The sequence below is a fragment of the Bidens hawaiensis genome, unplaced genomic scaffold (assembly GCF_021521415.1).
Source record: "Bidens hawaiensis isolate Kalapana, Puna unplaced genomic scaffold, B.hawaiensis_p1.1 tig00022506_1, whole genome shotgun sequence".
NCBI classification, from domain to species: Eukaryota; Viridiplantae; Streptophyta; class Magnoliopsida; order Asterales; family Asteraceae; genus Bidens; species Bidens hawaiensis.
Window position 1 is genome coordinate 31,381 of NW_027493502.1, and position 72,089 is coordinate 103,469.

Below are 72,089 nucleotides of genomic sequence, written 5' to 3' on the forward strand. Positions count from 1 at the left end.
TAATCATGAATACATATAATAGTAAGTTAACCATAATAATACTAATAATATTCTTATGTAGTAATATTAGTACTAATAGTAACCATTATTTTTTAAGTATAAAAATAATACCAAAACCGGTCTAGGATGAGACCCGAACCCGAGACCTCTAGTTTAATAGCTAACGTACAAACCAACCGAACCAAGATAAAATTTGTTAATTTAAACCCATAAGGAATTTATATCCATTATCCGGATGTTCGCCTTTTACCCAAATCAAATCAACTCCATACTCATCCAACCCATTTCAAAGAATAAAACCGATAAACAAAAACGATTATTAACAAATTTAAAATCTGAAATTCGATATATGAAATTTAATAACACAAACACCCGAATTAATTTACCTATTAGGTGAACATGAGGCCGTGGCTCTACACCGGGAAGAACCCGAGCCGAACCTGCCGGAGACGGAAAACAGAAACCGGAGAGAGAGAGAGAGACGAAGAGAGAGACAAGCGGAGAGAGAGAGGGATAGAGAGAGGGAGAGACGGCTGTGAGAGAGAGAGCCGAAGAGAGAGACCAGCGGGGAGAGTGGGGGATATAAAGAGAGAGAACGGCTGAGAGAGATATAGCCGAAGAGAGGAAGCACGGCGGTGCACGGCGGCCGGCTTTCTGGTCGCCGGAAAAACGAGCGGAGAAGGAGGAGGATAGCCGGCACGTTCGGAGGAAGGGTAGGAGGGGTGTTGGCGTCGGGGTTACGGACCAGGGAGGTGGGTGGTGTCGGAGGTGGCGGCGGCGGCCGGAAAAAGAGAGAAGAAGATAAGGGTTGGAAAGTTAATGTAAGGCCCCGTTACCGGGGGCTCACTTTAACGTTGGATTTACTCATAAACGCAGTTCATACTATCAGAGTTAATAAAAACATTCGCGGAATATTAAAACATTCAAACCATTATATTACATAACCATCCTTTCTTGTCTTAATGGGCATTCAAATTATTTAAACATAAAACATTGTCTTTTAAAACTGTTGGGTTTTATACAAGGTTATCAAAGTTTCAAGTTAACCATTTTAACATGAAAACGCAACGGAAGCTTAGATTTTAAAACTTGTTATGAACATACCATTATGTTAAAACTAAAACCCAAAGAACAAGGATCAATATTACAAGAACAAGATGCTCACAAAAGTAAATTGTACCTTCTTATACCTTATGAGAAGATGTAGGTGGATGAAGAAGATAATGTCTTCAAATGGCAAGGTTGCAAAGGAGAAACCCTCAAGCTTTTGATACCCCAAGCTTTTAAACAACAACACCAACTTGTTGCTAGGATTAGAACACTTGAATCAAGCTCACAAAACACCCCCTTTCTTTGGCCAAAGTGGCCGTGGATTTGAGAGAGAAAAAGAGAGAGTTCTAGCTTGTTTTCACACTTGAGATTTCTTGAAAGAAAAAAGTAGTTTGCATGTGTTGTGTATGGAGGATCAAAAGGGGAACCCAAGACAAAAAATAAGGAGCATCTTGGTTTTGATTGGGTAAAACCACCACCCCACATGGGTGGCCGGTTTTGAATTTATTTATTTATTTATTTATTTTTTTTTTTTGTTTTGTTTTAACAATTAAAACATCTCCATCTCATACTTTATAAAACTAATTTTATAAAACATACATGCTATCTTAATTATTTAACCAATTAAATAATTAATTCATATAAATAAATTATCCAGATAATTTATTTAAATCATCAAGTGTAATTATTTAGGAAACCAATTTTCTAATTGCGCAGTGTTCGGTATTCGTCTAAGTGATCAAATCACTAAAAGAATACATTTGGTGTTGTCTAGCTTGTTATTGGGTATGACCCGACTTGGATCAAACACAGTTAGCCACATTAATATAAATATGTGTCTCGGGCATATGAAATTCCAACAATCTCCCACTTGCACGAGATACATAGAAAATTAATGCAAGTGGTGAATACCGCCTAACAACAGTTCATCACCCCTAATGTGTTTGACGAAGTGCCATTCAATAACATCATCCCTTCAAGTCCCTTACTTGATATGATTTAGGTGAATCTATCATTTTATCCCTTTGTTACTAGATGTCATGTTGGATCTAAGAGACATAGGCGATCATTCTCTTTACAATTCAACTTTATCAGGCCTTAGACATCTAAACTCTCAACACATAAGAGGAACAAATTCCATCTTGACTGTATACGCCTCTCACTATCACTTTATACTCCACCTGAGCTCATCCATATGTACCATCTTTTACGAATAGCGAAGGGCAGAGTCAAAGTGTAATACTTGGTGAAAATCAAGACCCAGTATACATCTCAGGTCTAAGGATAATATGAAATTCTCCTTTACTCAAAATTACTAATGATCAGGTCCATTGACTCCATGTAGTAATATTGAGAGCGGGTCAGTCCAATATTCGTATCCCACAAATATCTATGAACCTTGGCAGCAAACCTATGCTCCATATTCATTCCTTATGAATATCCACCAATCCTAGTTCATAATAGTCTTGCTTCATATTTGTTCCCACAAATGTGATCGACTACGGACTTTTAGAATAAGATAACTTATTCATGGATTAAACATGCAAAATTAGAATTTAACTCAAGATTCCATAATCATATAAAAGAGTTAAATTACAAAAGTCTTTTAAACGTAAATACAAAATAGATCAAATCCAATTACTAGAATATCGGAGTCCTAAGCCACTCGCATGACGCTCATGTTTCGGTCTTTCTAGGAGCTTCGTGAATGGATCCGCAAGATTTTGATCAGTTCCAACTTTGCGAATACATATCTTTCCTTTTTCAACTTCATCCCTTATGTAGTTGAATCTCCGCTCTATGTGCCTTGTCTTTTGGTGCGAACGAGGTTCCTTGATTTGTGCAATCGCACCCTCGTTGTCACAAAAGATTTCTAGGGGGTCTTGAATGGAAGAGACCACCCCTAGATCAGTAATGAATTTCTTCAACCATGCAGCTTCCTGAGCTGCCAATGAAGCGGCGATGTATTCTGATTCTGTAGTGGACAATGCTACCACTTCCTGTTTTGAGCTCTTCCAAGAGACAGCTCCTCCATTAAGAGTGAACACATACCCAGACTGTGATCGAGAATCATCTCGATCAGTTTGGAAGCTCGCATCCGTGTAACCTTTTATAGCGAGTTCCTCCTCACCAGATCCATATATCAGAAACATATCCTTAGTTCTCCTAAGGTATTTCAATATGTTCTTAACAGCCATCCAATGACTGTTTCCTGGATTCTGTTGGTATCTGCTTGTCATGCTCAAAGCGCATGACACATCCGGTCTAGTACATATCATCGCATACATAATGGATCCTATAGCAGAAGCATATGGGATTTGTTTCATCATCTCTTGCTCATCCTTTGAGCTTGGACATTGAGCTAAACTCAATATGGTCCCTCTTTGAATAGGTACAAAACCTTTCTTGGAGTTTTCCATCTTGAACCTTTTCAAGATCTTATCAATGTATGTACTTTGGTTCAAACCTATCAAGCGCCTTGACCTATCCCTATAGATCTTTATTCCCAAAATATAGGCAGCTTCACCAAGATCCTTGATGGAAAATCTACTTCCAAGCCAAGCCTTAACGCTTTCCATGGTTGGAATGTCATTTCCAAATAGTAGAATGTCATCGACATACAATACTAAGAAGGTTATTATACTCCCACTAGCTTTCTTATACACACAAGCCTCATCAGCGTTCTTGATGAATCCAAAATTTTTGATTTCTTCATCAAAACGATGATTCCAAGTTCTAGATGCTTGTTTCAATCCATAGATTGATTTCTTTAACTTGCATACTTTATTAGGATGTTTCGGATCGACAAAACCTTCAGGCTGAACCATATAGACATCTTCCTCAAGATATCCATTTAGGAAAGCGGTCTTGACATCCATTTGCCAAATTTCATAATCATAATGTGCAGCTATGGCAAATAGTATCCTAATAGACTTTAGCATTGCTACAGGCGAAAAAGTTTCATCATAATCAACCCCTTGAGTTTGAGTGAAACCCTTAGCTACAAGTCTTGCTTTATAAGTATCCAAGTTTCCATGCATATCAGTTTTTCTTTTGAAAACCCACTTACTTCCAACAGCTTTGGAGTTGAGTGGTGGTTCAACCAATTCCCAAACTTGGTTGTCATACATGGATTGCATCTCAACGTTCATGGCTTCAAGCCATTTGTCACAATCATTCTTGGACATTGCATCACGGTATGTGGTTGGTTCATCCGAATCTACCACGTAGCAACCTTCTACAAAAAATCCATATCTTTCAGGTGGATTGCTAACTCTACCAGATCTGCGAACGTTTCGTGTGTTTTGATCAACCACTTGATCACTTTCAACAACCTCTTGTTGAGTGCTAGTATCAACCAATTCTGTATCATCTTGTGGTTCTTGATCCTCATCAAATTTCATTGTTCTATTATTAGTTCCTTCCTTAAGGAACTTAGTTTCCAAGAACTTACCCTTTCGAGCAATAATAACATTTTGCTCACTAGGATCGTAAAAGTAATATCCTAAATCATCTTTAGGATAACCTATAAAGATACACTTAGTGGATCGGACTTCTAATTTGTTTGGGGTGTATTGCTTTACATAAGCTTCACAACCCCAAACTCTTAAGAATGATAGCGATGGAGCCTTTCCATGCCATATTTCAAAAGGTGTCTTCTCCACTTTCTTGGTTGGAGCCATATTCAATATGCGAACAGCGGAAAGTAAAGCATAGCCCCAAAATGATAGAGGTAAAGTGCTTCTAGCCATCATCGATCGAACCATATCTAATAGGGTACGATTTCTCCTTTCAGACACACCATTATGTTGTGGTGTTCCAGGTGGAGTAAGTTGTGAAATAATTCCACAATTCTTAAGATGATCTTGAAAAACACCACTTAGGTATTCACCTCCTCTATCACTACGAAGTACTTTGATTGTGGTCTTGAGTTGTCTTTCTACTTCAGTTTTGAAGTCTTTGAACATTTCAAAAGCTTCATCTTTGTGTTTCAATAAGTACACATAACCATATCGACTATAATCGTCAATAAAGGTAATGAAGTATCTTTCACCATTCCTAGTCATTGGTCTAAAAGGACCACATACATCCGAATGTATGATATCCAATAATTCTTTTGACCTTTCAAAAGTTTTATTAAAGGGTTGCTTTGTCATTTTGCCTTGTAAACAAGATTCACATACATCAAATGAATCATACTCATTTGTTTCTAGAATACCATTCTTGCGAAGAGTTTGCATGCGATTCTTGCTTATATGTCCAAGGCGACAATGCCAAAGATAGGAATCACCCAAGTCCTTCTTGAGTTTCTTGGTGCTGACATTGTACATTGAACTACTATGTGACATACCACTTTGATCTATTTCATATATACCATTCATGGGTATAGCTTTAAAATAAAACATGCCATTCATCAAAACATGAATATCATAATCTATAAATTTAAGATCAAAGCCACATTGTTTTAAAAGAGACACGGAAATAATGTTTCTCCTTAACTTAGGAGCATACAAAACATTCTTCAAAATTACTTCCAAACCACTTGGAAGCTTTAACAAGTAGTCTCCTTGGGCTTGGACTTCAACTCTTGCTCCATTGCCCATAAAGAGACTAATGTCCCCTTTGTTGAGTTGTTTACTTCTTTTGAACCCCTGCAACAAATTGCAAATGTGAGTTCCACATCCGGTATCAAGTACCCATGTATTTGAAGAAATAACATTTAGTTCAATATGTATAGTAAAGATAATACCTGAGGTATGCCCCGCATCCCTCTTATCTTTTAACGCATTGAGATAGGTCGGACAATTCCTTTTCCAATGACCTATCTCTCCACACTCAAAGCATGGATCTTGCGCCGCAACCTTTTGCTTCTTTTCCTTCGGTTTGATGGGCGTGATGGCTTTCCTCTTTCCCTTTCCTTGGACGTGGCCCTTGCCCTTAGCAACACTTGCTTTGGGGTTGGAGTTATGTCCCCTTTTTCCTTCATTGATTGTTAGAACGGGTAAAACCCTTTTACCCATTCCCGCTTCGGCCGTTCTTAGCATTGCGTGAAGCTCACCAATGCTTTTGTCCCACCCATTCATGTTATAATTCATGACAAAGGTTTCAAACCTTTTGGTCAAAGAGTTGAGGATCAAATCCGTAGCCAACTCATTAGATACGGGACAATTCAACCTACGAAGCTTTTCGATGTAGCTTTTCATCTTTAGGACATAAGATGAGACGCTTTGGGTTTCCTCCATACGACATGCATGAAACGCTCGAACCGTTTCGAAACGTTCCGCTCTAGCTTGTTGAAGGAACATTTCCTTCAATTGAGTTATCATGTCGTATGCCCCATGATGCTCGAAATCCTTTTGGATTTCGGGAATCATAGTCCCTAACATGAGGCAAGAGGCTTGCACCGAATCTTTGGTGTACTTGACCCAATCGTTATAAGCCTCCTCATTTTCCACGTCAGGCTCGTCGGGAATGGGATCGTCTAAGACATATGATATCTCTTCTTGCTTGAGAACTATTCTCAAGTTGCGATACCAATCCATAAAGTTATTATGGTTTAGACGATCCTTTTCAAGGATGGTTCTTAAGGATAGGTTACGGGTGTTATGGGTAGAGGTGTTTGCATTGTTAGCGGCCATCTACAAAATTTAACAAAGTTCTATTTAGTATTATAATTAATTTAATTATTAATACCCTTTTATTCCAGATTTTAAAATAATAATTAAATTCTAGAATCCAACGATAAATCAAATTTCGGTTAGGTGACCTTTATCCCGTTATTTGATTTAACAAGGTAGTCAACCTTGACAATTGCAACCCTTTGCAACTTCTAGAGGTATGGGACCATTCGAAATCCTTATTTCGTGTTGGCATGTTTATCCCATCAACACCATTGGATCCCATGCTTAGGTGACCTTTATCACATGGTTTCCAATTCAAGTCGTCCTACTTGTATAAACATGTAAGATTAACATACAAGTGGTTAGGTGACCTTTATCCCACAAATATGTTAATATTACCCTAAGTATATTAGTTTGCTCAAAATGGTTAGGTGACCTTTATCCCATTTAAAGTTCCCTAATACGTTAAGTGTCATACAAAAGGATGGTGTTAGACTTGTTTCTTTGGTAATTATGAAAAAGGGATTTTAAATTTTCAAATATTCTAGTTGAAAAACATTATGCCATATCCTAACATGCATTTAGAAATATGGCGATTTTGAAAACCAATTTTCAAGGTTCTAGTTATAATAAAACCAATTTTATTATAGGTGAGTGATCGCTTAGTTTTAATAAACCCATTTAATTAAACTAATTGACGCGATATTACCAAATATATATTAGAACCCGTTTTATGCTTGTTGTCGTTCCTATGTGACGGTTTGGATATCCTAATATCTATCAACCACACATTACATTAAGTAAAACAAACAACCAAGCATACACATGCAAAATATAGTCATAACCGAAAACCGCTAAATTTGACCATACTTGTTAGCCGAAACAAGTATAGGTCATAAGTCACACCTAAGGGACAAAACATGACACAAGGATGGAATGTTGACTCCCACTTGACCTTGCATCCAAATGCTTCAAGTATCCTCTCCAAGTTGTTGTGTTCTTGTTGGGCTTGTTAATGGGCTCCAAACTTCCAAAAGTCTTCTTGGGCCCAAGAGTGAAATTTATGGGCCTAATGGGCTTGAATCCCTTGATGGGCCGGTGAGGCCCAACAAGCCCAAAATTTCGGCCCAACCAATTTCACCAAATCTTGCATCTTCTAATTTTTACAAAATGTATCCTAATACATATTTTTTCTAAAAAAAAGAAAATGCAACTAATCTACTTATTACATACCAACTTATGAATAAATAAATTACACAAGCCTAAGATTATGAATTATTACAACCATATTGAATAATAAACATAATCAAAATACACATAACAACAATCAACACATCCAAGGTCTAGGTTTCGGTTATGACACAATCAAACATACCAAATGTTCTAAGCATGCAACCTAAGCAACCAATGCCCAAATACCCCCAAAAAAGAATCGGCCCCCCCCCCAAAAGGCTACGGCCAATTTTTTTTTTTATATATATTCAACATCCAAATGTTAATAATGGTTTCCTAAGATCTTTCCATGCATGTCAAGATCTTACAAAACCATGAGGGGTAAAATCCACCAAATTTTCGGACTTCCCTTTTCACCCATGAAAAAAAAATCCGAAATTTATGAATACAAAAGAAGCATAAGTCCTTGTAACCGGCTCTGATACCATTGTTGGGTTTTATACAAGGTTATCAAAGTTTCAAGTTAACCATTTTAACATGAAAACGCAACGGAAGCTTAGATTTTAAAACTTGTTATGAACATACCATTATGTTAAAACTAAAACCCAAAGAACAAGGATCAATATTACAAGAACAAGATGCTCACAAAAGTAAATTGTACCTTCTTATACCTTATGAGAAGATGTAGGTGGATGAAGAAGATAATGTCTTCAAATGGCAAGGTTGCAAAGGAGAAACCCTCAAGCTTTTGATACCCCAAGCTTTTAAACAACAACACCAACTTGTTGCTAGGATTAGAACACTTGAATCAAGCTCACAAAACACCCCCTTTCTTTGGCCAAAGTGGCCGTGGATTTGAGAGAGAAAAAGAGAGAGTTCTAGCTTGTTTTCACACTTGAGATTTCTTGAAAGAAAAAAGTAGTTTGCATGTGTTGTGTATGGAGGATCAAAAGGGGAACCCAAGACAAAAAATAAGGAGCATCTTGGTTTTGATTGGGTAAAACCACCACCCCACATGGGTGGCCGGTTTTGAATTTATTTATTTATTTATTTATTTTTTTTTTTGTTTTGTTTTAACAATTAAAACATCTCCATCTCATACTTTATAAAACTAATTTTATAAAACATACATGCTATCTTAATTATTTAACCAATTAAATAATTAATTCATATAAATAAATTATCCAGATAATTTATTTAAATCATCAAGTGTAATTATTTAGGAAACCAATTTTCTAATTGCGCAGTGTTCGGTATTCGTCTAAGTGATCAAATCACTAAAAGAATACATTTGGTGTTGTCTAGCTTGTTATTGGGTATGACCCGACTTGGATCAAACACAGTTAGCCACATTAATATAAATATGTGTCTCGGGCATATGAAATTCCAACAAAAACATCATAACATAACACTTCATTGAGATGCCAGTGTCTTCAAATCCATGCCATGTGCTTCCCCTTAAGCAAGTTACCTCATTCTACTCACCTGCATGCATACTAAAAGTCAGCTACGCTGAGTGAGTTCTAGTTAATCAAACGACATACCATACATTCACATACTGACATATGCACCCAAAGGTACATACTTCATATTTACTTATATACTTACATACATACGTACTTTCATTCTTTCCTTCATACTTACATACATACTTTCATTCATACACAAACGTTTTAAATAGCATTCCGCCCTAATACCTTCGCCGATATTATTAGGGTCGGTTCCCTACATTCGTCGATACTATTAGGGTCGGTTCCCTTCATTCGCCGATACTATTAGGGTCGGTTCCCTACATTCGTGCTACTATAACATACCTGTCATTTACATACTTTCCTAGACAATATGTGCAATCTCCGAAGAGCGTTCACGTACCATCAACATTTCATACATACATTTTTCATACATCATACATTGGTACATACGTCATTCATACATCATACATATCAATCATACCTTTAACTAACACTTGACGGCACATGCAATATCCGTAGATCGTTCACGCACCGTCAAGCAATCGTCATACATAAATCATACAAGGCATACACTTACCACCTAAGGTAAGTGTATTGACTGTCACATCGAGTATGCACACAGCCCCGAAAACATATCAAGGAAGTGGGGCTAGAAACTCACCTCAATGCGGTTGCGTTCACCGCTTACGGTATTCCCTTCTTGAGCTGTGCACGACTAACTGTATAATAATTATACATATCAATAAACTATCACTACACATATCGTCTTTCTACTTTAATTATAACCCTCAACGAACGGGGGTCCGGGGGCCGCGCCCCTGGCAGCGGGGTTCTAGGGGCGGTAGCCCCTAGCGGGGTCCAAGGGGTAGAGCCCCTGGCTGGGGTTAAGCCATTAGGATTTTCATTAGGATTTTATTTTCATTAACTGTCTTAACACATTTCCATTAGGATTTTGAATCATTAAATAATTTGCGACTTAAAGTACAAGGGCTTCTTTGTAATTAAATAATTCTCTTCTAAGTCCAGGGACTGTTATTGTCATTCTGTTAAACTTCTAATTCATTACTGGTTCATAACGAATTGGCTTATTTTAGCAAACTGGTTCCTATAACGAATTGAACCCTTTAACGAACTGGACTCCTTAACGAATCAGTCCATATAGCGAACCGGTCCAAGTAGCGAATTGGATTTTCTAATTCGTTATTTCTTTTAACGAACTAACTATCACGAATCAAGGGTAATTCGCTACCCTTTCCCATAACGAATCAGACACGAACTAGAGCTAGTTCGTTATGCCCCCCTTATACGAATCAACTAACGAATCACCTGTTAATTCGTTAGGTTTCCCTAGCGAACTAGGGTTAGGTCAGGGAATGTCAGAACATTCCCTGACAACCTCGTATTAACTTTTCCGGCGTCGCCGGAAAACCGCGGATTCGCCGGAAAAACGAGTTTTAACTCGTTTTTCACCGTTTTTCGTCCCGTTCAATCCAGATCTGAGCTAGGGTGACCCCTAAGCTCATCTTAGGTTTGGTTTATACCCGATTCCTCCCGGGTCTCGTGACTTAAACGGTTTAACGATGTCAGCTCGTCGTTTTGTGACCATATCTAACGAGTTTAAGCTCATACAACATAATACTATCATACCTTGGGTCGGGATCGGTTTTCTCTTCTATTTTTCGGCTAGAGAGAGGATTAGAGAGAGAGAGCTTAAGTGTGTGTTTTGGTGGTGTATGGAATATGTGTAAAATGAGTGATTTAATGGTGATTATGGTTTATATATTTAGGGATCATGGGCCTAAGCCCATGATCTTTCCTTATTTCTTTCATACCCAAGTCCATAACCCATATCCATTCACCCAACACTAGACCAACTCATATTCTATTCATCTAAACCGATAACGACCAACTATGAAATAACGAAATTTATTTTATTATTATAACCAAAAGTAGGATGTTACAGTTAATGTGGGTAAGGTTAGGGTTTTGGGTTGGTTATATGTATTATATATTTTCTAAAACACTCCCTTAAGTTTCAATCAAGTTTACATACTAGTTTAAAGGTTCTCAAAAGCTTATAACGAGTTTACGAAAATCAGTTTGAACCTGTGACAATCGTCAATTTCAGGTTAACTCCGTTAACTCAACTTCGTCAATTCAAACTTAAGATCATTGAATCTATAACGCACACTTCATTACATTTAAACTAGGGTTTAAATGACGCTTAACACTTACTACATGTGTAGTCTTTCGGGAATTGCACCGAAACGCAAACGAGTTGACGCAAACGATTGATAAATAAACGAAAAACGTCAAAACAGTAATTATGTGATAATTATGTGTTAGACTTATGTGTTATGTGATAACATGGTTATAAACGTTAACTCAAGATGAAAACAAGTTAGTTAGGCTAGAAAAGTAATACTTAGAAGTGGAGGGACTTGAGTGTAACTTGTATTATTATAAATATATACTAATAACCTTAACCCTAACCTATTCTCTTTCTCCCTAACCCCGATCGGAAACCCCAAACCCCCTTCCCTTGGCTGCCGTCCACTCTATACACACATTCAACCAACAAATCAAGTGTTTGATTGAAGAACTAGGTGCTAGGAAGGTATAATTGATCATTCTATACATTCTTGTTGCTTGATTTTGATGTTTGTTGGGTTAACCACAAACCCTAAGCTGCCGATTTTGTGTATGTATATAGCTAATATGATTGTGGTTGATTGAATGATGATTTGATAACTAGATTGAATCTTGTTGCATGTAAATTGTTGTGTCTTTGATTTGAGTTCAAACACAAACCCTAATCAAGTATGTAATATGTAATTGATGTGCATGGATGGTGTTTATGGAGTCTAGAGGGTCATATGAATGCATGATAGTTCATAGATTGTTAATATGTTGAGTTTGGATGCAAACAGTTTCTGGACAGAATGTGTATTTGATGTTTAAGTGACTGTAACGAAGTGTAAATATGAAAATTGGTTGAGATTATTGGTACTACAGTAAACTAGGTTGAGTCTAGTTTCTATAGAGTATAAATTTGTAATTTTTGGACAAGTAAAGGTTAACTTTTATGATTTTACAAAAACGTTGTGCAAAGCTGAGCTGTTAGACCTGCTGTTAGGTTATGTTGTAAATGTTATATCTCATGAACTACGAGACCAATTGGGTTGGTTCCACTTTAGGATTTTTTGTTTAACGGGAATTGCAAATAACATTCTGTTGCGCATGAATTTGACTGTTATGAGTTTTCTGTAATGATTTGATGATTGTGAGAAAACTATGTGGAATAAAAATATAATTAAATATGTTCTGGAAACCTAAGACATATGTGCCTCTGTGACGATTTTTGGTAAATTAATTGAGATGCTATGGTCGGTGAAATAGTACAATCTTTCTAGTAGGATTTCTGTCTCGGTGAAACTAGCTGCTGAGTTGTGTAAAAATGCATGAAACATGATACTTGTTATATAATTGTTATGTTTTGACCAAAATACCCTTGCGGGAATAATTTCTAATTGATTGCCATGATTTGACCAAATTGCCCTCATGGGGAATAATGGCTAGTTAATTGTTATTTGTTGACCAAAATGCCCCTTACGCCGAATAATTGCTAGTAACGTACGTTATGAATACATGACACGTATATGATTGCTTACACATGTAATGTGTCACAAAAACACTTGTTTAAGTCACCCACGATTCACAAACGAAACACGAAACATGTTATGTGCATAGGTATTATGTGCCGGGTCTAGAGACTCGATAATATTCCGACACTTAGAAAAATCTCTTTTTGTTTTAGAACGTTAGAGAGAGTTTTTCGGTGACCCGCATCTTGGTGATTTATTTTGGGAAATTCTTCGCAAACAGTGAGTTTCATTTTCCCCTCTTTAAACTATTTTCAAGCGCTTTTCACTTGGGGGAGATAACATACTCCACAACGCATTTAAGATTTTGTTATAAATTATATATCACTTGTAAAGGCTAAGTGGCAAACGAAACATTTGAAGTCCTACACATCGAACCGGTTAATATTTTGAATAGCGAGTCACTGTTGAGTAGTACTACTGGGTTTGACAAACCCCACCCAACGCTAAACTCGACTGGAGGTCGAGCGGGTGTAATTTTGGCTAACACGTACCATGGTCTGGAGGACCTGGTGACAAGGCACTTAATAAACGAGTCAGCTTCGGTGTCGAACACTTAGTAATACTTGTTGTATAGACTAGCTACCTATCGATATATAATTTGACATAACACTATCTGATAACGCATAACGCTGTAACGCTGTAACGCAAAACGCTGTAACGCTGTAACGCAAAACGCTTAACGCAAAACGCTGTAACGCTGAACGCAAACGCTAAACGATTTATTTTTATATAACTTGTGAACTCACCAACCTTGTGTTGACACTTTTAGTATGTTATTCTCAGGTAGCCGAGGCGGGCGCGCGGTTTAGGAACATGCATTGATTAAAAACGCTTTTGTCCTGCAAACTTATTTTTAACGGTTATCTTTGGTTTTAAGTCGTCCTGCGTGACGCAACTTTTGATTAAAGGTTTTTACGCTTCCGCATTTAATTACTCGTAAACGTTTTCATGGTTTTGAAACTTTATTTTATGGTTTGATTATAACTGATGATTCCGATCCTGCCAGTTCACACCCTCTGACGGTAAAACTCCGTTAGTGGATTTTGAGGGTGTGACAGATTGGTATCAGAGCCATTGGTTATAGCGAACTAGAAGCTGCATGCATACTAGACTTTAACCGCGACGACCCATTAGTTATAATGATACGCACTGCATAGGTTTGTGTAGTCTTGTAATCTTATCTCTTTACCTCTTTCACTCATACGCGCGCGCATACACGGCTTACCTGTAGGAATGTCGACGCCACCCTCATCATCATCCGATTCGATGACGCATGCTCACGGGAAACAACCGCAGTTGCCTACCGCCTCACCACCCCGAGTAGTCCCGGAACTCGAAGCTCCCGCACCGAAGAGGTACCGCCTATCCGGAGGCATTTACGAAAACGACGTTAGCTGGGAATGGTACCCTAACATGATCAGACGTATGGTCTATCGCGAACAAGTTCCCCCGTTACCTCACCCGAACCACCTTGCTTATCCCAACACCCTACCACCCATAACCGAACCTGTAGAGCGAGTTCTCGCAGCTATCGTTTCTTGTTTGGAGCGTGATGTGGGTTACATGCGCTATACGAGAGCCAACGTTTCTGGACTATTGAAGGACGGAACCGAGACTAAGGAGGAGATTGCCCGCATGGCAGCGGCAATGAAAGAAATGCAAGAGACTAGTGATCAACAGATGAAAGTTATGATGAAGATGCAAGCTGAGATGATACACTTGCAAGAGCAACTCCAAGAAGTAAGGACCCGAACCGAGATAGCTCTAGAGCGTTGCGATGTCTTAAAAATGCAACTTGCTCAGAACGCAGCCGAATCTGAGGCAGAGCCTGAGGCCGAGCCTGAGGCAGAGCCTGAAGTTGAACCTGAAGAAGACCCCGAAGAGGAGCCTGAGGAGGATCCCGAGGAAGATCCCGAGGAGGAACCCGAAGAAGAACCGGCTGAGGAAGAGGCACACTCAGAGGTGTCCTCAGACGATGACATCTAGTGATGATGACACTTAGATGGAGGGGTTTTCTCCATCCGAACTATTATTTTTCTATGATTTTAAGGATTGATTGGAAATACTTTGTAGCGAATACAATGGTTTTAATCATGAATTTTTATTTAGATTAATATGTGGTTGTGATGTGATGTTGTTTCTTATTTCTTTCTTACCTATCTTTTTATTACATGTATGGTGTGTTGTATATGAAAGAAAAATTCATGTTTAACATTTTATACTGTGATTCTAGGAAATGGCTGGAAGAAACGTTGGACGAGGACGTGGTAACATCAGCTTGACTGCAGCTGAACTCCAAACTCTGCTGAACGACCATGCGGCGGCTGCTCTAGCCGCACACGTTCAGAACCAAACTGGAGGTCCAAGTGGAACGTGTACCTTCAAGAACTACCTTGACTGCAAGCCCAGTACGTTTAAGGGCACTGAGGGAGCTATAGGCTTCCTGTGTTGGGCTGAGAAGGCCGAGTCGGCCTTTGAGATGTGTAATTGTCCCCCTGCCAGTAGGGTCAAATTCGCTGCTGGAACACTTGAGGATTCTGCCTTCACTTGGAGGAATTCGAACGTCCAGATCCTTGGATTGGAACTGGCTAATGCGATGAACTGGGAGGAGTTTAAAAATATGATGCGAGAGGAGTACTGTCCGAGAGAGGAGATTTCGAAGTTAGAGTCGGAATTTTGGTCACTGAAGATGGTGGGCTCGGAAATCGAAGCCTACACTACTCATTCGCACGAGTTGGCTGTGATGTGTCCGCGGATGGTGGATCCGCCGAGCAAGAGGATAGAAATGTACATTGATGGATTAGCACCGCAGATTCAGGGCATGGTGACGTCTTCCAGACCAGCCACGATCCAACAAGCGATCCGTTTAGCTCACAAACTGACGGATCAGGCTGTGACCCAAGGTGCGTTACCACCTAGGGGTTCGACCACTAAAGCCCGTGACAACCTGAGTAACGACAATAACAGCAACAGCAACCCGAACAGCGGGAAGAGGAAGTTTGACAACACCAGATCTTCATCCTCGAACCTCCCACCGCAACAACACTACCGTAAGCCCGAATTCACTCGGAGCTTTAACACTCAGAATCACAACAACAACAACAACGGTAGCGGGCAGGTTTCGAGCGGATATGCTGGGAAATATCCAAAGTGGAACAGGTGCAACTATCATCATGTTGGCCAGTGTGACCGTGCCAAGTGTCAGAGATGCGGAAAGATGGGCCACCAAGCGAAAGAATGTAGAGGAGACCTTGCGGCAAAGGGTGCTCCTAAGCCACCTATGACGACGAAGGGATGTTTTGAATGTGGGCAGGAAGGTCATTTCAGAAAAGATTGCCCCAAGCTGAAACAGAATGACAACAATGGGGGTAATGGAAGTGGCAGTAATGGTGGAAGCAATGGCAAGGGAAGAGCGTTTGTAATTGGGTCGGGTCAAGCCCGCAATGATCCGCACGTGGTGACTGGTAAGTTCCCTGTAAACGATTGTTTTGCTTCTGTATTGTTTGACACTGGAGCTGATAGGAGTTTTGTGTCGAAAGCCTTTAGTCAACTCTTAGACTTAACTCCAATTCCGTTAGATGCTAAGTTTCCTGTTGAATTAGCTGACGGTAAGACTATAGTAACGACTCATGTACTTGCGGGATGTAAGTTAAAAATGTCAGGTCATGTCTTTGATATCGACCTTATTCCTTTTATGCTTAGTAGTTTCGATGTCATTGTCGGCATCGACTGGTTATCCGAGAACCGAGCGGAGATTATATGCCACGATAAGATAGTGCACATTACCACCCCTTCCGGCAAGATCATTTCGGTCCGAGGTGAGAGAAGCGGCATGACCACCAGCGTCATTACCCTTATGAAGGCGCAGAAGTATCTACGAAAGGGTCATCCGGCAATTTTGGCGCAGATTGTTGAGAAACCCACGGAGGAGAAACGAATTGAAGATATGCCGGTTGTGAGAGATTTTCCGGAAGTTTTCCCGGAGGATTTTCCCGGACTCCCTCCTATTCGTCAAGTCGAATTCCAAATCGAGTTGACACCCGGTGTAGCACCCATAGCACGAGCCCCGTATCGGCTCGCACCGGCGGAACTTCAGGAGTTGTCCACTCAGTTGCAAGATTTGTTGGATAAGGGTTTTATCCGACCTAGCTCATCGCCATGGGGAGCCCCTGTCTTGTTTGTCCGAAAGAAAGACGGGACTTTCCGCATGTGTATCGACTACCGAGAGTTGAACAAGGTGACGGTCAAGAACCGTTATCCTTTACCCCGAATTGATGATTTGTTTGACCAGCTTCAAGGATCGAGTTACTACTCGAAGATCGATCTGCGATCTGGTTACCATCAGCTTAGAGTGCGCGAAGAAGATATATCAAAGACGGCTTTCAGAACACGGTATGGTCACTACGAGTTTTCGGTTATGCCTTTTGGCCTAACCAACGCACCCGCCGTATTTATGGATCTCATGAATCGAGTATGCAAGGCGTACCTCAACAAGTTTGTGATTGTTTTCATTGATGATATTCTCGTCTACTCCAAGAACGAAGCTGACCATGAAGAGCACCTAAGGGTAATTCTGAAATTATTGAAGAGGGAACAACTGTATGCTAAACTCTCGAAATGTGAATTTTGGCTTCGCGAGGTTCACTTTTTAGGGCATGTGATCAACGAGAATGGTATTCATGTCGATCCCGGTAAGGTAGAGGCCATCAAAAACTGGGAAGCACCTAAGACTCCGACTGAGGTGCGACAATTCCTAGGACTGGCCGGCTACTACCGGCGTTTCATCGAGGGATTTTCAAAGATTGCTCAACCCCTCACCGCTTTGACTCACAAAGGCACTAAGTACGATTGGGGTGACGCGCAAGAATCCGCCTTTCAACTATTGAAAACCAAACTCTGCAGCGCCCCTATTCTAGCCCTCCCCGAGGGAACGGAAAATTTTGAGGTACACTGTGACGCATCTATACAAGGTCTCGGTTGTGTGCTGATGCAACTCGAGAAGGTTATAGCCTACGCCTCTCGACAACTACGGGTTCACGAGAAGAACTACAGGACCCATGATTTGGAACTTGGAGCTGTGGTGTTCACCCTTAAGATATGGAGGCATTACTTGTACGGTACCAAGTTTACCATTTACACCGACCACAAGAGTCTCCAACATATCTACGATCAGAAGGAGCTGAACATACGACAGCGTCGTTGGGTCGAGCTGCTCAAGGATTATGATTGTGCCATCAAGTACCACCCTGGCAAGGCCAATGTGGTGGCCGACGCCCTCAGGAGAAAAGAAACAGATAAACCCAGACGGGTGAGAGCATTGCAACTCACGATTCATGCCAGCTTACCCGATCAGATTCGCGATGCGCAACTTGAAGCTTTGAAAGATGACAATCTTCCATCGGAACTCATGCGGGGCATGAACAAGCAACTTGAAACCAGATCGGACGGGGTCCGATATTTTGAGAACCGGATTTGGGTTCCACGATACGGAGAGTTGAGAACTCTAGTGATGGACGAAGCTCACAAGTCCCGATATTCTATCCACCCTGGCTCAGATAAAATGTACCATGATTTAAAGGCACTTTACTGGTGGCCGAACATGAAAGCCGACATTGCCACCTACGTGAGCAAATGCTTGACTTGTGCCAGAGTCAAGATAGAATACCAGAAACCATCTGGTCTACTACAACAACCGGAACTCCCAATGTGGAAATGGGAACACATCTCAATGGATTTTATCACGGGTTTACCTAAGACACCGACGGGATGCGATACCATCTGGGTGATCGTAGACCGGTTGACTAAGTCTGCACACTTCTTAGCGATTAAGGAATCGGACAAAATGGAAAGACTAACTCGTGTTTACATGAAAGAAGTGGTATCTAGACACGGAGTGCCTGTCTCGATCATTTCCGATCGAGATTCTCGTTTCACTTCGCACTTTTGGAAGTCGCTGCAAAGCGCACTAGGCACCCGTCTTGATATGAGTACAGCATACCATCCTCAGACGGATGGGCAAAGTGAACGAACTATTCAGACCCTGGAGGATATGTTGCGTGCATGCGTTTTGGATTTCGGAAAAAGTTGGGAACCCCACTTACCTTTGGTAGAGTTTTCGTATAATAACAGCTACCACGCAAGTATTAAGGCAGCGCCGTTTGAAGCGCTGTACGGACGGAAGTGTCGATCACCACTCTGCTGAGCAGAGGTGGGTGACAGCCAAATTACTGGTCCAGAACTGGTACTCGAAACTTCGGAAAAGATTGTTCAAATCCGAAATCGCATGGCAGCAGCACGAGATCGCCAAAAGAGTTACGCCGACAAACGCCGAAAACCCCTCGAATTTCAAGTGAACGATCGAGTGTTACTCAAAGTCTCACCTTGGAAAGGTGTGGTTCGCTTTGGTAAGCGAAACAAACTCAACCCACGGTATGTTGGTCCTTACCGGATAACTGAGCGCATTGGTCCGGTGGCGTACCGACTGGACCTACCAACGGAACTCGGTGGCGTACACAATGTATTCCACGTGTCCAATTTGAAGAAATGCCTATCTGATGAAACCCAAGTAGTCCCTTTGGAGGAACTGCAAGTTGATGAACAGTTACGTTTCATTGAGGAACCAGTCGAGGTTTTGGATTGGGAAACCAAAACGCTCAAACACAGCAAAATTCCAATCGTTAAAGTTTGTTGGAACTCGAGACGTGGACCGGAGTTCACGTGGGAACGCGAGGATCAAATGATGAAAAAGTATCCCCACCTTTTTGAAAGGCTAACCAAACACAGAAAAACGCGAAACTCGGCAACCCGTCAGACATCACCGGAGGTATGAATTAAATTTCGGGACGAAATTTCTTTCTACTAGGGGATGATATGACAAACTGAAATTTTTTTCTTACTCTTTCAGACACTCATCACGACTTGATTCAAATTTTCGGGACGAAAATTCTTTAACATGGGAATGATGTGACAATCGTCAATTTCAGGTTAACTCCGTTAACTCAACTTCGTCAATTCAAACTTAAGATCATTGAATCTATAACGCACACTTCATTACATTTAAACTAGGGTTTAAATGACGCTTAACACTTACTACATGTGTAGTCTTTCGGGAATTGCACCGAAACGCAAACGAGTTGACGCAAATGATTGATAAATAAACGAAAAATGTCAAAACAGTAATTATGTGATAATTATGTGTTAGACTTATGTTTTATGTGATAACATGGTTATAAACGTTAACTCAAGATGAAAACAAGTTAGTTAGGCTAGAAAAGTAATACTTAGAAGTGGAGGGACTTGAGTGTAACTTGTATTATTATAAATATATACTAATAACCTTAACCCTAACCTATTCTCTTTCTCCCTAACCCCGATCGGAAACCCCAAACCCCCTTCCCTTGGCTGCCGTCCACTCTATACACACATTCAACCATCAAATCAAGTGTTTGATTGAAGAACTAGGTGCTAGGAAGGTATAATTGATCATTCTATACATTCTTGTTGCTTGATTTTGATGTTTGTTGGGTTAACCACAAACCCTAAGCTGCCGATTTTGTGTATGTATATAGCTAATATGATTGTGGTTGATTGAATGATGATTTGATAACTAGATTGAATCTTGTTGCATGTAAATTGTTGTGTCTTTGATTTGAGTTCAAACACAAACCCTAATCAAGTATGTAATATGTAATTGATGTGCATGGATGGTGTTTATGGAGTCTAGAGGGTCATATGAATGCATGATAGTTCATAGATTGTTAATATGTTGAGTTTGGATGCAAACAGTTTCTGGACAGAATGTGTATTTGATGTTTAAGTGACTGTAACGAAGTGTAAATATGAAAATTGGTTGAGATTATTGGTATTACAGTAAACTAGGTTGAGTCTAGTTTCTATAGAGTATAAATTTGTAATTTTTGGACAAGTAAAGGTTAACTTTTATGATTTTACAAAAACGTTGTGCAACGCTGAGCTGTTAGACCTGCTGTTAGGTTATGTTGTAAATGTTATATCTCATGAACTACGAGACCAATTGGGTTGGTTCCACTTCTGGAAGTTGACTCATTGAGTTAGGAACCTAACCCAAGTGGTCTTGCATTTATTGGATTTTTCGTTTAACGGGAATTGCAAATAACATTCTGTTGCGCATGAATTTGACTGTTATGAGTTTGCTGTAATGATTTGATGATTGTGAGAAAACTATGTGGAATAAAAATATAATTAAATATGTTCTGGAAACCTAAGACATATGTGCCTCTGTGACGATTTTTGGTAAATTAATTGAGATGCTATGGTCGGTGAAATAGTACAATCTTTCTAGTAGGATTTCTGTCTCGGTGAAACTAGCTGCTGAGTTGTGTAAAAATGCATGAAACATGATACTTGTTATATAATTGTTATGTTTTGACCAAAATACCCTTGCGGGGAATAATTTCTAATTGATTGCCATGATTTGACCAAATTGCCCTCATGGGGAATAATGGCTAGTTAATTGTTATTTGTTGACCAAAATGCCCCTTACGCCGAATAATTGCTAGTAACGTACGTTATGAATACATGACACGTATATGATTGCTTACACATGTAATGTGTCACAAAAACACTTGTTTAAGTCACCCACGATTCACAAACGAAACACGAAACATGTTATGTGCATAGGTATTATGTGCCGGGTCTAGAGACTCGATAATATTCCGACACTTAGAAAAATCTCTTTTTGTTTTAGAACGTTAGAAAGAGTTTTTCGGTGACGCGCATCTTGGTGATTTATTTTGGGAAATTCTTCGTAAACAGTGAGTTTCACTTTCCCCTCTTTAAACTGTTTTCAAACGCTTTTCACTTGGGGGAGATAACATACTCCACAACGCATTTAAGATTTTGTTATAAATTATATATCACTTGTAAAGGCTAAGTGGCAAACGAAACATTTGAAGTCCTACACATCGAACCGGTTAATATTTTGAATAGCGAGTCACTGTTGAGTAGTACTACTGGGTTTGACAAACCCCACCCAACGCTAAACTCGACTGGAGGTCGAGCGGGTGTAATTTTGGCTAACACGTACCATGGTCTGGAGGACCTGGTGACAAGGCACTTAATAAACGAGTCAGCTTCGGTGTCGAACACTTAGTAATACTTGTTGTATAGACTAGCTACCTATCGATATATAATTTGACATAACACTATCTGGTAACGCAAAACGCTGTAACGCTGTAACGCAAAACGCTGTAACGCAAAACGCTTAACGCAAAACGCTGTAACGCTGTAACGCTGAACTCAAACGCTAAACGATTTATTTTTATATAACTTGTAAACTCACCAACCTTGTGTTGACACTTTTAGTATGTTATTCTCAGGTAGCCGAGGCGGGCGCGCGGTTTAGGAACATGCATTGATTAAAAACGCTTTTGTCCTGCAAACTTATTTTTAACGGTTATCTTTGGTTTTAAGTCGTCCTGCGTGACGCAACTTTTGATTAAAGGTTTTTACGCTTCCGCATTTAATTACTCGTAAACGTTTTCATGGTTTTGAAACTTTATTTTATGGTTTGATTATAACTGATGATTCCGATCCTGCCAATTCACACCCTCTGACGGTAAAACTCCGTTAGTGGATTTTGAGGGTGTGACAGAACCCCTTAAGTTTTCTTAACACCACCATATTATGACAAACACCGATTTATTTAAGATCGAGGTCTATAATAATATTATATAATAATTAAATAAGGTTCTAAAAAAAGTTGAGTCGGGTTTACGTAATAAAAGTTTACAAATCGAATACAACTCGATACTCGAGTTTGACGAATGTCACAGGATACGTGTTTATGTTAGGTGGTAGTGCAGTGGCGTGGAGTAGTAAAAGGCAACCTACTGTCTCGTTATCCACTACCGAGGCCGAATATAGGGCTGCTGCAATGGCAACCCAAGAGTTAGTGTGGCTACGACGGGTGCTAAAAGAGTTGAAGTCTGAATTGGTAGAAGAAGAGGTAACTGTGTATTCTGATAACACGTCGTCAATTAAACTCGCAGAAAATCCGACGTTTCATGCGAGGACCAAACATATAGAAGTCCACTATCATTTTGTGAGGGAAAAGGTGCTCGAGAAAGAAGTTAACCTTGACTATGTAAACACTCAAGATCAAGTCGCAGACGTGCTTACTAAAAGCTTGTCATGTTCGAAGATTGTAGATTTTTGCATGCGCATGAATATGGATGTTGATGTTGAGAGTGAGTGATAAAATTTACAACATCAAGGGCGGTTCGGTCGATCTCAAAGGGGTGGTATGGAGGAGATCAAAAGCTAAGGGACTAAACGAGTAAATTCAATAAGCTTGTTGTTTAAGTTTTTAGTATTTGTTTTCAAATAAAACACAAAGTCTAGTTAAGATAGGTTTTCTTTTATTTTGTTTCTTGGCATATAAGTTAAGGTATTATATATACCAGGGTCATCTATGTTTACGTATGTTCGTTTTTTTTTCTTTTCTTAATAATAAAGAGTCCATTATTAGTTCTGCATATTAGATTGTCTTGCTCGATCCACTTTGTTTAACAGACATTAGTATGATTCATTTTGTAAATGAATCATAAGTCAAAGAAGTGTATGCATGTTGTGTGTTGCATTACCAACAATGGACAATAGTATTCAAAGAAGCGTTGGTAATTGGGCGTTGGATATATATAACTTTCATTAAAGTTAACGTACAAAATGGCAAGAAAATTTTGTGACCTAAGTTGTCAAACAGGTATCATAAATTCATAATGGTAGTGTATTTAACACTGAATAAGATTGTTTAAAGGTCTTTTAAGTAGTATTCCCCACTGGTCACCACTAAAAGGGGAATTTATAATATTACAATTACAGATGATATGGGTTATACCAGTCGTATCTAGGTTTATACATAAATTGGTTGTATGCTTTATTGCCAGGTGTCTCGGCATTTTCTCTTTGGTTTACACGTATTCAAGACGTGTTCTGGCACACACACACCACATAAACCTTTTGACTCTCTCATAGACTCGTAGTTCATAATCGGTTTCTCTCTCTGGATTCACTGCTTGCCTCACCATCTCGGGCCACCATCATTAACGCCGTCATCTTAAGATATCCGGTCCCTCCATCATTAACCCCGTTGGTTTTTATTTGGAAACCCCCTGGCGGTGGTTTTCCAGGTAACCAACTACTGCCGGGTTGTGTTTGGAGACCATCAGGTGGTGGTGGTGTTTTCCGCCGTGTGTACGCCCAATGCTGCCGGGTACCGACCCTAATAATATCGGGGGTTGTAGTGGTCCGGTGGCCTCTTGCCGCTTCTCTCCGCTCGATGTTTGTTGCCGGCTTCCGTAATGGAACCGTGAGCAGCGACGCTGGTGGAAGAAAGACGGTCATGTTCGACCATCGCCGAGTTCCATTTTGGAGCCCTACGTGACGGCGGCGGCGGTCTATGGTTGTGGTAGGCCTAAACTTTTTTCAGTGGTTGTTGACGCGGGGTTTTGCCTTAATGTTGAGGCTTTTTAATGTTAACTGATGTACATGATGTTCCCGTACCAAACTTTTGTCCATCTTCGGTTATGGTGGTTACGATGGCTTCTGTAACCACTCTTCCCGTTCGTGTTAGAACTGTTTATGGCCGTCTGCCACTGGTGAACTTATGAGTGCATTTGTTTTTGTAATCTTTGTTGTGAGGGCTGTACATTTGAGACCATGTTTTTTTAATATGTTGGCTGTGATGTATTTAAAATATTATGCTATGGATGTTGGATGTAAATCTGCACCCATCTCGCATTAACGTATTTGGTAACTGTGAGCCTTTGAAGATGATGATTTCATTAACATTTATGTGTTTTCCTCTTTTGGTAATTGAATGAATACATATTTGCTGCAAATTACATGCAACATCTACAACATGCTATGATTTTAATCTTTGGTTTATGACATGAGTATATACACTATACAATTTGTGGTTATAACTTATAACCAACAGTAAAAAAAATAATGCAAAATTAACCAATTTATACTTTCTTACATGTTCAGAGTTGGTTCACACTCAAAAAGTCATAAACTAACAAACGTTATGCCAATATAAAAACAACTGGAACGACACTTAAAACATTTAACAAAGATTGCAATATACACACAAGAAACAAAGTGGGCAAACAAACTAAAGCGGCGATTGAGCTCACTAGTTTTCTATATAAATTGAAATTTAATTTCAAATGGTCACCAATAAAAGGGGAATTTTCTATATAAGTTGCAATTTCAAATGATTGCCCATAAAGTCAGGGTCAACTCAACGAATGTGAAGACCTAAATCGAAACACGATTTTGAGGCCTTTTCATGATTGTTGTTAATAAAATAAAGTTCGCGTATTACAATTTTTGAACTAATAACTTATATTTTAGTAACAACCAAGCCTACCATCACACCAATACATTACTTTAAGTTTACTTTACCCATTATAATATATCTATGTATAATGTTTTTTAGACTTGGGGGCCTTAAATAAACGTACGCTTAAAACCCTAACTTATTTTCGCTTTCTCACGAGTCACTCATACATAAAGGTTATGCGTGATAAAACTAGTCAAATTGTTTGTAGTGTTTGTGGATGGCGTGATATATGTCACTCAAAATCTCACATCTGGTAAACAAAAAATTTCATGTTGCTTAAAAATCTATTAGTTGTTATTAAGAACTAATGGTGCTCGTATTTACTAAAACTCTTGTTATGTATGAATCATAGAATTTAATTAAGGACTAATGTTAACTGAACATGTTATATTAGAAACAAAATTCTAAAGATAAAATATGGTAGTTACGTACTTACGTGAAGTCGAATTCATACTTTTAAATTAATTAGTTGAGAATGTAGTATAAGAATAGTTTGTTGAAATTGTTTTAAGAACCATATATGTGTTTATGTATTGAAACATAAGTCGAACATAAGAAACTCAAAATGTTTAACCAAATTTGAGAAATTTTGTAACAATATTGAAAGTGAAGAAAGTTGAAAATTTTAAGAGACAATAGAAACATGATACTCCTTAGTTAACAATTCTAAAAGTTCTATAATTGCTATTGTAGTGTTGCCTTAATTGGTTAACACCAAACATGACACTTTTAAGACAACATACAAGTATACAACCAAAGCAACATATTCATATTATGGGTGATATCATAACTACACTTTTACTAACATGGCCCTCCCAAACGAGGATTACTTTCAAAGCTGCAAAACACAAACGTACCAACATTAACACACTAAACACAATACTAAAACAAAATATCAAAACACAAATATTGTCAAGATGGAAAATCCTTACCTGCTCGGAGGAATATGTTCAAACGGACCAGTAGATGGAATCGGGCCACAGAGATCATTATTCGAAACATCACTGCACAAAACATGCAAAACACTGCTTAATCACATGTTCTAAAATACAAAATTACAAATTAATAAAGAACGAGCACGTACAACGCTGCCAAGCTTGAAATACCAGCGAGCTCCATTGGGATTGTTCCAGTTAGACGATTATCATTAACACGCCTACCAGTTGTGAATAAGATATTATTAATAAGTTTAACTGAAAGGTTACTTGCATATGATCAAACTTACAAGATCTCTAAAGACTTCAAGTTCCCGAGTGTAGACGGAATGTTTCCAGTAATACTATTGTTGTAAAGATCCAAACTTATGAGGTTCTTCAAGTTACCAATCTCTTGTGGAATTGAGCCTTGAATGTTATTTCCATATAGCGCCCTGCATCAACTAAACTATTAATATAAACCATAGATGATGACTGTTAATTGCAGTTGATTAACATTAATAAAATAAACGACTTACAGATACTGTAGACTATCTACATTTCCTAGTTCAGGTACAAGAGAACCAGACAATTTATGGTATCCAAGATCCCTGTAAAAAGATTATTAATAATAATAATGATTCGATTGGGTTGAATAATAAGAGAGCTAGGGAGGAGGTGAAATTGTGGCTTACATGTGAGTAACGCGGTTGTCTTGATCACAAGTAACGTAAAACCAGGTGCAGGGATCAACATTACTGGGATCCCAGCTCTGAAGGGCGTTGTCAGGATCGTTCAAGCTCTGGCGAAGGGCGTAAAGGGCGTCGACATCAGAATTAAAGGTGACCTTCGATGTAACAGCTGATAATGTGAAGATCATAGCAGGTAAGGTACTCCAGGCCATGGTTCAGAAGTTGGAGGATTGGTGAAATTAGAAGAGAGTTTGGTCGCCTTGATTTATAGGCACGAGTGAAATGATGAATCTTGGAGTGTCGTATGAAACCACTGCAGTATAGCTCACTTACTATATATAGCTATAGTTAAGAAACAATATACTTTATTATAATTATATTTTACGTTAAAAGTTTTCTAAATTATAAATTGCATGGGACACTTGTTAAAATTTGAATAACTTGATTACTATTCATCGTTTGTTGTTTAATATACAATACAAATTTTATAACTATTATTTTTTTGAGGTTATGTAAATCTTATCTATTTGTAAAGAACAATTAAAAGAAATTTTTACGTACTCAATAGTCAATTTGAATAGTTGATATGGGTAAGTGAAAATTATATATTTATTTATTTAAAGAGTTTATTTGAACTATTTTTTTATTCTATATGAATCAACGCATGCAATTCTTATAAAATTTGTTGATTTAAAACGAGTTTAAATTGATCAATACCACTCATGATTATTATTTATTGTATCATGCTCCTGCATGCCACCACCTAAGTTGATTTATAAAAGGATTATTGTTGCTAATCTTATTTAGCAGTGCGAGAGAATGAGACATTTCCGACTTGGAGTTGCCTCGATTTTTAATTTTTCCTTCTCGTCTTCTCGGGCTGGGATGGGAATTGTGAAACAATGCACAACTTGATAGAAGGTTTGATGTCCAAGACTTCAAGTTAATACATCGTACATGAAGGGCGAGCAAGTATCATCAATATGCAAATACGATGAGTGAAGATTCTCACGACGGGGTATTAGGTGGATTTAATAGTTGTAATTTAGGATTCTTTAAAAGAAAAATTAAGTTCCTTGCTATAAATGGATCTCAGGATGTATGCAACATAATGAATTAAAAATAACAAGTCTCACGTCTACCGTTATGATTATTCGTAAATGGTTCTGCTACTAAAAGTTATCAATCTATAACCAATCTATCAATTTTTGTATTATGAAATTGAACAATATGCTTTCTTCATTACTCGTTTTAAACAATCACTGTGTTTACATACAAATAGCATCAAATTAATTAGAATTCTAGTATTAATTTGGTATTTTGGTTCCTAAAATGGAAAAGGAAAAACTATAAGCAATTTGATAACCTTTGAAAATATTTTAAATAACAGCCATTCATTACTCGTTCCAAATTATTGCTATTTTCACATAAACATAGCATCAAAATAATTAAAATTATAATACTATTTTTTAATTTTTTACCTAAGATGGGAAAGGGAAAAACTAAAAGCAATTTGATGTTCTTTCAAAAAATTAAGAATTGCTTTCATTCATTACTTGTTTTAAATAATTACTATTTTTACCTAAACATAGCATTAAAATAAATACAATTATACTACTAATTTGTTTCTTAAAAAGAAACAAAAAAGTGAAAAATTCTAAGTAATTTAATATCTTTTAAGAAAAAGATAGAATTTGCGTGAAAATATATTAAGAAAACTTGTTTGTTATTTCATTTACAATTCTTTTTAAATAACAACTCTAGTGAAACTCACACACATCCGTATAAGTGTCTAGTAACCTACTAACCTTATACATTATCAACGCCCCATAAAACTTTACCAAACAATACATTCAATTTATTATTATCAACAAATTCTTATCTTTTTCATGTTACGAACAACTTTTACATACATTTAGGTTGTACGTTGTGGAGGGGCTCTAAACCCAGGTTAAAGCGTCACGTCATATTAAAGCCCCGTCCATTCACCTCTGTATTATGGTTTAAAGCGCCACCCCTTTAGCATTTGAGCCCCACACGTGTTGAAGATTTATTATTGCCACTCGTTAATGCCTTGAAGCTCCCTCCCTTACCGCCCCTTCCTTACGCTCTTTAAAGCCATGCCACAACGCTTTAACGTCCTCCTTTGCAGCCCATAAGGAGCCTTAAGAGAACAGATCAAAAGGCTTGTAGTCTCACAACACTAGACACTAGTGTTCTTTTTCGGTGATTGACCATTCTAGTCTCATGATGGACAAGAATATAGATTTAATCACAACCTAAAAGTCGCACAATAAAGAAACAATTTTATGCAAAGAGCCATGATAATCATATAAGGTTAAGGGTAATTGGGGCTTGGTTGAGCCCCAAGTGATCCAACCAAAATCTGACACGTAGGGGTTGATGTGGCACAAGATCAAGCCCCTCAACCAAGCCCCAGAGGGTGTAGTAGTCCAGGTGATCAGGGGCTTGGTCAGAGGTTTGATTGATTTTTTTTATTTATTATTTTTTTTGTTATATACACATATATAAATTAAAATACTTCATTAAAACATAAATAAAAATGAAAATAAAAATAAAAAAATACATATAAATAACGTTTTTATTTTTGTGTTGCCAATTCCTTCCGAATACGTTCTTTTTCTTCCTTCATTAGCGCTTGGTCATATGGCGGTAGGTGGCTAAAGTCTTTGGCTAGAAAAGCCAAACTCTTGAAACGGTTTCTTTTGTGTCGAGCTTCACCAATCGAGTGGAGGCCACTTGACAATTCCTTAATTTCTTTTTTATAGTCGCCATCAACAACCGTTTTTTTCCCACGATCCCTAGCCGGAGGGCGGCTACAACCTTGGTCTTTCAAATGACCTTCGGACAAGTTTAGGTCGAAGTCAATTTGATTCTCCGACCCGCTCGAAGAGACGTATGTGCCGGACGCACTAGTTTTTGTACGTTATGCCCCATCGCCCATGTCCTCCGCACATAGTTCAATCCATTTCGAGCACTTTCTTAACACCTCCCACAAGTAGCCATCGTCAAACGTCTTCACCACCCCATACCTCCGCAACACCTCTTGTTTCCATTCATCACAAGTGAATCGTTAAACCGCGAGATCATCGGACCCACTCGGCCGCATTCGGTTAGCATTGTGGTTCTGTATGTTGGTAAACAATCCTACATATTTACGAGTATCGGTCCACCGACCCGATATCATATTATCGGTACGAGTCCTACTCCCCACTTGTTCATAAAAACATTCCCGAACCTTGGCCCAAAAAACTCGAGCTTTTTGAAAGTCGGCTATAAAATAAATAACAAAAAATGTAATGAGTACACATAAAACTTAAAAGATATATTAAACAATAAAATTCACGAAATAATTTACCCGCGTTCCGATCTTGGAATATTTCAATCCAAGCTTTCGCCAACGCAAGCTTCTCTTCTTAGACCACGGAGTAGACTTCCGCTTCTCCAGTGCCGAAGGACCATACGCTTCGCCGGTCTTCTTCCCCTTCTTTTTGTGGGATCGTTTTGCCGGCTCTGGTTGTGTTTCCGGGAACGAAAAATCAGGTTGTGACATCCTAATGAACTCTTGAAATGAATCGTCGTCCATGTAGTTACATTCCTCGGGAAATTGAGTGTCATTGATGTTGCCCCAACCCGACATGGTTTGTAACTTGATAGATTCTTAAATTATTGGAGAGAAATGTAGTGAGAATGGTGTGTTATTGTTATAAAATGGGGTAGTTATTTATAATGTGTTATTTATTAAAAAAAAGAAGAAATTAAACTAGCCAACGGCTAGTTTTTTGAACACCCAACAGCCCAACGGCTATATTGGTCCCGCAGTCACATCCACGCCGGCCCACCGCGCCCACCCTCACCTGAGGGGTGTAGCGGTGTTCACGAGCCACATAGGCGGCCGCGTCCACCGCTCACCCTCCACTGCCTTCAGTCTAATCACATGTAAATAATGTTAAGAAGATTTAATTGAGACTTTGAGAGGAGAAAAAAAAAAGAAAAAGAAAAGTGAAGTGGTTACATAACGAGCCTATATATTATGCTAAAACAATATTATCATTTAATAGCTTCTTCATGTACTTTAGCAAAAAATCAACATATCAAGAACAAAACACAAATGCAACCAATAACCTCTTTTTACCGCATTAATCCTCTTCATGTTCTGTGCAGATACAAACTTTTACCAATTGGACACGCCAAACAAAAAATGTCAAAAGTAAAACACCAATCTCTCATCAAAAGTTATATTCTTAAAATAATTCTCAACCGACTCTGTTGCTAACACTTTGATAAAGTGATCTTAGTTGTGTGTTCCATTTCTCCACCGCAGTATATTTCTTCATTCCCTTTGACCTGCCAATATCCAAAAGTACAAATTTATAACAATCACCTTTTAACATATGCAACTATGTTCTTTATAATTATGTATATTAGATTTAACCTGTCACCACACTCCAGCAGCCTGTTAACTTGATCGATATGACCTTGAACCCGATTATCCAATATCAGTGAAACCAAGAGCTGTTCCACATCAGTCTCTGGCACATTAAGCTCCTGAGAAACAATAGTTGATACATAAGCACGTGTATTTATATACGAATATAAAAAAGCTGCTACCTTTGATATAAATGGGATTCTGATTCTTGTGTACGGTTTGATGAGCTTGAGTAACACTTGAGTTCTGATGTTCTTCAGAAGATCCTCGATATAATTTCTGATAAAGGGATCATCCATGATGGTTCTTCTGTTACTCTGTCACAAATCATTTTTATAACTTGAGTCAACTCGTACGATTAAAAAACATAAACATATTACTAACTGTGCACAACTCATGGGCGCCTAACATGTGTACCTTTAGGATCTTCTCAAATTCCAATATTTCATTACGTTGATATGCTGCAATCAAGTTTGTCATTGCCAAAATTTCTGGATCATTTTTGTATCTGCACCATAAAAATTGACAATCAGAAAAGTAATACTAAATTATTGATCGAGGAAAGAAACACGATTAAGTTTGGCACATACGGTTTTGCTTCTTGCCCGTCAAATGGATTGACCTCGGATTGCATAAGCATGTTGGCCAGTACCAAGTATCTGTATAACATATTAACATAGGTCAAATTATGTTTAAACAATAATGAGAACTCAAAAATTCAAAATCAAAAGTATACTTAAGACACTGGATTCTTCTTTGATTCCCAGCTTCATCATAGTTTTTAAACGCTTCAAAAAAGTCAGTAGCTGCTTCGGCCCATTGGCGTTCTGCCATGTGCATTTTACCACCACATTCATGTATGATACCCATGATCCTAGGATGAGGAATTGCTGATTTTATAGTGAGTGCTTTTTGGTAAAGTTGCTGTAAATAATACATAAAAAACATGTTACACAGCATGTAACAGATATAACATAAACCTAATGTTAGAAAGCATCTCACTTTAAGTTTCTTGTTGTTTTTTGTCTCTGTGTACATTTGAATCTCAATTGCATACACTTCCAATAACTGAGTTCCTTTCTTTTGATCAACAGTACCATCTGCCCGTTGACAAGATTTGTGAAGCTCCTTCAAAATCTATAATGTATAAAAATATTATATCATATGACAGATAAATACTAACAAAACAAAAGTATTGGACAGTGCTTTTTATGCATGCCGCATACCTTATTCATTCTACCATATTCACCCATGTCAAAATAGATCTTGCAAAGCTTAAGATTTGTCTTAAACCATAATCTCTACAAAAGAGTTCCAAAAAAATAAGAACATTTTACATTAATTAGACTCGTATATGATTAGCATGGATCACTTCAGAAATAGGCAAAAAGATTACCTCGTTTTTTGCTTCTTCGAGCGCTTTTAATGTGGTTTGATAGAATTCTTGTAGAAGACCAAAGTTTTGACTAGCAGATCCGGATACAAAATCCATGATATTGTTTATACACTTTTCACTGTAATTTCGGGTCACTGCAGACTTAATGTAAGTTAGCATTTCCCTATAAGCATCTGTCATCTCTTTGTACTTCCCTAAACGGTAATAAAGCTTTACGGTCTGTTTAAGTGCTTTAAATCCCCTGTTTAAAAGAGCAGTCAAAACATATTAAACTTTGCAAACAATAATTATATGAATATTAGCAATTTTATTCAAATAAACTCACCATTCTGCTTTCTCTGGCTCCATCTGAACTACTTCAGCAAAGCCACTGAGTGCACCCTCTGGATCGGTCTCAACCAAACCTGTCAACAATAAAGAATGACATACAAAATCAACCAACTGGTATAACATTAAACTAGAGAAGTTATACCTAGTAAGATGAAAATTGTAAAACATCAAATGACATAATCAACCAAAATATTAGCCAAATACTAGATCCAACACTTTGTGCTGATTGTTTTAAATTAAGGCCTGTCTAAGATATAAGCAAGTTGTGTCTAACTTAAAATACCAAAACAAATAACTCAAAGTAAGTTGAAAGTATTTGATCGAACATACCATTTACACAAATACAAAAACCTTGAATATATGAAACAAGTTGACAAGTATAATATGGTGAAATGTCATCTTTAAGCATGAAACATATAACCATTTGACAGATTTCACATGCTATAGCAGTATAACTCATGATATCGTCTTAACAGATTAACAAGAGTAAATCACTTTTTTTGGATCATGAACTGAACCACTGGTAATCTTTTTCAAAGTCAATAATAAACATAGGATCGTATATTTATTTTGTTTTTGTGTTGATAGGTAATTACATAAGGTATATATAGAACATATATTTACACTTTGAATCCTCCTATTACTAAACATATATTATTAACTGTCTAATATTCCCCCGCAAGCTAAGGCCGGCTAACGACACGCAGCTTGGACCGTAAATCAGCAAATCGTTGTGACGACAACGGCTTGGTAAAAATATCTGCAATCTGGTCATGTGTAGAGATGAACTGCACAGAGAGTTTTCCTTCAGCAACCTTTTCTCTAACAAAGTGGAAATCAACCTCGATGTGTTTTGTGCGAGAATGGAAAACAGGATTCGCAGATAAGTATGTGGCCCCCAAGTTATCACACCATAAAACTGGAACTGATGTCATAGGAACTTTAAGTTCTAGAAGAAGAGCTTCGAGCCAGGTGATTTCAGCAACCGTGTCGGCTAAAGCTTTGTACTCGGCTTCTGTGGATGATCGAGAGACCGTTCGTTGTTTTCTAGCTGACCACGAAATAAGATTAGATCCAAGATAGATGGCAAAACCCCCCGTGGATCGACGATCATCCGGACAACCAGCCCAGTCCGCATCCGAAAAGGCAGTCAAAGAGTTATGAACATCAGGTAGGCATGAAGTGTGGAACCTGACACCTGCTGGATTAAAAGACCAAAAGCGGACGTACCGTGAAGATAACGTAGGATTCGTTTAACAGCAGACCAATGGTGTTCAGTTGGAGAATGCATAAACTGACAAACTTTGTTGACTGCGAAAGTGATATCCGGGCGTGAGATGGTGACATACTGCAAGGCACCCACAATTTGACGATAACGAACCGGGTTCACAAACAAAGGGCTGTCACCAAGAGATAAATGTGCAGTAGTAGTAAGCGGAGATGTAACCGGTCTGGCTTGTGACATGCCAGCCCGTTGAAGTAATTCCAAGATGTACTTTTGTTGAGACAAAATCAAATCCGAGCCTCGGGGAATAACCTCAACCCCTAAAAAATATGAAAGAGATCCCAAATCCTTAATGGCAAACGTGCGACCCAAACTCTGAATAACCTGATCAATCACACTAGGATTGTTGCCCGTAAGAATAATATCATCGACATAAACCAACATGTAAAGGAGAGTTCCGTGGGATGAATAAATAAAAAGAGAGGGATCTGTTTTAGACCCTTTGAAACCAAGAGAACGTAAAACACCAGTTAAGCGATTGAACCAGGCACGTGGAGCCTGTTTAAGTCCATATAAGGATTTGTGAAGCAAACAAACATGATTTGGTTTCTGGGGATCAATAAAGCCTTGTGGCTGTCGTAAGTAAACTGTCTCATTTAATTCTCCATGCAAGAAAGCATTTTGAACATCTAATTGTCGTAGCGTCCACCGTTGTGTCACAGCAAGAGACAAAACCATACGTATGGTAGTGGATTTGACAACTGGACTAAATGTTTCATGGTAATCCACCCCCTGTTGTTGTTTAAATCCCTTTGCCACTAGCCGAGCTTTATGACGAGTAATAGCACCTGATTGATCCCGTTTAATTTTGTATACCCATTTACAATCGACAACATTAGCATTAGGAACAGGGGGAACAAGAGACCATGTACCATTCCGAATTTGGGCTGCATATTCTTCAGCCATAGCATCCCGCCAGTGAGGAGATTTGTTGGCAACAGTAAAGCGGGTGGGTTCAGTGTCGGAGGAGGAGGTAGAGGTGGTATAAGCTGATGGATTAAAGGGAACCCGTTGTTTCGGGTTTTGGCGAAGATTGGCGGGCCGAGTACGAGGTGGAGGAGGTGATGGAATGTCAGGTGCAGCTGTGGAAGTTGCTGTAGCAGATGGGTGCGATACAGATTCCACGGTGGGCGGGGGTGCTAGTTTGGAACGGCGACTATAGGTGCGGAAAGGGGGAGTGGTTTGGGCAGCCGAAGCGGGTGTAGGGGAGCTTGGTGGAGTCCGTGGAATAGCAGTATTAGGAAGGATAGGGTCGGAGGGTATAGGAGGATTAGGATAGCTAGTGACATACGGTTCTGGTGAGGGTGGTGTGGGTGGGGTAGAGTTGGTTTGTAGAAAGGGAAAATGAGGCTCGTTAAAACGTACATGACGAGCGATATAGATGCGATCAGTTGTCGGGTCAAGACACCGATAACCATTGTGAACGGGACTGTAGCCGAGAAACACACATGAGAGGGAACGAAACTCCATTTTGTGTCGGTTGTACGGACGAATGTGGGGATAACATTGACAACCAAAAACACGTAAAAAAAAAGAAATCAGGTTTTCGGGAAAACACATACTCAAAAGGAGAAATGTCAGACGAGTTACGAGACGGCATTCGATTTATAAGATACACAGCCGTATCAAAAGCAAAGTGCCAGAAACGGGAAGGAACACCCGACTGGGCAAGTAAAGTGAGGCCTGTTTCGACCACATGTCTGTGACGGCGTTCAACAACACCGTTTTGCTCACTCGTGTGTGGACATGAGCGGCGATGAATAATGCCAAGTGGGGAGAAAAAATTGGTGAGAGGTCTGAATTCACCACCCCAATCTGTTTGGACCGATTTTACTTTGGTGTTAAATTGTCGTTCAACCATGGCAACAAATTGTTTAAAAATAACAAAAACATCAGATTTTTGTTTTAAAGGAAAGATCCACATGTATCGAGTAAAGTGATCAACGCAAAGCAAAAAAATAATTATGTCCATCACAAGAAGTAACGGGTGCCGGTCCCCAAACATCACAAAAAATTAAATCCAAAATAGAATTACTATGAAAATTAGAAGATGACAAAGAAAGTTTCGATGACTTTCCTATATGACAAGCATTACAAGAAGTACTCGAACTCTTATGCGAAACAGGTAGACAATATTTTGATAACATAGAATGTAAAAGTTGATGACGAGGATGCCCTAGCCGTTGATGCCACGTGTGGACAGGAGCACGAACTGCTGTGAAGGCAACCTTGGAGACCGGTTGAGTGAACGGAAGACGAATGGAATAGAGACCATGTTCACTTGGACCCGTGGGGAGGGTAATGCGTGTAAACTTGTCCTTCACAGCAAAAAAAGAATCATGAAATTCAAAGAAAACATGATTATCTTGACAAAACTTTTGAACAGAAAGTAAATTTCGTTTGATTTCAGGGACATGAAGGATATTGGTTAAAGAAAAAGTTTTGTTAGGTGAATAGAAACTGGTGGAACCAATATGGAAAAAAAGAAGAGGCTGTGGTGCCTGAAGTAGGGTGGGGCGGCAGTTAGGGTTACGCTGGCTCTGATACCATAATAAACATAGGATCGTATATTTATTTTGTTTTTGTGTTGATAGGTAATTACATCAGGTATATATAGAACATATATTTACACTTTGAATCCTCCTATTACTAAACTTATATTATTAACTGTCTAATAGTCAAAATATATGATTTTATCATATGACTATCACATACAGCTTATATCGCACTAACAATTTTGAACTAAGAGACTTGATTGGTATTTATAACTTCTACAACAATTTTGAACTAAGGGACTTAATTTGTGTTTATAACTTCCACACGTCTCATATCTTAGTGCTAGTTTTTCACTTACTCATGTTCGACAATCAAATTGGAAGTAAGATGGTAAATTTTAAATACAAGTAAATAAGCATCGGTCTCTTTTGGTAACTTTTTGTTTGTTCCAGTGACATGATTGGGACATATTGTATATGTATCAATTCTATGTTTATTTACTGAATGCTCATCATAGTTGCTCCAAAACACACTACTTTGATAAAATAACTTATGACAAGTTGTAGGCTTGTAGCCGAGAAGATGGGCAGCGTTGGTCAACGCCAAGTCCTCTAAGTGTCCTCCCAGCATTGGATCAACGTCCCACAGCAGAGCACCAAGTTGACAATCAGCATTGGTCAACACCAAGTTCTCTAAGTGTCCTCCCAGCGTTGGATCAACATCCCACAGAAGAGCACCAAGCTGACCATTAACGTTGGTCAACAACAATCATCATGATGACTAATCTTTTTTCTTTAAACATAAATTGAAGCAAGCTTCTAACCCAATCATAAAGAGTTCAACCATTAAAGCACATCATGTTGACGGTATGACCACAGTTTCCTTTATATACAATTACTAGTTTACCTAAAGATTTCAAAATATCATCGCATCTATAATCTATAAACTTCGTCATCACATATGTCAAGAGCAACAGCATCTAGCTATCAAAACCAAAAATTGCAAACTAATTATTGTGTTATTAGAAGAAGACGAGCAACATATAAGAAAATGAAATAAAGTTATAATTATCTTGGTTGAGTAGATTGAGTAAGAGAGATATATTTATACTTGCAAAGCATTTATTTTCTTAGACATACAAGATAAAAACCACACACTTATAATATGACACTTCTTTTGCTTAGATATTACACTTATCAATGACTTACTAATATGCAATTATGCATGTTACCATTGATCGCAAAGAAGTAACTTTACAATCCGACTCAGCAAGAAAACATTACAGTCACTGATTTTCTCATATATGTAAAAATTTGACAAAACTCTAATCCTGCTTAAATGTTGCCTTAATTGCCGTACATATTTATAAGAAGCCAAAACGGTTTCAATTTACAACACATAATCAACTAAAACTTCTGTCATCTCTAGTCTGCTAAGTTCCATTCAACAAAGTACGAGTTTTTATAGACAAAAAAACAGCATTAATCTTGTACAACAGAAACTATAACCTAGGACTAAAGTTAAACATTCCTTAAAACAATAATAATAATAACAACATAAGCAAAAGCTTTAATCCCAATCTAATAATCATCCAACTGTTGCAATATTCGGTTATATCTTCTAAGTAAACCCATAAATAAAGAGAGAGGCTTGATTATTATTATTATTAAGTGGATGGGTGGTACCTTTAGAATTGTAATATTGGTTTTCAATGTCAACATCTTGCTCTTCAGGTTCCTCCTCAGAGTACTCGAATCCGTAGTCTTCCATGTCAGCATCTGGATGAGATAAAAAAAAAAAGAAAAGAAAATCGTAATGAATTGAAACAATGCGAATCGAATAAACAAGAAACCCTAAAGTAAGAAATTGGGAAGACCTGAACCCATGATTGATTGATTGCCGAATAGATCAGAATCAGCGGTCTCGTCTAGGGTTTGGGTTTGGGTTTGAAGATGGTGGTGGTGGAAATAGCGACTTTAGTTGCGAGTAATGGTGTAGCTGCTCAACGAGTCAAAACTCAAGGATGTTTGGGAATTGGGATTAGCAGCCAATAGCGACTTTATTATTATTATTATTATTATTATTATAATAATAGATTATTTGTTATAAATTATTTATTATATAAAAAAACTTTTGTTTTAACAGCCAATAAAATATAATATTATTTAGGTAAAATTACCAAAATAGGCATTTTTGACCAAATATATTCTAAAATAGACATGCCTGTTTTAGCTTACATATCTCCGATCATTGATTTTTTGACCAATAAACAACTGGCACGTAAGCGAAGTCGGCTAAGTCTTAGCCGCCACTTTATGGACATGGAATTTTATGAAAAGTAAACGGGGTTCACCTTTAGCAAATAAAAATTCGACACGTGTCAAAGGTGGCTAAACTTAGCCTACATCTATGGTTATTTAGCTGGCATCCTTGACTCTTAGTCGGCTTCTGAATACGTGTCTATTTACTTAGTCGGCTCTAAATATTCCTTCTTAGCCGGCTCCAACTCGGCTTGTAGGCTAAGGCTTCACTTAGTCGTCTCCTTTTTTTCATTTAGTCGTCTAATTTTAGGCGCCAAAATTGAATATGTTACCAACCTTACCAGCCCTATTAAATATTTAGTCGGTTTCTATCTTTTTATCTCTTAGCCGGTGTAATTTAGCCCCCAAAATTAAATAATTTTACCTACTCAATTAATTATTTAGCCGGTTTCGCCTAGCCGTCAATTTTTTTCCTAGCCAGCATGTTTTAGTCATCAGAATTAAATACATTTACCTACCCGAATTTAATTTTTCACCAACCATTCTTATAAAAATATGCAATCATCTTCACTCCATTTTATAAAAATCATCTTCACCATATCAAACTTTTTTACTTTCAAAGATCCTCATTTAAAAAAAATATGTTTGTTAACGTCGTCATTTACTCGGATTGTAGGCTAAAGCTTCACTTAGTCGTCTTTTTTTTCTTTTAGCCGTCTAGTGTTAGCCGCCAAAATTTAAATATGTACCAACTTTACATTAATAATATAATAGTAACACTAATATAATAATAGTTATATATAATATATAAAAAAACTACAACAACGATGATGATGATGATGATGATAATAATAATAATATATTATTATAATATATATTTATAATAATAATAACAATAACCGTTGGCTCATTTTCATTCCTTGAATGAATGAAAAAAACACCATCAACCAAAGAAATGAAAATCTTATAAATGAAATGAAATGATTTTATTTATATAAAATGAAATGATTCATTCCATTAACACATAATAACTTAACATGTTTTGTTTTATTTTATTCCATTGAGATGATTCATTATATTCCATTTTCTATTTTCTCATACCAAACATTACCTTAACATTTAAAGCTTGTAAATTAGGGTATGTTTGGTTGGAGGTAATGGAATAAAGGAGGAATAGAATGAGAGAAGGAATGGAATGGACAAGGGAATGAAATACATCATTATCATTCATTTGTCTTGTTAGGTTAACCTATGGGAATGAAATGAATCATTAGTTACTATTGTTTAGTATCCAAAAAAATTATAGGAATGAAATAGAAATAATTAAAACATTTTTTTCTCAGAGTAAATTATTTTACAAAAAAAAAAAAAAAAAAAACTGCAATGGCGATGGTGGTGGTGCTGGTAGCTCCGGCAACAAAAATAGTGGTGGCGACAGTGGTGATAGTGGCGCTCAGGCGTCAAGGGCGGTGGTTATGGTGGTGGTGGGAGGGGTGGGGGTGGTCAAGCGATGGTAGCATTGGTAGTGATGGTGATGGTAGGGTGGTGGCGACGATGGTTGAGGTCAGGTGGTGGTGGCGGTGATAGTCAGGCGGCGACGGTGACAATGGTTGCGGTGGTTACGGTGGAAATGGTTGTGGTAGTTACAGTGACAATGGTGGCGGCGAAGACGTGGTGGCGGTGGTAGCGCTAGTGGTAAGATGGCGGCGGTGGTGGTGGCGTTGGAGGTGGTGGTGGATACGGCTAAGGTGTCGGTGGCGACAAGTGGCGGTGGCTATGGTAGTGGTGGTGGTTGATGTTGTTAGGTGGTGATGTTGTTAGGTGGTGATGTTGTTAAGAAAGTATGGTGAATGAGGAATGGAATGAAAAAAAAAAGAAGGGGGTGAGAAGGAATGGTTTTGATGGAATGAGATTCCGTGTGTAATGGATGATTCCATTCCATTGAGTAACCAAACATCATATTTTTCATTCCCAAGCAATGAATCATTCAATTCCCTCTATAATTACAGCATACTAAACACTACCTAAAACTTTTGTCCTTTTTGACTACGAGTTGCTGCTAGCCGCTTTGTTAACATAACACTGTCGTTTCAATGAATAAAAAAGTAGAAAAAAATAACACAATAATATAAGCTTCTTTTTTTCCACTACATAATATTATAAACTAAAACCATATATATTCATTTTACAATAAGTAATAGAAGTTAAGTATTTGTATCAAATACAAATACAATTAGCATGCTAATTGTAAGAATCAAATAGATTAATTATATATACAAGTAGAGTAATTATGTAATTACATCATAGAATAATTACATAATTACTCTATAATGTAATCATATCATTATTCTATTTGAATTTTACAATTAACATGTTAACTTCATTTATACGTTTACTTTCCTCTTAATAGGATTTTTAATCTTTTTATATGTTATCATACATTTAAAAAAAAAGAACAACGATTTTCAGGTCCAAAAGCTTGTAAGGACACAAATTGCTTTTAACCATTTTTGTTTTCCTAAAAGACATGTGTGTATATATTATACATATATAAAATATACTAATATCAAAAGTTTATGTTATACAAAGTTATAAAATAATTGTTTTAAACCAATAAAAATAAAATTATTTAAATGGAATATGCACATTTTTCAAGATACAAGTTGATTGGATATTGGTTTTATTTAATTAGTCAGACCATGTGTGGTCATAAAGCTTCACTATCAGGGGTTATGCGCCACGTGGCGCCCAGTCAGAGTTATGGTTTTGTACAAAAACAGGCTGTAGTCATAACTCTCCACTACCAGGGGTTATGCGCCATGTGGCGCCCAGCCATTATTAATTTTATTTGTTTTTTTAAATACTAAATCATTTAAATAAATTAACATAAAATTAAAAATTACATTAAACTTCCAAATAAAAAATACATTAAACTAAATTAAAAAAATATACATCAAATTAAAAATAAAAAAAACATAAATAATACTATTCTATCTCAAACCATATCCATCCACCTATATCAAATATGAACCACAAACACAAACACAAACACTCAATCAGATCTCCACCACCGGACCTCCAATCAGATCCCCACCACCGGACCTCCACCAACCGGACCTCCACCACCGGACCTCCACCAACGAACTCCGATCCTCATCCTCAAGAGCTTCCAGATCCTCATCCTCATCTGTTCAACGAACTCCGATCCTCCACCAACCGGTATATATCTATATATATACACACACCGGATATATCTTCAACGGATAATTAATATAATTTTATTTTTTTTTAAAACCCAACGGCTCCAAATGGCCCCAACATCTATTTTTTTGGATTTGTGTGCCATTTCTTGCGTTTTGTATACAACGCAGCCAAAATAACATATTCTATAACGCAGGGGGGGGCGGTGTACCCCCCGCGTTTTCGGTCAAAACGTTGGTGGCAACGTTGCCACTACACATGGTCTTATAAACAAGCGTTATCTAATTCTAATTTAACAATTTTGAGTTAAAATGGGTTTTGGTGATATAATGTTATATAGGGCCAAGTGAGAACCAAGCCTAGTCGTAAGAATTTTGAGAATTTTAAGAATCTCATAATGTTTTATTTTTTTTTAATTTAGTAGAGCTTTTATATGTTTTTATGAGTATTTTCGTCCAAAAACAAAAATTAAACACCAAGTAACATTTTTAAAAATAATCGACAAAAATGCATGCTACATATGTAACGGCCTATGTAAAAATGCATGTGACATATGAAACATGCGACAATGTAATTTTTGTCTATTTAAAAAGTATTCTTGACTCTTTTTTTACGAAAATACTCCTACATGTGTATAGAAACTCTACCAATTTAAAAAATATATATGTTTTTTTGAGTGCTTCTCAAAATTCTCACGACTAATAGAAGTTTTCAAAATATCCTAAACATAACGTTATAATACGGAAACTTGTTGAACTAGGTGATCATCTATGCTTCCATAATAGTTCATGCTGAAATCATCTATACTTATACTAGGGTATAGACCCGCGTGACACGCGGGTGAAAGAACATGTCACTACAAATAATAAATTTAAACATACGGTCAAATTAACATAATACTTGTTCATAGTTTGTTACAAAACTATTATAAAATTACATTGTCTATAGATTCAAACTTTAAATTTACAATAACTTAAATTAAACCGTACCACCAAAAGACATTAACAAAAACACAAAACATGTTCTTGATATTAAAACATCAGCAAAGTCTTCAAAAGTTATACCAACACAAACTTCAAATTACTAAACACCTGAAAATTTTTAAAAAGAAAACAAAATTTCATTAAAATTAATTTAACATAACAACATGTTTAATAATTAATAACATCTAAGCATTACAAAGTTGTTATGTACAAAATACAAAGCTAAAGTTCATAAATATCATTGTTAGTAAGTCTAAAAAAATGTTGTCAATATAATTCTTTTATTAAATCTATGAACAATATGTAATCTAAAGTATTAATATATTACCTTCTACTTCCTCATCGGACAACAAACTTTCTGGATAACAATCATAATCACTTTCATAGTGTAAAGAGGTTTTTAACATCTACTACTTGTATTAAATATAACAACAATACGAAAAGAGTTATATTTTTTCTTAATGTTCGTCATCAGACTCAAAATTGTCGAGAAAATCTTCATAATCACTCTCATAGTTAGAACATTCTTCTAACCATTTGACCTTCGAACTAACCTCAGCTTCCAACTCAAGATGCGCAAGTTCTTTTCTTGCATTTGCTAACTTTAACACGTCAAGCTCTCTCAACATCACCAAATCATCACACGACAATAGTTGTTTCGGCTTAAAATTCTTATACTCTCCATTCTCAAACCAGATAACAGCCTTGTTTTGATTAAGGGTAAAAGAACCACTCCCTTACATGTTCATAAGGTAAACGCTCTTGATAAAGATCATGAAGGAAATGATGTAAAACATTTATCAAATTTGTTTCTTGTTGACATGGCAAATTCTTCCTAAGATCGATCTGATGTATTTGATGTTTAAACCGATTATCAAACAACATGACTGATTCAATATTATCTTTTTCTAACGTTACTAAATTGCTAAATACAAATTGATACTTACGGAATACTTTATAAAACCTCCAGTTCATAATCGTAGCCATTATCGGAGTTTAGTTATCTTGAGAAACTTAGTATTGTTAAAGAAGAACAAGATGAAGAGGATTAAAATGGAAAATTAAAAAATAGATATAAGAAGTGAGGGTTTGATTTTTCCAAGAAACTTAATGATGAAATCTATCTAGTAATTATAATGTATAGTTAGCATATAGTTAATAATATTTAATTAGATTGTATGATAAATATCTTAAATAATTTAAATTAAAAACTAAATATTCAAAAGGTATGTTATAAAACGAATTTTAAACATAAAGGTTTATATCCAGAAAATTTGTGTATAATATTAAAATTAACAAATTATATATAATTAAATAAAAAAATTAAATATAGGATACCAAAAAAATATTAAAAAAAAATTAAGTACAAATGTTGTAAAGTATAGAACAAAATAAATTACATTATAACCATTACATTTATTATGAAAAAAAAATTAAACCACTAACAGGTATATTAAAGAACCTGTAATATCAGTATTTAACCCAAAATCAAGGTTTTAAAAACTAATAAAAATATACAAATAGTATATTTATGTTGCAAACAACTGGTAAATACTAACCGTTGTTTAGTACATTCGAATAGTAGACATTCGAAATTGTTGATGGAGACACGTTCTCCTTATTAGATTGTAAATATGATACTTGTGTTGATGATGAAATATTTTGCAAGGTCTCAAATATGCGGTTAACTGAAACGTATTACATATTATAAAAAAAAATGAGAAACAAAAAAACTGATAAATAATATAGTAATAACGATTATTTAATTAACGTACCAGGGACACAAGGATTAAAGGAGGAATAGGTTAGATGTGGATAAGAATTTGTATTATTAGATAAACGATCTATATTATCTTAGTAACTATTAAGCGGTAAAATACAACCACCTAAATTTAAGAATATCAAATATTATTTTATTTAAAATGTGATTTAAAATTGAAAATCATGATTTAATAAAATTTACATACTTGCTTGATATGGTAGAGTCACAATCGGTATTGATTGATAATGGATGTAGTTTGTATTGTTGGATATAGTAGACAATGTTAAAGGTTGACTTTGGGCTACATTTAAAAAAATGAAACATTAAAATAATAACATTATTTCTTCTGAAAAAGAAATTAAAGTCATTGAAATATCATTAATTGGATACAAAAAGATAAAATAATTCAACCTACCACTATTACTTAGCTTATTTTGAGAAGATGAAGATCCTTCATTTTTTCGTTTTTTTTTATGTAGACATCTTCAAAAAATATAGATATCAAGCCTCAAAGTTGCGTTAAGCAAACTTTACTGAACCATAAGATACAAAAATAAAGTCTTATAGATTAAAGCTTCAAAAGACCATTAAATATTATAACTCAAAATGAAAATAATATTAATGAACAATACCGGAAAATCTTAAACAATAAAATTATAAACATAAAAAAAATTAACAACTGCTTTCTTAAGAATAAATTTTATATATCTATATATTTGGATTTGTATAAACATCAAAATCGACACAATAGTTAATTAAAAATTAAATTGAAAATAACAAAAGTTTAAAATGGGTATTTGGGAACGAAAAATCAAACCGGAAATTATTGTTTAAATATAAACAATGTATGTTTTCTGCCAAACATAAACCTATGACATGCTTCACATCCTACCCAGAAAATTTTCGAAAGAAAAATAGAGAATGTCGAAAACACTTACAAAATCAATTATTCGGTTGGTTTATAAAGAACATGTATGCAAGGAACGAAAATTAAGTTATGCAGTCGAAGAAGTTGATTTGGTTTGAAAAGTGACAAAGTATATATACAAAAAAAATTTATAATATATTCTTAGAATGGAAAAAATAATTGTCATAACATTAGGATTTGTTTATTTTTGGATGAAATATGATAATAGTAAATTAGAAATATGAGGACTAAAATAAAAAATATTCCTGCATTTAATGTATGATAATAAATTTAACGATAATATAGTTAATTTGATTATTAATCATAAAAATAAATAACATATAAGTATTCGTAGTTAATAATTTAAAATCATTTTTAAATTAAATATTTTATAGCACATATAATTATATAGGAATTATTGTATGGAATAATTATTTTATGGCATTCAAGTTTAGGTTGTATATAATTGTTTCCTAATGAACTTCTGACAATAAAATATATATAGAACCTGTTAGCAAAATTGTAGTGTTTAAACCCTAATGTATTTAACAATCCATTATCAACTTCAACATCAACCAAGAACATCAGTGAGTATCAACGAATGAGTAGCCTCGTTGTACTCGAAAACCACCAATGTGCCATACTGAAGCCCATTCAACCGAACAAAAGTTGTCCAATTTCGAACCATATACCTCTCATTATAGCCATTCAGTTCAATAGCAATTTCAGTGGAGACACCAACACCATTTGGATTTATTAAAACCAAATCTGATTCGTAATCCAAGTTATTGTTCCGTGCAAACTCAACCGGCAAACGCTATAAATAAAAGTAGAATTAAAAAGTTATTTGTTTGAACATCCATCATATGAAATTAAAGTATTTTTATAAAATCAGTTTACTTACCAGCCTATCCCGTACTATCACTTCCAAAATGTTATCTTCATGAACCTGAGGAACAATAATATCCAACACCGGCTCATCAACATCTAACATACCAACATCATCTTCGATAGCAACATCGAGTCCTAAAAATACACATCATATAAGTTATAAAGTAATTAATAAACTAAAGTGTACAAAATATAGAAGATATAAAAAAATTGATAAAAATGCCTTCATCAACGTTGTGAGGTTGAGATTCATCATCACTTTCAATCTCGATAACCATTGGAACATTACCGAGTTCGGGATGTTGATTTGGACCGGTGTATACCAAATCATTATTAAAATTTACACGTTCGATACCACGGTTATCAAAAACATACATTCTAAATGTCCAAGTACCTTGAAGACGTTGAAACACCAAATAATCATTAACAACAAGCTTACAATGCTTGGACAGGTCTTCCCACTCACCAGTAATACCAAATCTCGGAGTAGTAAGTTTGACGCACTGAATGTATAGATTCCATTTAAATCCATCAACATCCTCAACAATGATATGATCATACTGTCCTGGCCGTAAACTAAAGTAGCATCTAACCTGATCATCTCTCAATGGCTATAAACATATAAAAAAAATAAAAACATAGTATAACAAAATTCAATCCTCTATTATATAACTAAAAGGTTTGTTCAATATTTAATAACTCATTTACATCGTTACTTACAAGATATTTAAGAGTAGGGTAACGAACGACAGCATCAACAACCATGTCGTCATGAACTGGATGATCTCTAACGTAAACGAATGTCCATTCATTTTGGTCAATTGGAGAAAAAACCAAGACATCTCCGAACATCAACCGATTGTCTACAACAAATTAGGCCCACCCATTTTGAAAAACATAACGTCCGTTTATGAATTCAACTTCAACAAACCAATCTTTGTCTTGGTGATATAAAACAACCGGGTGCATATTAGCACCTGGTTCAAAAATCTCTTGACAAAACACAGCTGGAAGTGTCTGAAATAAATTTTATGTTGTAGTTAAAGTATAATACAATAATTGAAACATAATTAAAGAGTTTATAATACATACCGTCTCTCCGTTTACATTGTGATAGAAAATGCATACCGCAAGAATAACATTCTGTTTATTTACAATTTAATATGAGTTAATAAAAAATGTTAAAGACACTAACTGCTATGTTATTATTGTCAAATATATATACATATACTGTCATTGATAATTATATGATTATGTTAAAATTTTAATTATCACTATAAGAACATGTCTATGCCAAAATCTTAACAAACCAAATCCATTGACACATAACAATAATAAACTAAGAATCAAAAAACAATAACTTGTTATCAACAAACTTATAAAAAAATAATCGATGTTTAAAATACTAAAATTACAGTTAACACCCTCAAGCATGCACAAAGCGTATAATCAGTTTATAATTTAGTTGAAGATGAACTAAATAGAAAAGCTAAATGTTATCACAAAACCATACAAAACAACATTAAAGATTGTGACTAAAAATCATCTTCGGTTAATATAAATTAGGGCTACAACGATTAGAACAATATTAAATTAGAATATTAACAAAATTAAAGTAGCTCACAGTATAGTACTTACATTCTCCATCGATTGAGATCTATATCAAAGAAGAAGAAGCTTTTCTAAAACTTGAGTCAATCTTCGGTAACAATGGCCGGAAATTCCAGAAAATTCGAGGTAATAGAATTTAGGAGGATAATTAACATTAATAAACGAAGAGTCGTTTATTTTAAAAAGTTGTTTACAGAAAATATTGGTACGGGCCTAATGGAATGGGCTTTTTCTATTGGATCATGTTAAAACTTTATAAAATTAGTCAATATCTATTACAAAATTTATAGAATTTAATAAATAATTTCTATTACTGATTTGCTACCAAATTATGATTATGAAATCAATTTTATATAAAGATATTGATGAATATATGTTAGAAATGATTATTAAATAACATTTTTATTAATTGTAACATTTAGTTTATTATTATAAAAAATATTTTAAAAATATACTATACATTTGTAATACAAAAAATAAAACGAAACAGTTGTATCAGAAAATTTAAAAAGTTGAAAAACAAAAACTATTTTATTTTTATATTAAAAACGTTGTGTTAAATTAATTTTATACATAAATAAATTTTTCATAAATAAAATGTAACATTAATTAGGTAAATAAAGTACAATTTCACACTAGGGTTTTATAATATTTATGAACATTAAACATATTTTTGTATTTAGTGTATAATATAGTCAACTAATAACTTATATAATGCATATGAAACATATGATGGTATAGATAAAATAAAATATAATATAATAGGATAAATTCAACTATAATTTGTTTTAGATTAAATGTATACAAGAAAAATATAAAACATGTTAATAAACTAATATTAACTTATGTTGTTTTCAAAGTCAGACCTACAACAACTAAACATTAATTTAATAAAGTTAAATATAAACTTAAATATGATAACTAAACCAAAGAAAAATAAATTGTTCATCTCAACCAACATTCAAAAACAATCGTTTAAAAAAACAAAAGAGAAAAACCAAACAAAAAATCTCCAAATATCTCAAAAAGGCTTAACATAAGTGTAAACCGACATAAATGAAAATGCTCACTTAGATTCCTTCTCCACTTTATGAGTTTAAAGGGATGCTCCTTCACCTGATTGACTGGTGGTTCCCATGTCTTCGATATTCTTAGACTTCATGTAACATCCTAAAATTTATAATGTTGAATAAAGAAAGTTATGTTAGTGATTTCGCGTTTTTAATTATTAATATCGAGTAGGAGCGGGTCATGGACTTGGATTAATTGAGATAGGATAAATGAGAATGGGATTTCAGGGATATAAATACCCCCAAAATCCCAAAATATCTCATTTCTCACCAAACTCCACACACACTCCACACACTCCTCAAAACACACACATTCTAACCGATCAAGATTCGAAGCCGAAACCCGAGATTTTGTTGATAGATCTGAGTTGGTAAGGTAAGAACAATCCAACAAAGCTATTATTATTGTAAATGGTTAGGATTGGATGGGTTAACCGGACCCGAAACCCAAACTGCCCAAATCGGACCCCTAAAACGTCGATTTTAGGCCGATTTGATGGTTGGGATTTGTAGGCGCCGATCATACGATTCCGTGGGTACCAAAATCGAGTTATTTGGCTAAGAAACGAAGGAGTTATGGGCAAACAGATCTGCAGTGCGATAACTTCGCCTGCAAGATTAAGTTCGCCTGATGAACTTCGCCTTCAAGCGTAACTTCGCCTTCAAGCGTAACTTCGCCTAAGGATAACTTCGCCTGAAGCCAAGTTCGCCTAAGGTTTAACTTCGCCTGAAGCCAAGTTCGCCTAAGGTTTAACTTCGCCTGAAGCCAAGTTCGCCTAAGGATAACTTCGCCTGAAGCCAAGTTCGCCTAAGGATAACTTCGCCTGAAGCCAAGTTCGCCTAAGGTTTAACTTCGCCTGAAGCCAAGTTCGCCCGAGGTTTAACTTCGCCTGAAGTGAAGTTCGTTTAGAAAATAAATTAAAAACCTAATGGAAAATGTGTTAAGGCAGTTATCGAAAATAAAATTTTTCCAAGCTGACCTGGCAGCTTAACCCCAGCCAGGGGCTCTGCCCCTTGGACCCCGCTAGGGGCTGCCGCCCCTAGAACCCCGCTGCCAGGGGCGCTGCCCCCGGACCCCCGTTCGTTGTGGGTCATATATAGATAGAAATACAAAACGAGAAGTAGTAGTTAATTGATATGTGTAAATATTATACAGTTAGCCGAGCCCAGTTAAAGAAAGGAATTACGATCAACGGCGAGCGTAACAGGATCCAGGTGAGTTTCTAGCCCCATTCCTTGTTATGTTTTCGGGGCTGTGTGCATACTTGATGTGTTGTTAATACATTTATCCTAAGTGATAAGTGTATGCCATATGTGATATATGTGATATGTATGAATGATTGCTTGATGGTACGTGAACGATCTTCGGATATTGCACGTACTGTCAGGTTGTAACGTTATAAATATGGTAAGTATGATATGTATGAATGATTGCTTGATGGTACGTGAACGATCTTCGGATATTGCACGTACTGTCAGGTTGTAACGTTATAAATATGGTAAGTATGATATGTATGAATGATTGCTTGATGGTACGTGAACGATCTTCGGATATTGCACGTACTGTCAGGTTGTAACGTTATAAATATGGCAAGTATGATATGTATGTTTATGTGTATGAACGTAATAAAGTTAATAAAAGAAGGAAATGACGGTTGTATGGTTGTATGGTTACGAAAAGGGTACCGAGCCCTAATAATACTCGAGGTATGATGTATGGTTGTATGGTAACGAAGAGGGAATCGAACCCTACTAATATTCGAAAACAAGGGACCAGACCCTAATAATATCTGTGATGTTAGGGACCAGACCCTAATAATATCTGTGATGTTAGGGACCAGACCCTAATAATATCTGTGATGTTAGGGACCAGACCCTCATAATATCTGTGATGTTAGGGACCAGACCCTTATAATATCTGTGATGTTAGGGACCAGACCCTTATAATATCTGTGAGGTTATAGGGCGAAAGGCTCTTTAAAACGTATGATTATGAATGTAAAGAAAGTATGTAAGTAAGAAAGAAAGTATGTAAGTAAGAATGAAGGCATGAGTACTTATGTGTGTATGAAAGAAAGTTATGAGGTTAAGTACGTATGTATGTAATAAGGTATTGTATGGTATTGTATGATTAACTAGAACTCACTCAGCGTAGCTGACTTTTAGTATGCACGCAGGTGAGTAGGTTGAGACAGCTGGCTTGAGTGGAGGACACATGGCAGAAGACTAAAGCCTGGCATCTGAAGATCTGATATGTTTTATAAGTTATGTTTTGATTTTGAAAGACAAGAGGAATGTTTTAAGACATGATTATGAATTGATATGTAATGTTTTATGAAAGTTTTATATTCCGCGTAAAGTTTTAATTAACTCTGATATTTAGAACTGTGTTTAAGAGTAAATCCAACACGAAAGTAGGGTTACCGGTGACGGGGCCTTACACTTCAACTTAGTGGTCGACATGCTAGCATTATCGTCAACTTCAAAAACTTCAACCAGTTTTCTCTTAAGTTTATCGTCAGAAGACGTTGACATTCCTTTTGTATCAGTTGACAAATCTTGAGCCTCAACATTTGAACTTGGAGTTTGATTATCTCCAATATCAGAAAGCTGTTATTAAAAAAGTAAGAGCGAATACACAATCATGTTAAACATCTTTATGTTAACTATATTAATAAGTTTGAACTAATATATTAAAAAAATATCCATACCTTTACAGAAACAAAACCGGATGACTGGAATTCAGAAATAGATGCTCCCAACGTTATAGAATTAGAATCTGATTGCTGATAAGACAAAAATGGAATATCAACATATGTTAGTTGAAATAATTATGAAATATAATATAATAATAAAATAATTTCAGATTATGTTATTACCAAACGAACACCAAGCCTTTTCTGTAACTCTGTGATAATATTGGTGTCATGAGTAAGCTTGTTTATACCATAGTCCTCGACATTGTTTCTGAAGTTGAAATCTGCCACATCGACCTTAAAAGCGAATATCTTTTCTAAGAGACAATCCAATTCAGCAGGGAATCCACCATTTTCCACCTTATTCTGTGATAAAATTAGATGACAAAGAAACAAATATAATATTAATCATTGTTAAACTTACTATCTCTTATATAGATGACTGTTACAATTAAAAAAGTATTTTAGTTGTAAAAATACCTCATTTTGAGAATCAATCAATTCTTTAGCTGTTTTCTTAGTCAACTTTTAGCATCTCTATCAAAAAGAGTCAACGACACAACTCTAGTGAAATCCTGCACCCTTATTTTGATCTTGAACCTAGAAAAGTGTATAAATAGGTAAATTGAAAGAAAAACATATACTTTTACAATGCACTAAATAGACATTTGAATTTGAATTGAATAAATACCTAGGTGTAGGGATAACACCTAAAACATTGAATCTTACTGTTTTGCATTCATACTCCTTTCCACCTTCACCATTATTTTCCATGAGCTTACGGCTACAAGTATTACAACCAATGTAATACCATTCCGTATCTGGGCAGATTGCCTTAATTGTACCAAGGATAATGATACTTTTAGGCTGCATTATAGTACAACAGGACTTAATAAATATTCAATTAGGGTTGAAAGATAATTAGGATCAAATAAATATTGTAATAATTAACTTACAGATATAATGGTACAAATATCACCAATGTTAAAAAAATCTGTTGCTTTCAAAAACTCATCATCAACAGACGACAGCCTCTTCACCGGAATCGGTTTACAAACAGAAACATCATTGGCATTTAGCAGATCTACCAAACTACAAAATTTAAAATTTAATGAATTTAGGAATAAGTAATATAATATGAAATTTACAAACTAAATACATAAATGAAAACAATATTGGTTTATAATATACCTGTTTTTGTATTCTTCAATTTCAAATAAATAGTCGTTTATAAAGAAACGGCTAACATTAGATCCAAAAGAATTCGACACATACACTTTCTCTAAAAAAAGGAAAATTATAAAACGACACATTAGTTTAAGTTAGTGACATGTTAAAACACAAGAAAGTTAAAAATAGTAGAAATAGTTACCTTTACCATCAGAACCGGTGTAATACTTAACCCTACCAAACTGCAGTATAATTATCGCATGGCCTTCATCAAAATGTTCAATTACATATTTGGAGAGCTCAGACACATAATGATCCCATAGTGTGAGATACACACAGTTTCCACTGAAATTACAGAAGTGTTAGAAACAGTCATAAGTATAAAGTTTATTAACAAAACTATGTAATAATTAACTTACAGATATAATGGTACAAATATCACCAATATTAAAAAAATCTGTTGCTTTCAAAAACTCATCATCAACAGACGACAACCTCTTCACCGGAATCGGTTTACAAACAGAAACATCATTGGCATTTAGCAGATCCACCAAACTACAAAATTTAAAATTTAATGAATTTAGGAATAAGTAATATAATATGAAATTTACAAACTAAATACATAAATGAAAACAATATTGGTTTAATAATATACCTGTTTTTGTATTCTTCAATTTCAAATAAATAGTCGTTTATAAAGAAACGGCTAACATTAGATCCAAAAGAATTCGACACATACACTTTCTCTAAAAAAAGGAAAATTATAAAACGACACATTAGTTTAAGTTAGTGACATGTTAAAACACAAGAAAGTTAAAAATAGTAGAAATAGTTACCTTTACCATCAGAACATGTGTAATACTTAACCCTACCAAACTGCAGTATAATTATCGCATGGCCTTCATCAAAATGTTCAATTACATATTTGGAGAGCTCAGACACATAATGATCCCATAGTGTGAGATACACACAGTTTCCACTGAAATTACAGAAGTGTTAGAAACAGTCATAAGTATAAAGTTTATTAACAAAAATATGTAATCAAATGTTAGGTGTAATAGTAATACCGTAAATCACATATCTCCATTGTACGCTTGTTTTTGTCCTTGACGTTTGAAGCATTGCTCTTGAACACATGAACCACGTGACCAATAATATCTAACACAAAGAAAAATAATTAAATAATTTATTAACAGATTTAATGGAAATTTAAAGACTAAAATTATAAATCTATTTATTTGCATGTTAGAAAATTATTTTATACCAACTGTCGATTTCAAAGAAATATCTTTATTGATTAGTGAATCAAAAGAAATCATCTTAAAACCAAACAGACGACCATTAAACTCCTGACATGAATTCACATGTGTGTTTGGTCCCAACACCAATTTGTTGGGACAGTCAATCACACGGTAGTTCGATCCATTTAAACCAACGCTCGGCTTAACTATAGTCAGAGTTGAGCTTTCCTTGAGGAATCTTTTGAATCTAAAGATATCCTGTTTGAAAACTGTTGCTTGGATTCGATTCTCATGTCATTAAAACAAAAAATATATATGAGAATTAAAATCTTTAAGTAAAACAATAATTAGATACAGATTCATAATTAGATACGTACATTTTCATCCATGAGCACCATCTCGATCAGAAAATCCTCATTCACATTTTTGTTGTCTTTTATGCTCCACATTCTTAAAACTCTAACCTTTAGAGTTGATGGTGATGTTTTTAGAACATCAATCTCATTAAGCATGGTAAAATTTTGATCTTCCACTGACCTATGAATAAAATTAAAATATAAAAGATTAGAATAAGTTATTTGAAACATAAACAAAATGATTAAAAAGGGATGAGCTTACATTGTTGGAGAATTTTTAATTATGAACACTATGATAATGGCTTATGTGATTACCTAGATATTTATATAGCAGAATGTAGAGACTATAAATTATGGTAAACGTATTATGTCTAGAAAGTTTCTAAATAAAAAATGAAACAAATTTTAGCGGTTTATTCCAAAAATAACAGATTGATTATATTTATAATTTTACGGTAACTTAAAATTATTAACATAACGAAACACGTTTATTGAAAATATTCAAAAATATATTCCTTAATTTAGGATTATTTTATGGTTAACGGAAAAAGTCAATGAAATCGTATATTATTTACTTAATTATTGTTATTATTGTCAATTTTAAAATAAATTCTTTGTTTTAAAAAGTCACAATTATTATTTCAAAACTTACTAAACTTATAATCTTAACAAAATTAAATTAAAATTTCACAATGAAACGGGTTTTTTGAAAATATTCCAAAATATATTCCTTAATTTAGGATTATTTTATGGTAAACGGAAAAAGTGAAGGAAATCATAAATTATTTACTTAATTATGTTATTATTGTCAATTTGAAAGAAAATTGTTTGTTTTAAAAAATCACAATTATTATTTCAAAACTTACTAAACTTATAGTCTTAACAAAATTAAAATTTCACAATTATGATTTTGAAAGGTTACTAAAACTATAATGTTAACCAAATTTAAATTTTCTGTTATTTGTTTAAACTAAAAATAAACTGGCCGAAAAAATAACTAAAACGGAAATTAGCGTGAAATCAAAATATAAATATTTGCAGAACAAAACTATAAAAACAGGATAGCCGGAATAAATTAATAATTGGACAAAGAAAACAATTTTAAATTAAACAGAAATATAAACAGAGCTTGGTCGGATGTAAAATACTGAAAATTAAATATAAAAACACAATATAAAATGATCGGCATAATAAATTGAACGGATATTAGCCGGAAATTTAAATATCAAGTTTTGAATAACAAAACTATAAGAACATGTTAACCGAACAATTATAATACTTGAACAAACAAAATAATTACTAATTTTAAATAAAAAACACCCAGAAATAGGTCGGATATAAAGTATTGAAAGATTTTTAATTAACTTCTTAAAATTAAATTAAGAAAAAAACAATACAAAATTTCATGAAATTATCAAGAAATAGGTACGATTTAAAGTACATAAAATAAAATTAACAAAATTAAAAATTAATTGTCCAGAAAAGTCAGATAACACCAAATATATGTATAACAGATTGGCCGGAACTAATGAAAAAATGTTAAATAAAATATTATAACTGCAAAATTGGATTGGTCGTTACCTTAAATATAATCATCGGAGAATCAATTCCAAAGATTTTGATGTCTCCAATAGGCGCGCATCCCAACAGCAGAATTAGGGCTCGTATTGTTGGTAAACAATCTAGAGCTTCCATGGTGAATCAAAACGACGGATGTAGGATTCGTATATTTATCGGGAAGTTACAACGAATATCAGTGGTGAAATTGATTGTAGATCTCACCGGCGGAATTAGGGTTCGTATATTAATGAGGATATTAGAGAGAGAATCGGTGGCTGCATCCGTATTTTTGTGAAAAATAAACCGGGTTTTGTTATTTTTGGTGTTTAGAGAGCAGGACACATGGCACAATATTAGACATTATGAAAATGGTAACTTGATGACTGGATTGCACATGTGGACAGCCTAGATGAAGGCCATGTATCCACATTGTATTGCTTTAATAGTATTTAAAGATTTAAACATGGGTATGTGAATATGTATGTTAAAGGATTTATTCGATGTCAAATATGTGACATATATTTGTGATAGTAATATGAATTCTTTCACTAATTGTTGATATAAGAGAATCAGAATAATCTTCCTCTTTTCACATTTGAATAGTTGAAATTTCGAATGATATTGCCATGTATGAGGTGAATTGGATGGTAAGGGTGTTGGGCCTAGTTTTTGTGGTTTGAGCTTAGTTTGTTTTAGTTTATCTTTAATTTGGGCTTGGGTTTAGTATGTACGTAAACCGAGAACACCTTTGTGTTCTCGGTGGGCCTTTTGTTGATTTGGGCCGGCTTGTTGGTGGTGTCCCTATATATAGATGTTGTCATGTGTAGGGTTAAGGTTGTTCATTCTTAGTCTTATGATCAAGTATTGTAAGTGCTTAAGCACCCGACGTATTCAATAATATACATGTGTTTTGAAGCAATTCCGTGTTACTTTTCATTGCTATATCGTGTTCTTGAATCACCGAGTATAGGTATTCCGCACCTATGTTTGTATACTGATATCATAATTGTAGTGATCCAGATTCGGGACTTACAATTGGTATCAGAGCCTTAGACCTTATTCAGGCTCGTTATTGTGATATCATAGATTCGAGAATAAGTTTTTCCGGCCAACATTTAAGCTTTTCCGGCCAGGCAGTAATCGGAGAAGAGGAACTCTATTCTAAGTTCTAGATTGGATTTGTTTTGGAAACAAATCAACACTCCCTAATTCTCGGAAGTTTGTTGCCGCAAAAACTGGAAAGTTTGGAGTGTTCGGCCAAAATCAGCACTTGACTAAGTTTAGTTCTCGGCTTACATAGGTTTTCGGCTACACTGAGTTTTCGGTCAACATTATCAGATCAACATTGTTCTCGGTGAAGTTCAGTTCTCGGTTAAGATTTAGTCAAATTCACTGGTTCTCGGTCAGAGGGGTGTTTTTGGTCAATCTGTTCTCTGTCTACATTGGTTCTCGGTCAAGGATTGGTCAACATCTAGTGTTCTCGGTCAACGCCTAGTCAATAGCTGTGTTTTTGGTCAACGTTCTTGGCCAGGTCTGCTGTGTTGGGCCTGCTTGTTTTGGATTTGGACCATTAAACTGGACTGATTTTTAAGTAGACCTAATTCTCTATTTGGACTTAAATTAAAATGGCACAATTAACTAATGGCAATAGTTCCATCAACTCATCTCTTCATCAAGAACTGGATTCCATCATGGGCACTGCTACTCGTATACCCCGTCTGTTGTCTCATGAGGGATTCAGTGAATGGAAATTCCATTTCGAACACTATGCCAAGATGAAAGATTCAAAAATTTGGAAAAACATTGTGAGGGGACCTCAAAGGTCACCTATCAAAGAGATGGTTCAACTGAGGTTCTTGTGAAACCAGTTGCTCTATATGATGATGATGACTTTGCAAAAGTTGAGGAAGATGAGAAAGCTCTTTCAACTCTAACTATGGCACTCTCACCTGAGATTGCCCTTCAGTTTAGAGAACTCCAATCAGCTAAGGAGTTGTGGGCCTCACTGATAGAAGTTTATGAAGGAAATGAGGATATGAAGAGAAGTCGTCAAGACCTGCTGCGACAAAAGTTTAATATGTTCAATCATGTTTTGGGAGAGACATTGGAATCCCAACTTCAAAGGTTTATATCTCTCGTAACTGAAATGAGAACTGCAGGAATTTTTCTGCAAACCTCAGAAATTAACAACAAGTTGGTGAACTCTCTGCCGAAAAATTGGGACATGAATGTTGCAGTTATCAAAAAGACTAAAGATCTTAACAGAATGAGCATAACTGAAATGATTGCCACTATTAAAGCCTGTGATATGGATGATAAGCAATGGGCAATAAATCATGCTGGTTCTTATAGTGCTACTGGATATAACGTTGCGTCTAATAGTGCCCTCATGTCTCAAGATAGCTTCTCACTGTTCAAGCCCACTCAACAACCACCACAGGGAAACTTCCAGATGTTTTAATCCACCCTCGGTCAATCATCATCATCTAATTCACCTAATCCAGCGCCAGTATTTTTCACCAAATCTGGTCAGTCTGCAGATGATTCTGCTAAAACCACTCCCAGTCTAAATTCCAGCCAGATCCCCACCATATCTAAAGAAACTCAAGAGAATATCGCTCTAATGGCGGGATTTATGAATTGCTATCATGCCTTTTTGGCCGGAGACTTAGTTCAACCGGTGGTTACTGCTGAACTAGACCAGATTCATCCCGATGATGTTGAAGAAATGGACATCTCGTGGCAAATTGCCATGGCAGTTTTTCGTGCAAAGAAGTTTACTAAGAGGACGGGTAGAAATAATTGGAACATGCCTAATAACCAAAAGGTGGGTTTTAACAAAGAGACCCTCAGGTGCTACAACTGTCACGAGCCGGGTCATTTTGCTCGTGAATGCACTAATCCAGCTAAGGATGGAAATATGGAAAGGGCTTTGGTTTCTGTTGGGAACGCTCGGGGTGAAGTTGGAGGTAGTTCGGAAAATGGTGAAAGAGGTATGGTTGCTCAAACTTTCTCGTGGGAAGGTCAGATGGCTGCGCTTAACATTGGAAATCAAACTGCAAATTTCGCAACAGTTGAAGACTCTGAAAAGGAAAACACTGCTGAGGAGAAGGTCAAGGAGCTCCAGTTTGCATACATGGCGTTCACTTCTCCAGATTCAACTGAGGTACGTTTTCAACCATGTTCTTTAAATTGTGGTGAGAAAATAGAAATGTATAAACTTCACAATGACAGTCTAAGCAGAGATATGAAAGGAATAAAATCAGAGAATTTTAAACTTAAGAAAAATGAAAAGGGTTTTCTAGACAAAATAGAATCTCTTAACAAAGACATTAAAAAACTTAAGTCTGATTTTAGCATAAAGAGCTGTCACCATCTTGACGCTAAACAAGAAATCGCTGAGTTGACTGCTAAATTGGAGGCCTCCAAGTCAGAAATTTTGAATCTAACTAGCAAGTTTGAAAAGACAGAATTTGATTTTAAAAAATTCGATGGCTCCAGTAAAGTTGTCAACTCAATGATTGAAAATCAACTGTGGTGGAAAGAAAATGAAGGTGAGGGGATATGATTCAGTCAAGTTCCCCCACCATACAACCACAATTATGTCCCTACTCCTGTCACCAAAGAATAGGAAGAAAAGATAAATGACTTGAAGTATGGTACTCAAGATAAGGGTGAGGGGACCGACTCTGCAACTGCCGGTCCATCTGCCTAAAGTATGAACGATTCTAATGTGTCTACTTCATGTGCAAAAAAAGTAATTTTGAAGGAGTGGACTGATGAGGATGACGACCCTAGCTTTGATTTTGATAATAATTTTGTTTCTAATGTTTCTTTAAAACTTCCTGTTTTGAATTATGTTATTCCGACTGTTTGTGTGGGCTCTGTTTTAAAGAGCAAGGATTCTTGTGTGGTTGGTTCGGTTGAGATTTTAAACTCTAATAATGTGGTTCCTAATAAAACCAAAATTTCAAAAATTTCAAAAAAATCAGAAAAATATGTTGCACCTAAGTTTGTTAAGGAGGGATGCTCTAATGACAAACAAGGTGATAAGTTCAAAAATTTAAATATGAATTCTCGCAAATCTAAGAAGACTGGTCCACACAACCAGTCCAGATAAGGAGCTGCCCAGAATGAGTTTTTTATAAAACGTCAGACATGTTTTAAATGTGGCACTCCTGGTCATATTGCAAGAAACTGTCCACATCGTCCGTACATTCCCTACTACGGATTTTATCAAAGGAACATGCCATATGTGCCTCGTAATGCGTACAGACAAGGATTCAGGCATTATCCAGCTAGTTCCTTTGACGATGATTAGAATCGAAACAAATCTGACAGGTTTAGTCCTCATCAGACCAAACCTAACAGGTCCAAAATAATGGTCAGAAAAGAGGTCTCAAATTCAAACTCTAATATAAATACTGAGACTAAGTCCAAATAGGAGAAAAGGGCGGATTAGTCTCCTCCCACGTCCAAATCACCGGAGGTTACGACAACCATTCATACATATAACTCCAAGTCATACAAACATAAATGGTTGCCTAAATCTCCGGCGAAAGCATCTACTCATTCTATTTTTGATGATCAAAAAGATATGTCATGGCAATCTGTGACAACTGTAGATGAGTCAGGGTCACCCAGTGTAAGCATGGACTGGGTACCAAAAACTAACTAATCCCGCGCTTCGTGTAGGGACATCTATGGAGGAATATCATCAGACCTTGGTATGTTGATAGTGGCTGTTCAAAGCACATGACATGAGACATTACCCAGCTACACGACATTCAAACATTTAATGGTGGGTACGTGTCTTTTGCGGGTGGAGAAAAAGGAAAGATCACTCAAAAGGTACTGTAAATAACAGTGTTTTAAAGTTTGAAATTGTTAATTTTGTTCCAGAATTGAAGCATAATCTTTTGAGCGTGTCACAAATTTGTGACAAAGATTTTTCAACTCATTTTACTAAAAAGGAGTGCTTAATTCTGAAACCTGGTATAATTATACCAGAAGATTGGATTCTTGTTCGATCACAACGAAAAGATAATGCTTATGTGATCGACATGAACAAAAATGTCCCAGACAAAATAACATGCTTGTTTTCAAAAGTGTCAGAACATAATGCGATGCTTTGGCATTGTCGGCTTGGTCATGCTAATACAAAAAATCTAAATCGTCTTGCTAAAAATAATTTAGTGCGTGGTTTGCCAATCAAGGACTTTGTGACTATTGAAAAATGTGTGGCTTGTGCTTCGGGCAAACATCATCGAAAAACTCACAAGCCAAAATTGATTAATACCATCTCATCTGTTTTTCAACTACTTCATATGGACCTGTTCGGGCCAGTTCTTTTTCTGAGTCTGTCTCGTAGTTCTTATTGTCTTGTTATTTCTGATGATTACTCACGTTTTACATGGGTATTTTTCTTGTCAAATAAGAGTGAAACTGCAGATCTTATCAAGAAGTTCATCGTGCTCATGGAAAATCAGCTGAATCTAAAGCTGAAGGGAATCCGCTGTGACAATGGAACAGAGTTCAAGAATGCGACTTTGAATCATTTCTACTCGGAAAAGGGGGTGCTTCGTCAGTACAGCGCCCCGCGAACTCTTCAACAAAACGGTGTGGCTGAAAGAAGAAACCGAACTCTTATCAAAGCTGCAAGAACAATGATGTGTGACTCCAAACTGCCCCTGTTCTTTTTGGGCAGAAGCTGTTAACACGGCATGTTATGTTCAGAATCGGGTAATAATCAACAAATAGAAGATGAAGACAACTTATGAGATCGTTTACGGTCATCAACCCACGGTTGCTCATTTCAGAGCGTTTGGTTGTCCGTGTACTTTACTAAACATAGAAACCACTCCAAAGTTTGGGGCTGCAGCAGATGAATGTTATTTTGTTGGGTATGCGGGAAATACAGCTTATAGGGTCTACAACAAGTCAACCAAGCAGATTCTAGAGTCTTATGAAGTTCGCTGGTTAGAAGAAAATGAGACTGACGCCCGTGTTGGTCCCGATTGGTTATTCGACTACAATGAATTATTCATGCCCTTCAATGTATTTCCAGTCATTAACATAGACTCTCAAGGTGGTCCCACATTGGAAGTTACACAAGACAGTTCTCAGTCACTGTCTCATATCTCTCCGATACTGGATGGTGATGTCGCCGAGCCAAGCAGTGTTTCGACCACAACTGATAATCAGCCTAAACAACCTTCAGAGACCGATTGTTCACCAATCTCGTCTGAGTATATTGCAAATGTTGAGGGGGAGAGTTCCGTCCGTCAGATATTCGGGAGCACACTGTTTCCAGACGCCATTCCAGATGAATACGTCGCCGGCACTTCGTATTCTCACAGTATGGCGACGTCTGGCTGGAAGAACCCTCTTACTGATTTCGGGGAGAACGTAACAAATCTTCAACCTAACAGTGATGTTTCTGATCATTTAATTCCATCAAGAATCCAAAAGAACCATCCGATTGAAAACATCATAGGTCCCATTGAAGCTGGTGTGTCCACCAGAAGTCAGACCGGACACAAAAACAATTGTATGTTTTCCTGTTTCATATCTCAAATCGAGCCAAAGAATGTTGAGATGGCCCTTCAAGAACCTAGTTGGGTTGATGCCATGCATGAAGAACTGAATTAGTTTGATAAGTTAAAGGTATGAAGATTGGTTAAATTGCCGGAAGGAAAGAAAGCTCTTGATACAAGATGAGTTTTTAGAAACAAGCAAGATGACACCGGAATTATTGTTCGAAATAAAGCACGACTGGTATTTCGCGGGTTCCGTCAGGTTGAAGGGTTAGACTACATAGAAGTTTATGCTCCAGTAGCCAGACTTGAGGCAATTAGAATTTTTCTGGCCTATGCATCTTATTTGGGATTCACTGTATATCAGATGGATGTCAAAACCGCATTTCTGTATGGTGAGGTCAAAGAGGAAATTTATGTTGATCAGCCATCGGGTTTCGTTGATTCTAAGAAACCAAATCATGTCTACAAGTTAGACAAGGCCTTGTACGGGTTACATTAGGCTCCATGGGCGTGGTATGCTACACTGACCGCACACCTTCTTGACCACGGATACAAGCGTTGAACGATTGATCAAACCTTGTTCCGGAAAACTGTCGGAAAAGATTTGATTCTGGTCCAGATCTATGTTGATGACATCATCTTCGGATCCACCAATGCTGATTTGTGCAAAGAATTTGAGGGTGTAATGAAGAAAAGATTTGAAATGAGCTCGTTGGGTGAAATGATGACATTTCTGGGTTTACAGGTTCGCCAAAGTCCGACAGGAATTTTGTTGCATCATAGAGAGTATGTTAAAGATATGTTGGCTAAGTTTGAACTTCAAAACTCCAAGAGTGCTAATACTCCAATGGCAGAAAGACCGATATTGTCATCTGATCTTGATGGGAGTCCGGTAGATCAAACGTACTATCGATCGATGATCGGGTCTCTGATGTATCTCACAACTAGTCGTCCCGACATCATGTTTGCACTCTGTCAATGTACTTGTTTCCAGGCTAATCCTAAACTCTCTTATTTAATTGATGTTAAACGTATTTTTAGATATCTGAAGGGACAACCAAAGTTAGGTCTTTGGTATCCCAAACAATCAGAATTTGATCTTTATGCTTTTCCTGATAGCAATTATGGTGGAGATGACGTTGACAGGAAATCCACATCAGCCTGTTGCCAGTTTCTCGGAGATCGCCTCATCTCATGGCAGTGTAAGAAACAACAAACAGTGTCCACCTCGATCGCCGAAGCAGAATATGTTGCCGCATCCGCTTGCTGCTCTCAGGTTATCTGGATGCAAAACCAGTTGCTGGATTATGGTTTGGAATTTCTTGACACTCCTATTTTCTGTGATAATGATGCGGCCATTGCTATTGTGAAAAACCATGTCCAACATTCTAAAACCAAGCACATCGATATTAAAATTCATTTTATTCGTGACTGTTTCGATCGGAAATTGATTCATCTTGAACAAGTCCACACCGACAACAACGTGGCGGATTTATTTACAAAACCGGTCGGAACAGCAAAATTTAATGTGCTAAGGAGTTTTCTTAAAATGTTTCGTTTCGAGGATTGAGTCTTTTTGGGGATAAATTTGTACATATTTGTTTATTTTTGCACAAATTTAGGGGGAGAAAAATCAAAAAGACAAAAATAGTGTGGGTGTGTGAAAAATAAAAAAAAAAGTGTGCGCGCGTTGTCTATATTATTAAAAAAAATTGAGCTTTTCAAGATTCATTATCGCTTAAAATTATGCCGGCTGCTCAAGTTTGAAGGACATATACTTGTATATGGTTGGTCCGGTGTTCTACTTGTAGTTTCACAGGATAGCCATTTACCTTACGACTGAAAGCACCCGGGGCGATTATGATGTGTTTTGTGTTTCGTATTCTTTCACTTAAAATTATGTCGGTTACTCTGATTTGGAAGGACATGTGTTTTCATGCATGTTTGGTCCGGTTAACCACCTGTGGTTATAATGGATAGCCATTTACCTGAAGGCTTAAAGTGACCGGGGTGACTGAATTCTTAACACGTGTGTTTTACTCGACTCCCTGGGAAATGATATTATTATTCAGTTAACAGCTTTTTAGAAGCCACAAAAATATTTTCAAATAAAAATTGATCCAACCTTTGGAAAATGATAGATAAATCGTTTTTGTGTGCCTATCGGGTGAAGTTATTAAGCTTAAAAGGCTCTTGAACAGTCATTGATACTGTATGGTAGCTTTCCATGATGCGTAAAAGTTGAAGTGATATAAACTAAATTTGCTAAACTTAATGTGGAGAGTCATTTTGAAGACAGGTGCATGTCTCCAGGTACATCTCTTCGAATGATAGGCAGAAAAGCAATTACCCAGTCATACACGAGCCCGTTAGTGTCTTGATCACCAAAAATATTATGCCTTTTGTTCAAAAAATAAATATTATTATTTATGAGTTATTTATCTATTATTAAATTAATTTTAAGAGGCTTAAAGGGACAAACTAGAACTACAAAGATGGGGGCACACAAGTAAGTCCTGTCATGTCTCGAATGAAAGGTTTGTCAGTTTACTGGCACTAAATCCAGCGTTCAACCTTAAAGCCTAAAATTTTGCGTTTATAAAATCTTTTGATCAAACACCAGGGGGTTGGAGTCAAATTGGGGTGATCTGGGAAAGCCAAATACACTTTGAGAAGAGATAGGAGGCACCATATGTCCACGAGTGATGTTCATCTAAGCTTTATGCCTAACTGAACCTTAATCATATCACTGATGCAATGAAAATCATGCTAAGTATGTTATACCTGCTATCAACCTGTCTCTTATGTCAAAATAACGCTGAACATGAATCCTTGTGACGACAGCCTCTTAAACGATATGACTCCATGTTCGGATATTTTCATAAAAGGGCAGCAGTTTTTCTAAGAACTGAAATTTGATCCCGACTTTATAATTTAAAGGGAGTAGTCTTTCACTGCTGTGTGGATTTATTTTTCTTGTTTTAGTTTTATGTTATCTTATTTATTTTGTTTGCTCTTGTCTAAATTTCTTTTCGAAATTACTCTCCTTGAAAAGTTTGTGTAAATTAAGCTTTATTAATTTTGGGCTTGGAAAGATTTGGGTTATTTTTGGGTCATGACTCTAGTGGGCTGTCCTTAGTTTTCGGCTTGCTTTGAGCCCATCAAAGGTTTCTCGGCCTGCTTGATCTTGGTATAAGTAATTTTTTTAAAGGGTTGCTTCCTTTTCACTTTATTACTTTACAATACACAAACTCTCTAATCATCTTTAGCCAAGATCATCTTTCTCAATCATCCTGCCGAGATCAAAACCCTCTTCACTAATCACAATTTAAAGTGTTCTTCCTTGACTAGCAGGTACTAGACAAGGTCAAATGAGATTTATCTGCCATTGAGGCTTATCTTAGTGTTGCCATAAACTGTTTTCATTGATGGTTTGATGAATTAACCATTGGTTTTATGAGTAATTAGGCTTTTGATGGATATATTGGTGTTGATTTAAGGCTTTCAGTTGTATATTTATAAGATGATGCAGGTTTAATGGAGGATCTTGGGGATCTTGGTGGGTTGAATATGATTACACGAATTTCTAGGTGGAATCCAAGGGGTTCTCTGTCCCCAGCTGTCTAGGAAGTTCTCGGTTGACTTTGGTTGACCAAAAACCCCATATCTTGACAGAAATCATTGTTCTCGGTCTTGAAGAGAACACTTGTTCTCGGTTAAATGTTGACCGAGAACCTCATTTTTCGGCAAAATTTTCATTGACTTTTATTGACCGAAAACCATATGTTGATCGAGAACTCACCTGTTTGACCGAGATCCCCTTGCTGGGCCTAATTCTCACTGATCGGGCCAAAACTTTCACTGTGGTGTGAATTTGGGCCAGTCTAATGCATTTTGGACTGTCACATGAGTTTTATCTGGGCTCACGTTAATAATGTGATATAAACTTGGATCCGTTACAGTATTATGGACCATATTGTTTTATAATCCATAAATGTGATCAAATCTTTATCAAATTAGTATATTGGTTATCTAACTTGATCTGTTTGGTGCAGAAATAGCTGATCAAAACCCGTTAAAGTTTGTGGAAACTCATAATATAGATGGCCACTTGTATGATCCACCAATGGCTCACAAGGAATTCAAGTCGATGATAGTTGGACTCGACACCTGCAGGATCTCTCACGCTCTTCGGGAGAACCCTGTTATTTGTAAGAAGATGGTTACCGACTTTTGGAACAATGCAAAGATCAATTCACAAGGGCCAGATGGAGTCATTTCAATCGACTCCAAAATACAGATGAAGCCGGTTGTTGTTACTGAAGCCATCATCAGAGAGGTGCTCTTGTTTGGGGATCAACCTGACTACCCAACAGAGTACTTTACTACTGAGGTTAATGAAGTTCTTACAAAAATGGGTTATGAAGGCACCTACCCTCCTGCAATCAAGAAATTTTCACCCGTATTGGAGATACTTACTGCATACGTTCTTTACATGTATCTCGGGAAGAAAGGGAGGTTCGGATGAGATCAGTCACATTCAGATGTCCGCTGTTACTGCTCTGATCATGGATTGGAATTACAATTATTCAAAATTCATTTTCAATGAAATGATGAGCAATCTAAGAGCAAAGAAGAAAGAGATGTTCCTGATGTATCTGAGGTTCTTACAGATGATCTTTGATTCACATTACACCGACCTGGTTAAATCTGTTGAGACCTTAGACATGAAGTCTATGGGACCCAATTCCTTTGTGTTGATGAAGCAATCAAGAAAGGGAGCCAAAGTGGTTTATCGGGGATTACACACTTTGGTAAAATTCGGACGATTTGCTGAGACAGAAGCTGAGCATGTTTTGGCTCTGGTTGCTGATAAGCACGCAACACCAGTTCAACCGCGTGTTGCTACTTTCGAGATTTTCGATGATGAAGATGATGAAACTGAACACCGTCAGTCAGATACCCTTCCAAGTACTGAAAATTTAAGTTCTTTGGAAGTTGTGAAAGCTTTGTTATAGTCAACTGCTCTGAAACCTCCTCAGACTGTTGCTGGAATTGATGAAAAAGACATAGCTGAAGATCCAACTGTAGACCTCGTTCCTCGTAAACGAAGAAAGAATGGTCGAGGCCTGGAGTGCTGATAAATGAGTCTGAAGCAACAGCTACACCAAAAACAAATGAAACAACCGCAACACCAACAACAACTGAAACAACCAACCCAGTTCAACATTCCACTCAACCTGAGACACCTGCTCCAGAAACACAAGCTGAACAAGATATACCTGCTGATGAGCCATCATTCCATGATTTATTGACAAGTGATTTTGGTGATGATTTTAACTTTGATACAGATATTCCACAATTCAACACTGGTGATCTTCCCTCCGGTTCATCTGGCCCAGACACTCAGGGTCAGTCAAGCGCCAGTACGTCAGACAAGGTAGCTCAGATTCTGGCTATGCAGGAAGCTTATCTTCAGAATAAAGGTAAAGGTGTGGTTCTTGAAGATGCTCCAGTTGATGTTCATGCATTACAACGTCGGGTGTTTGAACTCGAACAAGATTCGGTAGTCAAAGATGTTCGTATTCAGGAATTGGAGGCGGGTAATTCTGATAAAGATTCCAAGATCAGAGAACTACAGTCCAACATGGGACAATTAACTGCACTATATCTTGACCTCCAACAAAAGCTCTTTCAAAAGTTTGGATATGAATTTAAAGGCAGTGATGACGTAGCTTCTAAAGTACCCAATGTGAGTCAAGGTGGTAGTTCTACTATTCGTCCTGTTGAAAACATCGATGACTCAGAATCCGTGCAACAATATTTAGATGCTCCCCCTGTCTCCAAAGAAAAATCTGACAGAATTAAGAAGAATCTCCTTGAAAAGGGAAAGAAAAAGCTGCTGGTAATGAAAAACTCAAATCAGAATGTGGAATCGTCAGATCATCCAGACAGGTTTGTTATTGAATTTCAAAAGGGTTTTAATGATAAATATGGTGATCGATCGGGAGTTCTGTCATGGGGTTTTGATGCGGATAAGAATATGTGGTGGGTTAAGAGGAAGTCAGGAGCAACTGAATACTATCAGACAATGAAAAACTTTGGTTCATGGACCAAAGTAGATCTTAGTGATCTGATTAATGCTCCATTCATCAATCCAACAAATGATAAGCGTGGTTTGGATTTTTGGAATTTTCTAAGAAGACAAGTCGACAGAGGTTTTCCTGATATGAAAACAGCTGAGTCGTTTCTGAAGAAGGCGAAAGGGGTTCAAGATCCAAAGGCAGGGAAGACAATGGTCAATGTCATGTGGCCTGCCACGGACAAGGCTACTCACATTCCTGTTCCTGAAAAGATTCCAGATGGCACGTTGGATAACATGAGATTCTGGATATATGATAGTGTTACTGCCACTGTTGTTATCAAGCTTGAAAAGGGAAAGGGTCGGTACCGATTTGTTGATCCAAGAGATTTGTTAAAGCTGGGAGAAGGAGACATCAAGACGCTCAGTACTTTTCAGATAGTTGCTGATCCGATTTTTGAAACAGCTGCTAAAGAATTCACAATATGGTAGCCATTATTATCCGATGAAAGTTTTGGGCAGGCGCTTTGAAGGATGCTGACATTGATTATATGGAGCATGATTAAAAGACAAAGCTACAAACCTAGGGGGAGATTGTTGGGCTTAGTTTTTGTGGTTTGAGCTTAGTTTGTTTTAGTTTATCTTTAATTTGGGCTTGGGTTTAGTATGTATGTAAACCGAGAACACCTTTGTGTTCTCGGTGGGCCTTTTGTTGATTTGGGCCGGCTTGTTGGTGGTGTCCATTCTTAGTCTTAGTCTTGTGATCAAGTATTGTAAGTGCTTAAGCACCCGACGTATTCAACAATATACGTGTGTTTTGAAGCAATTCCGTGTTACTTTTCATTGCTATATCGTGTTCATGAATCACCGAGTATAGGTATTCTGCACCTATATTTGTATATTGATATCATAATTATAGTGATCCAGATTCGGGTACAAAGGGTTTTTTATTTAATGAATTAATTGGATGAAGGTATGGGATGCACACCAAGGTGTTTGATAAAACGCGTAAATACATAATTTGGTAGAAATAGATTTGATAGTATTTGTGCAATGGATCTTAATAAAGTAGTAGCATATGAATGCAAGTAGATGACAAGTTATGTTGATTTGTGTATGCATTTGGTGGTAATAAATATGTTGTATGCAATACGATTCATGTTGAAAAGGGTTGAATCATGTGATTACTAGCTAGTTAAATAACAACTTACAAATCCTTATAAGTTGACTTCACGAAGTCAACGAGTCGCTAGATGAATTCGATATGCAATCAATCCTACGGACAAAGGTGAGTAATTCTATGTCCAACAATAGAATTATTATAAAGTAATGTGTCATGAGTAGATTTGGTTTTGAATGTAAAACTAATTAGGCTATGTGTAGTGGAGGACTACAAAATAGGGACGGTTTTCGACACATGGGTGTCACGTCTGCTGAGGGAGCGATTTTCATTTTAGACGTGTAGTGATGTTTTAGCCCTTTGTAACCTCATTTTTATTTTTTTAGTATTATTTTCTATTATCTAACAATCCAACGGGCTACATATACATGCCCCACCTATTTTTTTAGTATTATTTTCTGTTATCTAACAATCCAACAGGCTACATATACATGCCCCACCTATCCCCCCCCCCCTTGGGAGGGGGGGGGGTGTTCTCGCCCATTTTGTCCAATATCACCCCCACTTCTTGCCCACTACACTCAGTATTACGAGTTTAGTCATAGATTATCAACATTTGACTTCTTACATAAAGTCAAAATGGTTACGGTTGTTCTAAAGTACAAGGTATAGAATATCCCTTAAATGTTATGTTTATACGAGTAATAGTTAAAATGATTATATTAACCCATTTGAAATTTTAGTATAATAATTATTGTAATATAATTGTTAGTGCTAAATGTTATTATATTTGAATGAGAAATCAATAAGTTGCAAGAGTTAATTGAATTATTCATCATAAGTGTTGCATTCAAATTCAACTTAACTCTTAGGTAGCATTTGGTATGCATGAATGAGATGCGAAATGAAATGGACCATTATGATAGAATGAAAAAAAGGAATATTAGATTTTAATAATCCCAATTGAATGGTATTGGCCGATAATAATCCCTATTCATTTTAACGCCACTGGCGGTCCCAAATTCAAAAAATTTGGCCCCCAATGGTCCCCCGTTAAACACGACTTAACGGCGTTATATTTTTTTCCGAATTTCAAACTAACTTTTTAGGGCTATTAATCGGAAGGAAGATATGATTCGAATGATATAAAACTTAGCTCCAATTAATGATCTAAACGACTTGATTTTGGTTAATTGTAAGTTCAAACACCTGAATTGAAGCATTGCTTCGTCATTTGAAGCACTGTTTCGAACTAATTTTTACACCAATCGACTCATATCCTCCTAACGATCAAAATCCCTAAAACATTAATTTAAAATTCAGGAAAAACTATAACGCCGTTAAGTCATATTTAACGGGAGACCATTGTGGGCCAACTTTTTTGAATTTGGGACCGTTAGTGGCGATAAAATAAGTAGAGATTATTATCGCCAATACCATTCAATAGGGATTATTAAAATCCAAAATTCAAAAAAACAATGTGTTTAGTTGGTCAATGAAATGGAATCACTCATTACCATGTCCATTCCATTCATTCTAAAACACCCCAAATATATTCCATCCACCCCCTTATTTTTTTCATTTCATCTCTCTTTCACACTATATCACATCCACCACCCTCCCACCACTACTACCCATTGTCCTCTCACCACCGCCCACCATCGCCTCCGCCGCTCGCCTCCGACCACCATGCCTCCGTCGCCGACCACC

At 36.4% G+C, this 72,089-nt stretch overlaps 2 protein-coding genes across 2 annotated transcripts; both read right to left on the reverse strand.

The window, feature by feature from the left end:
• Window positions 1-26,167: 26,167 nt before the first annotated feature.
• LOC143565657 (leucine-rich repeat protein 1-like) lies at window positions 26,168-27,210 on the reverse strand. The gene is made up of 6 exons (XM_077052559.1): window positions 26,976-27,210; window positions 26,820-26,891; window positions 26,592-26,735; window positions 26,451-26,522; window positions 26,299-26,370; window positions 26,168-26,204 (listed from the first exon to the last, which is right to left on the reverse strand). The coding sequence occupies exons 1-6, from the start codon at window positions 27,182-27,184 to the stop codon at window positions 26,168-26,170; spliced, it is 606 nt and encodes a 201-aa protein (XP_076908674.1). The 5' UTR covers window positions 27,185-27,210.
• Window positions 27,211-31,057: 3,847 nt separating this feature from the next.
• Window positions 31,058-38,872, reverse strand: LOC143565669 (COP9 signalosome complex subunit 2-like). The gene is made up of 12 exons (XM_077052570.1): window positions 38,806-38,872; window positions 38,615-38,707; window positions 33,144-33,222; window positions 32,819-33,059; window positions 32,649-32,723; window positions 32,425-32,559; window positions 32,159-32,346; window positions 32,013-32,081; window positions 31,840-31,930; window positions 31,605-31,739; window positions 31,429-31,541; window positions 31,058-31,340 (listed from the first exon to the last, which is right to left on the reverse strand). The coding sequence occupies exons 1-12, from the start codon at window positions 38,813-38,815 to the stop codon at window positions 31,250-31,252; spliced, it is 1,320 nt and encodes a 439-aa protein (XP_076908685.1). The 5' UTR covers window positions 38,816-38,872; the 3' UTR covers window positions 31,058-31,249.
• Between the last annotated feature and the right edge of the window lie 33,217 nt (window positions 38,873-72,089).

What these genes read in the sequence shown, in the direction of transcription:
- LOC143565657 (XM_077052559.1), bottom strand. Translation starts at nt 27,184, where the DNA reads ATGGCCTGGAGTACCTTACCTGCTATGATCTTCACATTATCAGCTGTT. An exon ending in GTAGATAGTCTACAGTATCT is followed by an intron (nt 26,736 to 26,819) that starts GTAAGTCGTTTA and finishes TAGTTGATGCAG; the next exon opens with GGCGCTATATGGAAATAACA. An exon ending in ATTTCAAGCTTGGCAGCGTT is followed by an intron (nt 26,371 to 26,450) that starts GTACGTGCTCGT and finishes TGTTTTGTGCAG; the next exon opens with TGATGTTTCGAATAATGATC.
- LOC143565669 (XM_077052570.1), bottom strand. An exon ending in GAGCCAGAGAAAGCAGAATG is followed by an intron (nt 33,060 to 33,143) that starts GTGAGTTTATTT and finishes TCTTTTAAACAG; the next exon opens with GGGATTTAAAGCACTTAAAC. An exon ending in CTGCTGGAGTGTGGTGACAG is followed by an intron (nt 31,341 to 31,428) that starts GTTAAATCTAAT and finishes GGATATTGGCAG; the next exon opens with GTCAAAGGGAATGAAGAAAT.